The sequence below is a fragment of the Lepisma saccharinum genome, chromosome 19, assembly GCF_977018435.1.
Source record: "Lepisma saccharinum chromosome 19, izLepSacc3.1, whole genome shotgun sequence".
Taxonomy (NCBI): domain Eukaryota; kingdom Metazoa; phylum Arthropoda; class Insecta; order Zygentoma; family Lepismatidae; genus Lepisma; species Lepisma saccharinum.
Window position 1 is genome coordinate 43180017 of NC_139247.1, and position 72089 is coordinate 43252105.

At 38.4% G+C, this 72089-nt stretch overlaps 1 protein-coding gene across 1 annotated transcript; it reads left to right on the forward strand.

The window, feature by feature from the left end:
* Positions 1 to 13086: 13086 nt before the first annotated feature.
* On the forward strand, positions 13087 to 17538 carry LOC146003125 (E3 ubiquitin-protein ligase sina-like). The gene is made up of 2 exons (XM_083141302.1): positions 13087 to 13211; positions 16674 to 17538. The coding sequence occupies exon 2, from the start codon at positions 16683 to 16685 to the stop codon at positions 17445 to 17447; it is 765 nt and encodes a 254-aa protein (XP_082997428.1). The 5' UTR covers positions 13087 to 13211; positions 16674 to 16682; the 3' UTR covers positions 17448 to 17538.
* The last annotated feature ends 54551 nt before the right edge of the window (positions 17539 to 72089 follow it).

A 72089-nucleotide genomic window follows, 5' to 3' on the forward strand; every position in this document is an offset into this window, starting at 1 on the left:
TCATATTGTTTATGGTTAGGCAATACTTTCATGTCGTATCTAGGGGGATCTTTTTTATACACCGACTGAAAATGCTGTGCAAAAGCTTCGACTACTGAACGTTGGTCTGACAACACTTTATCCTTGAACAGTACAGGATCTTTGTTGCTTTTCTTACGTTTATTTGCAACAAACGACCAAAACTGGGTGCTATCTTTTGCAATATTTATTTCCGAATTGGCAACATAACTATTGTATGCATCAATAATTCTTTCCTCACTATTGTTCGAAATTCGCTAAATTTATTGTAGTGGTATCGAAAGTCTCCCGCCCGTTTTTTCCACTTCTTGTGGTGGTAATGTTTCCTACTTATACTTTTAATAATGCTGCTCGTAAACCAACACGGGTACTGTCTTTTGCGGCTTTTCTTTAAGGGGACACATTCATCGAATATTTTATATATAATTTCATAAAACACGTCTGTAGCCTGATCAACGTCATTATTTGTTTTCAATACATCCCAGTTCGTGTTAAGCAGTTTGTGATAGATAGATGGAAAGTCGGCCTTACTGAAATTGTACTGTAGATTTCGACAAGTTTTATAGCGGGTTTCTTTGACATGATTAACATCTACTAGCAGCGAGGGATGGTGTGTGTCTTCAGGAACTAGTGGCTGTGTGCTCCGTGTCACTGTTATTCCCTGTCCATTTGTCAAAATCGAATCGAGTGTCTTTCCGTTATTATTCTTTACGTCATTTAGGCTTATTAAGTCAGAGAAGTTTATGAAATTGTGCAATTCTAAATAAGGTCCAGTCGAAGTCGTTAAGTCATAATTGGAATCAGTTATGTCAGGGAGATTAAAGTCGCCGGCCAAGAGGAGTTTAACTTTACCAGGTTGACAGTGCATTTCTATGATCCTAAAGAATTCGCAGTAAGTATTGCAGTTGCTACCTGGTGCTATGTACACTACACAAATATACAACATCCCAATGCCTTGAATTAACACTTTAACGAGGATGCAGTCTATGTTTGGATCCAAACGCGGAGAGTCGACTAACACACTCTTAAATTTACATTTTATCGCTACAGCTACCCCTCCCCCTTTTTCTTTTCCTGTTGTTTTTGCGTTTCGATCTGACCTATAAACCACATAACGATCATCAAAAAGTTCACTGTCCATGTGCGATTCGGTTAACCAGCTTTCTGTTATCAATATTGCACTATAGTTGTTCGAAAGTAAGCTCTTGTAAAATTCATTTGTTTTAGTTCTAAGTCCGCGAACGTTCTGGTAGCAGTTCTTCTTCTTCTTCTTCTTCTTTTTTTGTCCCTGTCAGCATTATCTTGTCGACTTTGGACATCGTTATTGTTTTTTTTTTATTTCTTTTAATGTTTTCTTCTAAAGTTGGCAGTTAGTCTCACAAATTAATCGGAATCACAAATATATAACAATTATTATAAATAATTCACTTTTTTTTGTCCATTTTGCTGTTTCTTAAAAATCACTTTATATTTCAAGTCTACATTTTCGAGAATATGCATACAGCATCCATATTACTGAAGGGGATAAATCTGTTAAAATGGATGATAGTGATATTGGAAATGGAATTTTTAAACGTTGAAAACCTTTGTAGAGTATGATTTGTTGATCTGAATAGATTGGACATTCTAGAATTAAATGTTGAGCATCAGGATTATTATTGCCACATTTACAATTTTCTTGAGTTTTAATTTTTATTTTTGCTAAATGTGCTGGTGTACGTACGTGTCCTGTTCTTAATCTATTAATAAAAACTATGACTTGCCGTGGGAGTGTGTATGAATTGAACCAAGGGACTTTAGATTTAAATTCTGCAATCCATCTATATGTGTTGCCCACAAACTTAAATTGATCTTTGCACCATTCATTCCATTGTTCCATAAGTTTGATTTTTACTCGTGGTAATAAATCAGTATACATTAACCTATTGAAACTTATGAGTTGTAAATCTCTGGCCTGTTTAGCGTATATGTCCACTCTATCATTTCCTACATTAATATCATGTGCTTTGACATAACTGAATTGTATGTCAATGTTTCTTTTGCAAGCAAGTTGAATTTGTTGAATAATTAAAATAATAAGATATGATTGGTGACATAATTTGGGATAGGATGTAGATAATGCTTGAAGAACACTCAGCGAATCTGTAAGGAGAAGAATTTTTTTAAAGTCTTCCGCTATTCCATATTGTAAGGCTTTGTATAGGGCGTAACTTTCCGCCCTATACAAAGCCTTACAATATGGAATAGCGGAAGACTTTAAAAAAAAAATCTGGTAGCAGATTTGAAATTGTTGTACTGGGTATGTATAGTCTTTGGTTTATAAGGCCTTAGAAAAGTGTTCGCAGAAGTCAATAGAGAATATGCTCGGTGTCCCATCCTATCCTTGGCTGTAAGTCCAATAAAATGTTGTTGAGTTCTGCTAATAGATGTCTGTGTTGATAACATGAACTTGGACAAGAAGTGTTTCCTGATATTTTATTAGCAACAAAATGTGACTTTCATTTGAGCAAACATGGATTTGCTATTTACAAGGCTAATTTGCTTGTCTTCTGCTTTTGATAATAGTGTACAAAGAACTTCGAAACTAGAAAGGTAAGCGTGATGGATAAGAAAATGTTCTTATGAATGGTATTATGAATGGTTATATTGGTTATGCTCTATTAAGCTGAACGATAGACATGAAAGCAATATATCAAATATTAAGGTTGCATTACAATAATTGCAAAATAAATGGTAACCTGTAAGGAATCCCTGTAATAACAACTATACGTAGGGAATGTAGCTTATCCTGATTTAAGTTACAAAAAACTAATTATATGAAGATAACTAAAAACAATGATCTTTATTATTGAAACAAAAAATAATGTATTTCTTTTTATAAGCTGAACACAATGGAAACAATAAAAATAAGGTACAGCACTTTATTTCATATTACTATTTGTGTATACAGGGAAACGTTACATAGATGCAATTTTATGTTAACACTGATTTTTATAATTCATATAGATTCTGTTATTTCTGCTTTTCTTAGTTGTTTTAAATTAAAATGTACATATATTTACACGAAAAACTGAATTAACAGTGTGAAAAATAGTCTCTAGAAACTTTACTTTAAAATCTAGTTTACTTCATGCCACTTTAGTGCAAGGTAAATGATGTAGTATGGTACCTGTTATTACACAAAACACTCGAGAAATTTTAAAAAGGGAACTGAATACAGGAAAAATCTATGCGGCTTAGACTTTATTTTATTCTTTCACCACCTGGAAAAAGACTACTAAAATGTTTTGCCGTTGTAATATAATTATTGTTTGCCGTTGTAATATAATTATTGTTATCAATACATTTTACAATACTAAGTTGTCTCTATTGGGAGGGGCAGATGTCCACGTGCCCCTCCCACTATATCACCCAATGGTCTGCCTGTTAATTTACAAAAACGAGCAACCGTGCTTTATTTAAATTTGAATATTTATTCACGTATAAAATAGTAGTTGCCTACACCTATATATTTAAAACTGAGCCAGTAGCATTACATTAATTAGGTTACCTAGGAAATGGATGTTAATACTTTAAAAACGGTCATGGTTACTTATTTTAGGGTAGTTGGATGGCCGCGGAAATTAACGGTCTTGTAGCGTCATTTCTTCAGTCAACTTTTTACGGTGTATTATAGAAGATTTTCTTCCTTCCTCCAAAAGTACATTTATTTACAAATTTGGCGTTTGCATTTCAGGGCATTGGCAATGGCGAGGAACCTAATCGTCTTGTACCAGGAAAAATTGTTCCATTGCACATGCTGCAAGAAGATGTCCAGGATACCTGTATTCGTATGTAGGAGGGTGCATTTCTTCTGCGCACGTTGCAATTTCCAACTCATACATTGCCCAGAATGTGGTAGCGAGATCATCAAAAGAAGATGCCTTGGTGCTAGATGGCTGACGGAAACTTTGTCTCCATGTCCATGCAGATACTCTTCGTATGGTTGCACAAAGGTGCTGAGTCTATGTTCCCGCATCGTTCACGAATACGATTGTCGGTACCAACAGTTCCGATGCCCCGTCAACAACTGTACGACATCTCTACCCTTCTCAGGATCCACCATTTTGCACCACTTGTTCATCTGCCATACCCACGTGTCGCCAATAACTATGAACACCACACATATTCCTGTGAGGCTAGATCGAAGAACTGTCTTGACGCGCATCATATTTGCCTCTCAGAGAATATTTTATGCGTTTGTTATCATCCTCCATAAGAATGTGTATTTTCTTGTAATGCTTTGTGGTAACAGGGGAGACGCTAGGAACTTTGTCACAAAGGTAACAATCTACGGATTACCCAATGTAGCATCCATGAAAGTTGTTGGCAGAGTCATGTCAATATTAGACAAGCAGCTATTGCTAGATAGTAACATTTATAGCTGTAATTATTCACTAACTAGCGTACGATATAGCAGTTACCAAGAGGAACTTCACATTCGTGCTGAAATCAGAATTGAACTAATGCCCCAGAAACCTTGAAAGAAATAATTTGTATTAATTGCATCCCCGAATAGTATTTTTGTCAAATAATAACTATGTTCACAAACACATATATGTAAATAATATACAAAGTTCTTTATAGTTATGTATGTATACCATTCTATTCAGTAACAATAAGTAAGTAACAGTAGGAAGTGGTAGAGCTATTACTTTTCTTTGGAGAACGGAAAACTGAACTTACAAAGAATACTTTAAAGTTGTTGTAATGAACATTATTTTAAAACCATACCACCGTGTGTGTATGTGTTGATATGTATCACGTGTTATTGTTCATGAACATATTCTTGATCAAATTTAGGACATATAACCTATACGTGTGTATGTTATCTATGAGTGTGAGTATGTGTGTGTGATCTTATAATGATTATTGTCATATCATTCACTGATATTTTAACAGCATTGTGTAAATAAATAACATTCTTCAGTAATATGGTACTTTTTATTAGTTATTCAACGTTATTTGGACAAAATAGATGAAAAGAACAAACACACACACTGCAGATAGTCTAAAAATCAACGCGCACGATCACAGAGGGAAATTATTTTATATATCACTGAAATTTATCTTAAGTAATTATTTATTTTACGAGTATTTACCACGAAATTCTTATTGTTTAATCTTTCATCTTGGTAAAATGTACAATAAAATCATTTGGATATACCTCAGTTCTTAATGCTAAATTATGAGGATATTTCTGCAAAAGTTTCTTATGGTTAGTTGCCTTAAAGCTAGGTTATCCGCGGGGGTTGTGGGTGCCAGATTATTTCGTGTACAGGCAAATATCCAATATTATTTATTTATTTATTTATTTATTTACATTTTACTTGGGATTACCGCTAAGCAGTTTTTCCCATATCTATATATGTACTGTACATAAACTTACATTTTTAGTACATTATTATTAAAGACACTATCAATAATTTTTTTCTACTAAATAGTTAAGCCACATTTTCTAAAAAAAGATAACAATATATATCCAACTGTAAAACTAGGTTCACAAATCAAAGATTTCAAACACTGGGGAAAAGGAATTTCACAGTTTATAATGGTTTTATAGTATGTCTCTCTTTCTTGTGTGTATCGATTACACTCAAATATGATATGGTGTATATCTTCCTTGTTGCCCAGTTTGGGATTTGTACAATACGGATCTTTTGTAAATGACTTTTAGTAGTTGTATGTCCTGACCTAATACGATTTAGTAATACTATCACATTTCTTGTAACTTGAACTTTTATAAACCAAGGCCTGATTATATTGAAATTGGCTATCCTCTGATAAAAGCTGCCTGCATTTTTAAATTCACCTTTGCACCATTCCTTCCACTTTACCTTCAACTTTTTCTTCATCCTCGGTAGAAGGTCTGTGTACCAGGTTTTCAGCTCCAGTACAGGTTGAATTACCCTAGCTTGTTTTGCATACAAATCTGCCATATCATTTCCTAAATTTTGACAATGTGCTTTAACCCAGGTTAAATGAATTATCTTTCCCCTGCTCCTTAAATTTTGTAAAGTTTTTACACAGTTTATAATGTATGGGGAGCATTTAAATAATAAATCGTAATTGGACTGAATTGAATATAATACACTTTTGGAATCCGTTAATATTAATATATTTTTTCTTACAATTTATATGTATAAATTAGTGCTTGGTAAATTGCATAAGCTTCAACTGTAAAAATGGAAAAATCTTCCGGTAAATGTATCATAATTGATTCCTTCTTCTGTACATCATAAACAGCACATCCTACATTTTGACTACTTTTTGAACCGTCTGTGTATATATAAAGTAATAATATTTCCATCTTTCCATGTAATTATATTTTGTATATTGTTCAGGAAAATAAATATCTCTATATTTACAAACAGGAAAATCTAGAGTATATATGGGCTTACTCCTTACTTTCACTAATTTTTGATGATCCTCATAGTACTCTTCGCAGTTGTTAATTTTGCCTGTATCATATAATTCAACCAAGTCGAATAAAATGTCGTTAAGCGGATGATTAATATCTGACATTGTTCTTAACAGATATTTAATAGACATATCTCTTTCCCTATGACTTAAGTTCCATTCGCATGCTTCCATGTATACTGCAACATTGGGAGTACACTTCATCAATCCTAGACACTTTCGAAGAACTTTCCTCTGCATTACTTCCAAAGGTCGAAATGCACGTTCCGAAACTGTATTAAATACTATAATCCCGTCTTCTATTGTTGGTTTGTAATAGTTTTTGTAAAAATTCATGACTTCCCTAACGCCTAAATATTTTACTGTATTTTCTATGGAAATATGTAACTTTTTTGTGTATTGATTCACATTTTTTTAGCTCCTTTTTACTAAATATAATCAGCTTTGATTTTTCTGACGATATATTCGTAGACCCATTCTCAATAAATTTCTTTATCTCTATTATTTTCGCTTCCATGTTGGTGACTCCTTTATCTACTTGCTTGACACTCTCATATATACATAAATCATCTGCATATTGTATAAATCCAAATGGCTCAGGACATATTCTTTGAACATCCATTAAATATATATTAAAAAGTAAAGGACTTACAGGGCTTCCCTGTGGAAGTCCCCTTGTTATCCATCTAGGACCCTCAACTTTATTGTGAAAGTAAAAATATAAACAACGATTTTTTAATAGATTCCAAATTATTTTTAAATGCATATAAGGTATTTTCAGATTTTCTAGAATGTTTAATAATTTATTTATATTTACATTATCATATGCCCCTTTAATATCTAAGAAAGCAGCAATAAGACTACTATTCCTATTCATTGTATCATAAATTTTTGGTGATAACATTGCCAATGCATCTGTACACCCCATGCCCTTCCTAAATCCAACTTGAAGCCTTGAAAATAAACCCTGTCCCTCTATATACCAACTAATTATCTTTAGAATTAATTTTTTCAAAAAATTTCCCCAGTACTGAAGACAAAGCTATCGGTCTATAAGATTCTCCTTTATGTGGGCTTTTACCAGGTTTCAATATTGGTAAAATCATTTGAGTGTACCACAATTGCGGTACATTTCCTGAATTCATTATATAGTTGTAGATGTTACAAAGATATATATTATACCACATTCCGGCAAATTTTGAATCATCGAGTATGATATTTCATTATGTCTCTTATTTCATCGATCATGATATTGGTGTATAATCCTTGTGAATGTCTATCTTTAGGACTTAAAGAGAAAAATTCATCAGGGGCATCTGCAGGTTCCTGTTTATTATTACATGTTACCTTCATAATAAATTCATCTTTCCAGGTTTCTTTGAGTGGTATTAATCGAGTGGTTTGCGGATTGATTTAAATTTAGCTCACTCACACGGTACTGATACTCTCTTTGTTATTTATGTCTTCACAATACTTTGCCCACGATTGTCTTTTTGCACTGATATAACTTTTCGTGGCCTGCGCTATAGCCTTATTATAATTAATCCAAGTTTCCTGATTTAGTATTGTTTTATAAACTTTTGTAGCTTCAATTCTCTGTATTTTAAAATTTTGGCAAACTTTATTCCACCAGTGTACTATTGGATACTTTTTTACAACTTCCTCTTTTGCCCTTGTACATGATCTGTCCATAACAATACTAACAGAATCTACAAAATAATCATATGTACTTTTAGCAACATTATTTAAATCTGAATTTTTAAATAAGATTGTAAGTAATTTAGAATATTTATTCCAATCAGCTTCTTTAACTTTCCATTTTCTGAGCGGAATAGTGAAAGATCTCACTGAATTAGTATTGGTATGAAAGAAACATGCATAATGGTCACTGGTTCTTTGATCACTGTCTGTTTCACACAGAAATTGACCACATATAACATCTGACATTAACGTTAAATCTATAGCTGTTCGCCGAGTACCTAATCTTCCTATATACGTAGCAGACCCGTCATTAATTACAGTAAAGTTGTACAAATCCATACATTCTACTAACACTTTCCCCAACTTATCTTCATCCTGATCTCCCCATATTGTGTGATGGCAATTGAAATCCCCTGCTATAATAAAAGGCTTTTCTATGCATTGAAACATTTGCGATAATGTATTTGTCGTTAATTTCTGTGACTCTGCACCTGTAGGTATATATATAGATATAATACTAACTTTTTGATTCATAAAAGCAATTTAAATTCCTACCACTTCAATTTTGCATGTGACGTATATAGACAATGTAAAATCAAAAGATATAGGTTCAAATGGGATGCTTTCATGAATCATAATTGCAACTCCTTTACTATCATATTTAATCTTTTCATAAATTATGTGATAATTATTTACTTTAAAATAATTTATGTTTGATGGGTTCACAGAGATTTCCGATAAACATAAAAGTTCAGGTCTATATTCATCTATTAATTTCACCAGATTTTGCTTTCTTGCTTTCAGTGATCTTACATTCCAGTGTACCCCCACGAATGTTTTCCATATTTTTTTCTTCTACGCCTAAGGTGTCTCTCCAAAAATTTCCAAATCCTCAAAAATTTTCTGCACCTGGCCATTTATTTGTGAGCATTCTGTTAGTATTTCTTTTATGCTGAATAAGTCAGAATTTTTAGTTAATGTCGTCATAAGTTTCGCCATTAATTGTAACAAATTATACGAGGGTCACTATTTATATTTTGAGCCTAACAATGAAAAAACAGGAATTTGGCATTGAAAACTGCTTTATTGTTTTTCGAAGTATTCTCCTTTATGGTCAATACACTTTTGCATTCGTTCGAACCATTTGTCAAAGCAGTTTTTCCAATCCTCTTGAGACACCTCCATAATATGGTTTTTGAACGCATCAACGGCGTCTTCCGCCGACGAAAATCGTTGTCCACGCAATTTATTCTTGACATTCGGGAACAAAAAGAAGTCATTGGGTGCCAAATCAGGACTGTACGGCGGATGACCCATCAATTTGATTTTTTGACTGTTCATAAAGTCGGTTGTTAGACGAGATGTGTGACAGCGTGCATTCTCTTGATGAAGAATGATCCGACGGCGTTTGTTTGTTTTCCGTATTTGACCGAAGACCTCTGGCAAACAAATTGTTGTGTACCATTCAGAGTTGACCGTTCTACGTTCCTCTCAAGGCACAGTTGCCACATGACCAGTTTTCCCGAAAAAACAGGCGACCATTTGTTTCGATGTGCTTCGAGCGCGAACAACTTTTGTTGGATTGGGTTCATCTTAAAACACCCATACAGTCGACTGCTATTTACGTTCCGGCTCATATGCACATATCCATGATTCGTCACCTGTTACAATCTTATATACGTCTTTTGAAGCACCACGATTGTATTTATTGAGCATTTGTTTGCACCAATTGACGCGAGCGTCTTTTTGAGTTTTTGTCAAATTGTGTGGGATCCAACGAGAACATACCTTTCTCACAGCTAAATGATCATGTAATATTTTATATATGCTGGTGGAACTAACGCCTATGGTTGCCTCAATCTCACAGTATGTCACATGACGATCTTGCAGTATTAGGTTTTGTACAGCATCAATGTTTTCTTCAACAACAACTGATTTTGGACGACCTTCGCGAATCTCGTCGGTGAGCGAATAGCGGCCACGATTAAATTCGTTATACCAGCGTTTCACAGTGGCAAAGGATGGGGCTTCATCGCCAAATGTGGAAGTAAGTTGATCGATGCACTCTTGTCTTGATAATCCACGTCGAAAATCGTAAAAAATCATCGCACGAAAATGTTCACGAGTTAATTCCATTTTATTGTTGTCGCGCAATCTCCAAGGCAACATAAACAACACAAATGAAGCTATTGACAAAACATTTGAAGTACATTATGGTCAATAATGCCAGACGATTCCGTGCAAACGTCAAATCGCGCCTAACTTCAATCAGTGTTGCCAAGGCTCAAAATATAAATAGTGACCCTCGTACATAAGATCCTTCTGAGATGTTATGTGAGGAAAGTACACGATTTGTTTCTGTTCTTCATTGACGTTCACCTCCTGCATGCTACTGTTTGTACAATCCACATCTTCCTCATTATTCCTTGTCTGAATTACAGTTCCTGTAGACTTTCCATTTAATTGTTTTTGATTACTTTGTAATTTCTTTAGAGAACCTTTACTTGATTCTCCTTGAGAATTTCCACCATTATAATGCTTTGTTTGCGAATAGGAATTTAGTCAGATTTTTTTTTAAATTTATTTTCAAATTTGGAATAGTCTCTATGACCTTCTGGAGGAACTCTTTTCCATGAAACATTTTCCAAGTATGTATCTGATTTTCTTTCACCCCAATCACTTAAGGCTTCAAATCTGTTTTGTATTGTTATGCTATTTCCTATAACACCAGTCTTTCTTGTGTTAATTTCACTTACTTGACTTTTGTTTATATGGTTTTTAATTTGATCAGCATACGAGTTGTCTTGTACAACATAATTGCTTGGAACATTACCTGTTATTACTTTCTCTCTTGCTTCTTGCCGGGATAAATTATCATATGCCATAACTCTCATGATTTCTCTTTCCATTTCCAATTTTACACATGACTTATCTGTAGCAACATGTTCTCCTCCGCAATTTAAACACTTCGGATTTTCATTACAATTTTCATGTTCCTCTCTTCCACATCTAGCACACTTAGCTTTATCCTTGCATATGGCTGCTGAATGTGCAAATCTGTAACATTTCTTACATTGCATCACATTTCTAACTTTAGGAGTAGCATCGAAAATGTGACTAACCACTATAATCTGTTTAGGAATATCTTGAGATCTGAACGTGTTTATTATTAGCTTAGTAGGAACAAAATAATATGATCCATCATCTTTTCGAATTCTCTTTTTCATTCTCTCCACTGATATTACTGTCGGGTCTTCAATACTTTCCTTAATTTCCTCCTCTTCAAATTCATTATATAAATATATTAATAACTTACGTTTTGCGAGTATCTAGGCAACTCCTGCGACGTTTCGGGACGCAACTGCTCCCTTCCTCAGGCTGCTCACGTTTAGGCTATGTATAAATCATAACCACGTCGACCTCTCCATAGATACAGGATATAGGATTGGTAAAAGGTGTGTGGTTAAAAAACAATAAAAATCTAAAACCCATTACAGGTGCACGTCATACTACCATGATGTTTACCCGATTAGAAACTGCTCCTTGGAATGTTAAAACTGTAATACTGTGAATAGCCACGGCCCGCGTGTGCTGCAATTGCAATACTCCAAAGTTTTCTCCTAAGTTTTCAAATTCAATCCTTCCCTCATCAATATGGATTCTGGGATGAACACATCAATATTATTTTCTTTATGAAAATGCATATTTTTCATGAAATTGTTAGCTTCATTCCTGGTGTAAAAATAAATCTTTGCTCTATATAAGCCACTTGGTTGGATATATCTGACCCTTATATCTTTCTTTCGCAATTCATTCCCTATTTTCATAGTTAAATTTCTTTTCTGCACCTTTTGTACTAGTCATTATTTCTAAATATGTCCCATTATGTGTATTTTACACTTATCTACATTATTTTCTCTTCAACCTTCTCCAAACTTGTTTACTTTATCTTTATTATCTAACCTGTCCATCCTTACCGCTTTTGCTGGAACTTGATCATCTTCAGAAGATCTGACTCGTTTAACTTGTTTCCTAGATGTTTCTTCTACAATGTTTTCATCTATTACAATTTCATTGTCTTCTACCAAATTCGTTATAATTTCTACTTGATTATTAAGTTCCATATAACCTATGGCATCCGCCACGGCCTTACGCAAATCACATTGATGTGTATATTTCCTTTTTCCGTAGTTTTAAACTTCAACTTAAATAAGTAGGCTATATGGGTTTAACTCAATTCAAGTCACAAAATTCTCTCTTTGAAAACAGTACTCACTGAATTAACAACTATTAATATTACCACAATATTACACAAACAACTCAGTTTCCATCAACCACAGGCTATTTAAATATCCAATATTATATATTCTGACTGTAAGTCGTTTTCTTCCTCTTTAGGCATATCATAAAGAAAGTATACAAGCATTGCAAGCATTGTTTCGATTACTGAAAGTTTCGAAACTTCAGTTAGAGATTCCGAAAATTCGGAAATTTATAATTGTCCTGTAATAATAATATTATAAATTCTTTAACGCTATAGGTTTAATGTTTCCATTCCGCAAATTCCTAAGGATTTCGGTCATGTGTATTGCAACCGAGCGTTGCAAAGATTGAACTTACGTGTTCTAAAAATGTTTTCAATGTTAAACTTAGGACCATGAAAATTTATTCTCACTTACAACTTTATGCACCATACAAGCAAATTTAGCAATATTCCCAATGCACATCCGTTACATTATTGGAAAAACTTATAAGTTGTTTCGAAATTCTTGCATTTAACTATTAAAATATGATACTATAGCGAGCGACATCTAGACGTCTTGATACATTACGATGCCTTAAACAAGGTCTTTAAAATATACATATTTGCCTAGGAACTGAAGTTGAGATAAACAAGCTACTCCAACACGCATGCGCAGTAAATGTATGGAAATGGGAGTTTGTTGTTTTAAAGCATAATTTGTGAAGTTATGGAAATCGTATAACGTTTTGTTACAAAGGCATTTAAGAAGTTTTTTGACTAATGCAGAGAGGTAAGTTTTACTGAAGATTTCGTTATTAATGTTTAGTGTGTTCATGCAAAGTTATTCATACTTTGCTTCAAAAACGTAAATATTGTTTATTCAGTAAATGCTTAATTCGTATCATTATCCTGTGTATATCATTAGTACATGTTACTTCCAAATGATTTTATATTACTTCCAAACATCAGAAACAACATACCATTGAGCTAGAAACGTTGATATCAGTAAACTATATTCTGTATTATAATGAATCTATTTGACATCTGATTCAAAACATTTAAAACTTATAAATGCGACACGAGTTAAAGACAATACAAATTTGATCTACGTATTTGTTGATAATATATGCCTTATGTGGGTATGTGTGAAAAAAGCATAAACATTACTAAGCTATTTACCCTTGTACTATATTAATATTATCCAAACAAATTGTCATTCGCTTATTTGATATATCTAGTTCGCTTGTTTGTTTATGTAATAGCATTTGCTTATCCCTTATGATTTGTAATTCTCAAGTTGAAGTTAATCATCCTTATGGTTAAGTTATATACTCAAGCAAATTATTTCAGCATGGTTAGGTTTCCGTGTAGCAAGTAGCTTATCACACTTGAACTCTATGTAATAAAAATAGCATGCTCCCATCAAGTAAAAACAATTGTCAATAATACGCTAATAATAGGTAAATTATGAAGTTCTGTCAAGAATACAATAATAATAGAAGTCCAAAATTATTTCATGTGTCATTATTTCCCTTATAATACTACTAAAGTATTATTTAAAACGTGAATTTTAACACTTAAAACTAATCAAACTCCTGGTCAGTGTGATTCTATGTAAATCGTAAATGTATGTTGCTGATTGATTATCTTTAATACAGTAGGCATATGTAAATTAATTGCAGTGTGAGAATTCTACGTTTGTCTTATATTTGAATTACGTTCTGAATTGTACTACACTTCATAATTTTACTTTGTTTTTAAGTAATAGATTGAACTTTAGTTTCACACCAGCTGAATTATCCGCATACTCTTGGTCATGGGGTTCGTACGTGAGATTGGCTTTACCGGTGTGAAACCTCAATGCACACTGGTCAGAAGGTGAATTTTTAAAAAGAAAATCATTCCATAAATATGCTAAATGTCTGTTAAATTATGAGTTGGTGTAAAATAATATCAGAATAGGAATACAGTACAGTTACCTATGTCTTTAGGCATAATAGGAAATTCACGTCTTAGCACTTAAAAGCAAAATTTGGTAATCCATTGTTTTGGTAACAAAACATAAAGCACATTTTATATTTCATATTTGCATTACAATTAATGTATAAACCTAATGCATTTTATTTAGCAATGTGAGTAGTTTGTTTAATGAAATTGCCAAAGTTGTCATTACATATCAGTGCTCGAAGTGAGGGGTGATGGTACACCCAGTTTCTCATTGTCACCATGTGAAACCGTAGGATCATCATAGGCGTAGCTAGAACTTTATATTTGGGTGTGCACAAAGAAAAAAAAATGAGGTCTTGTACCTTTTTAATAGCATATTTTGCAACACAATAACTTAGCTCTTTAACTGCACTGATGTTTGTAAAGGAATATAAATTCACTAAATGACAGTGTTGAAAATTTCTGAATATATGTAGTAGAAAAAAATCAAATTGCATAGAAATTACACACACACACACAAAATGTTCATAAATGTTACAAACAAATACATCAAAATACACGTCATCTATAACAAGAGACGTCTGTCAAAAGGTACAATGTTCTTAAACTCATCAATAACTTCATTTCCATCAATAGACGAAGCTTTTTCCTGTTCCACAAATAGCAAGAGCAGGGCTTCCAATCTATCCTACTTCTGAGTTGCTCTTAATTTAGTTTTAACTTGAGTAAGCTTGGAGAAAGCTCTCTCTCTCACACACGTGCAGCTTGTGACATGTATAGAAGAAAAGCGCTGCAGTACAGAGTAGAATGCAGTAAATATCTTCTTTCTCCAATGACATCAAAAAATCGAAAATCTATAGACACCCGTTTCATCAGCGATAATGCACACGTTTGTACCAAGTAATGACATTTTCAGCTTGTTACAAGCTACCGCTTATTTTCTCTCCTATTGTAATATCTGTCTTTAATTCTCTTTGATAAAACAGCCCATTAGGGTGTGCCTAGGCACACCCAGCACACCCCGTAGCTACGCATATGAGGATCATCCCCCAGCTAACACCAAGGTTCATCCAAAGATCCCTGAATTAACATTCTGCACTTCAAGCTCTGGTACAAATTTAATTCAGTATTTATATACGTATATCTAATACTTTTTTGTTACATGTAAATCCGTTCTCTGGCAAGACTTAAAAGCTAGCTGTTGACGAACATTTTCAGACTTCGTACAGTTGTTCGCAAAAATGTAGACAAATTCGTTATCAGTTAATTCCAACGTTACGTGTGTGACATTCAAACACAAAATATAAAGATCTAGACATGCGTTTGATTTAAAATATTCACAATGAACTGATGTCATAGAATTATGAAGTACTTTGCGGTGTCTGCTAACAAATAAAAAAAAACAATACTTGAGTATGATGACATAGCCTGAATGCACAAAAAGTATTAATGTAAGTGTGTTACGTGTGTGACGCTTTAAATGTAGTAAATTTTGCAAAATATAGGGATTCACAAACATTTAATGCAATTAAAAACATTAATTTTCAGATTGATTCATTTTGTTACTTACATGGAGTAAGACCATTTTCGTGGAGTGCCTCAATCATTATTTGTTATTCCTGCTTTATTGTTAATTGTTCAAAGAATCAATCCTGATATTTCTGTGAATTAACGTTTTGTTGTTGTTGTTATTATTATTATTAATAATAATAAATGTTGAAGTTCTGTGGTACAATTCGACGGAAGGGAAATTTTGAAGTGTTGTACCTTGTATACTAAAGTACTACATGAGACCACTTTCACTCGCTCGTGATGGTTTGAGTTTCCCATCCTCTAGCGCACACAATGGAATATTATTTTAATGTGACAATAATCGTAGAAACATATAGGTAAAGTATCGGTCCTGGTAGTTTCAGCCCACAATCATCTATTTCATCTTCATGTATCAGTGTATTGATAAGATAGACTAAACTACATTTTAGCAGGGAGATGATGACTTCACCAAGTTTCAATTTCTCTGCATCTTTCACTTCACGATCCATATTTGAGGGTCCACTACTACAGAGAAATGACGGGCTCACTGCTACTGGGCTTCGAGTGTATGCCGCTCGTTTTGCCCAGTCGGGCGTTATTCGCTCGTGACGTCATAGCGAGCGAAAAGCTCTCAATTCCTCACACAGCGTCTTCCGTACGAACTATTAGGCTCTCGAGCGAAAACCTCTCGTTGCAGCACTCTGTTGTATACTGCTGTCAAACAATTTTACAAGGGTGGTTGGTTGACTTACCAAATGTTTTTGCTTTGCAGGGTTGTAACATGACTGCATTTGTCCGTTCGTACTGGCAAAGGCTGTTGGGATGTACCTCCTGTGCCGACACCGTGAGAGTCCCTAATTACGCCTGCGTTAGGGGACACATATTCTGCCCACGATGCAAATCCAAGCTGCAGAACTGCACAAGGTGTACCGGCATCATCGGGACAAGGGTTCGCGCAGGGGTGAACCGACTGTCGAAATCCATGCTGCACCGTTGCAGATACTTCCTACTGGGTTGCAGAGAGCTACTCAGCGTGCACAGTCTCCCAGCGCACGAGCGAGACTGCAGATACCAGCTCTTCAACTGTCCAATCTCCAACTGCCAAGCTCGCCTCACCTTCACTTCCGTGAACATTCTGACGCACCTCTACAACGTGCACCCGCAGATAGCGCCGGTGGCGATGGTGCGACTCCCTCTCAGGTTACCTTCAGGGGCAAGGTTCGGAAGGGTGATCTTTGCCTACCAGAGGGTGTTCTATCACTTCTTCAGCGCCCATGGCAAGACGGTATACTCCCTCGTCATGCTCTGTGGAAGCAGAGAGGAGTCCAGGATTTTCGTGTCCAAGCTGGCAATCTATGGCATACCGTACCTTAAGTGCATGAGGACAGTTGGACGAGTGATGTCCATTCTCGACCTATCCACACTGTTGGATAATGGCATATACAGTTGCATGTATCGTGTGCACGAAACGTGCAGTTGTCCCGCTCTAACCGAACACTGTGATGACATTCTCGCTGAAGTACGAGTGGAACTCATGCCTCGGTGAGAAGTCCTTGTGTTTCGTTAATAATATAATATAATTAATAATATGTTAATATGTTAATTTGAAGTGTATAATAATATCAGTAAATCTAATTAGGCAGTTGTAAATATGGATGAGTTTGCATCCTTCTAAGTTTTTATTTCATTATCATTGTATTGTATATTTAACCATAGTTCTTTAACCACAGTGATTTAATTTCAAATGTATAATATGTAAATAAGTAGTTAAGTGTCAATATGCATGAGTTTGTATGTTTCTAAGTTCTTATTTCATCATCATTGTATTCTACATTTAACCATGGTTCTTTAATAATTAATGAAAAAATGAAGTTTGATTTTCATAATAGAATGTTGACATGTGAAAAAGGTTTGTTTTTATTTCTCCTACCATAGTTTCAGTTTCTGATCAGAAGTTGTAGACTCCTGTTCAGATGAAGAGGCAAACTCTAGATCTGTCGAATGTGCCACTTTACATGAACAAAAGTGTACATACATCATGTGTTATTACATTATTTCCTCTACACGCACTTGTCATGGACATGGCGTCTCCACAAGTTTTTTGAGGGGGTCGTCAATACGTGATATGAACATTAGAATAATTATTATTATTATAAACTAATTTTATTGCCAATTTTATTATTATTACTATTGTACTTGTTACCCAGATTAAATTTTTAATCGTTATGATCTTTTACATAAAATAAAAATCAAGGACTTTACGTTGAGTGCCCTCTCACATAACAATCACATTTTTGAAATGTTGAAAGCTCTAATGTTTATTATTTAGATTACATGGTAAAATGTGGAAACGAGAAATTTATTTTCCTTTAGTTATTCTCTTAAATATTCGTGAACTTATTCCCCTTTAGTCTCTCTGATAGTTCAGTGGAAAAGCTGCCGCCTTGCAATCAAAGCGCCTCAGGATCTTTGTATAGAATATACTTTTCCCCCTGTTATAAACAGAAATAACAAACTTTCTGGTAACAATTACCGTATGCATAATCTAAGGTAGCTTTGCGTTCAAGTCGTTCAAACCAACAATTACAAGATCATTGCAACGAGGAAGGAACATCGAATCGATAAATCTTGTGTTCGAGTTATTGATGCAGGATCGCTACTGTAGGGCCACAATATCTGTACCCTCGAAACATGAGAGTAACTTGGGGCCCAATTGGAAGAAGGAGGCCAGAATCGAATAGTTTTCTATCCAAGAATTATTTTGTAAATAACGGCCACATTTGGAAAACCACAAAATCGTTTTGCTTAAGTAGTGTGTACATTACAATACAGCTCATTTAAACACTTAAAAACAATTATTTATTGCAAAATTAACAAGCACAATATAACATGAAGTAGCGGATTGGTTAGCACAGCACGCTACAACGCCAAGGGTCCCGGGTACGAATCCAGGTCTGGACATAGGTGTTTTTTGTGAGTGACCATTCATCAATTTCTCGCATCATCACTCATTCTAATCTTCGCGATTAGCCAAAAGTGGCAAAAAAGGGAAGTAGAATAAACCTCATGAAAACAAAACAATTAAAAAATAGAGTAATCTTTTTGTTCGTGCAAGAAACACAATTTATAAGCTTCAAGAGATCCTTCGGTCTGAAACTTGCCCAAAATACAAGTTATTGTATGGTTATGTATGTATGGCGAACATTTCATTTAAATTAGGAAAACGTTCTGTAATGGTGATCCACGAAAATAATATCTGGGTTCAAACTCATAATTAGGCCTCGGAAGTTGAAGACCTATAAATTGCCAAAAAAAGACCTATAAAAATACATAAAAATATAAAAAAATGGACATAAAAACGGAAAAAAGGACGTATAAATGTAATCCAAATTAATTCATAACTTCAGTTTTAATTACATATTTAGTGCATAAAAAATACAAAATTCTGGTGGTATGGAACACACAATGCGAAAAAACAATATGAATGAAATGCATCTTCTTTCAGACATTATATATTTTTTAGATTAACATATAATTTGAAAAATCATATTTGAAGAATCATATTTGGCCTAACCACACTAGGGTAACAGAAATAGGACTTCGGAAGCCTTACCTCAGTTGGTAAATATATATATTTCTTTACAACAGAAAGGATGTTTAAGAGGTGATGAACTGTTGATGTTTCGAATTGAGAATGGGCAGTAAAAACGTAGTCGAATGAAGGTGAAGTTGCCAAAAAAAGCCGTTAAGACCTAAAAAAATAGGCTAAAAAAAGGACCAATGAGCCAAACAACGTCGAAAAAGGTAAAAAAAAGACAAATAAAATCCATCTTTTTCTGGCCTACAATGACCCAAAATGAACATATATTATGTTGGGCCTCGTCTTCAGACACTAGGGAAAAAAAGAATTTTTCCTCAACTTCCGAGACCTACTCATAATCAATGTTGTTACTACCTGCCCCTGGTGAGGGGCAACTAGACCTCTCGCCCGAGTCCCGTGCAAGATAAAATTAGTTGTTTGTGTACGGTTTATTACAAGTTTAAATATCGCTGTTGCTTCCAATTGAGAAACTACTCTGATTTTTCCTGACTTCATGAATTGGTTTGACATAATTCCTTTAAAATATCCACAACTACTGAAATCACGTTATAAACTCTTGTACAAATATTTCAACCACAAATAATATGCACCATTTGTTAAATTATATAGGTTGGCCCAAAAAAAGGTAACCGAACACATAATACAACGGTTCTACATTTCGGTTACCTTTTCTGGGCCACTCTGTATTAAATCATGATGTGAAACTATAATTTTGTGTGAAACAATGTAATTTTACTACAGCATCAAATTCAGTGACGATAATTATGTTATTGGATGTGATAGAAAATTTGCCTCTTCAATACGCAAAATAATACGTAGCTTGATATTAAACACAGCAGTTTTGTAATTAAATATAATGAACGTTGCACTAGTGGAACATCGTAAATGAAAAGAAACAGTAATTTAGAAACTTTTTATTACGCTTTCATAATTCTTGGATTTAACCTTCAACATCTTGATTATATTGCTCTTAGATGATAATTAGACCTCGAATTTTTAGGCTCTAAAAAGTGTGCTTTTAGGATCCTAAAATAGGCTCTAAAATCCTAAGATAGGTTCTAAAAATCCTAAAATAGGCTCTAAAAATCCTAAAATAGGCTCTAAAAATCCTAAAATATGCTCTAAAAATCCAAAAATAGATTCTAAAAATCCTAAAATAGGTTCTAAAAACCTTAAATTAGGTTCTATAAACCTTAAATTAGGCTCGAAAAATCCTGAAATAGGTTGCAAAAAGACTTAATTTCGTACATAATTCCTGAAAAATACTTATTAGATAGAATCGTTAAAAACAAAATTTCGCAAGAACCGTAATGACCAAATATTAATTTTCTAAACAAATTTTCATTTCTTTATATCATTTTCAAAATTATCTACAAATTATTATAATACTGCACTTGTGCGGTTAGAAAAATTTACTTGTTGTAATGAAAAATGAATTACGTATGCATAATTTGCTGTAAATATCAGGGTGGCTACTCACTTGGAATTCCTTGAATTACGGGAATTACACGGGAATTATTGGCACCGGAAATTATTCGTGAATTATTGGCTCTAGAAATTATTCATGAATTTTGGCAATACATGAAATAAGGTACATTTTTTTCTCCGTAGGCGTGAAAAATTGCAACTTTTATTAATCCATATCCCATTAAATTTATACATGTTTATAAACGCCTTGAGGCAAGTTTCTCTCAGTTTAGATTTCATTTGATTCATTTTTTTGAGGATGAAGAAGAAAGTTACACAGAAAATAAAACAAAATTTTCTCAATCCGTTTACTTTGTTAGTGTCTTTTACAGAACAATCTATCTGACAGACGGAAGATTATTACAAAATAATATATCTTGAAGTTGATTAGGTAAATTTTTTGTTACATTGGAATCATACAAACCCTTTATATTGTCAATATTTTTGTGTATGGAAGGGAGGGTGAGAGTCGATAATACGTAAGGTTGGAATAGAGAAAACATCTGCTTGTATGCTTGAATTCTTGGAAAGTTCACCTTGAAAACCAGGAATTATACTTGAATTTTTCAATGGCCCTAGTGACCACCATGAATCTTTTTGCGTTATCCACGCTCATCTCATGTGCTGAAAATACTCTTTCAACAGAAACATAGTCAGTAGTGCTAATTTCAATGCTGAAATGTTACTTCGCAAGGCGTGAATGTCAAAAAGGACCGAACTGACGCGAAAGTGAGCAACGCCACACAGATCAGAAGTTTGCACTTGGCACTGTGCAGGCAGTAGAGAAGATTGGGTGCTAAAACTGAGAATGGGGAGGAGGGGGTGGGGGCAAGGACAGTTTACTTTATCTTAGTAGGCAAGGCTTAGCATTAAGAGCATGGACGTCCGCAGGATTTTTTCCAGGGAGGGGCAAGGAAGGTATTTTTTCCAGGGGGGAACAAACAAGGCACATTTTCTCCAAAAAGTGTTGTTCTCTAAAAAAAAAAACATTGCTTAAATTTGAATTTATGATGTTCATGCAATAATTAACACATACTATTGTGGCTAAAATGAAATTATATGTGTGAAATACATCATTTTTGGTTGACTTTCATGGCCCCCCCTTACCCCTCCTTCCGGACGCCCATGATTAAGAGTCTACAGTGCAGGGGTAAAAAGTAGGGGGGAACTGTCTCCTTTCGCCGCCACTGTCTGCAGGTAACAGTGACGTCAGACATTTTTGTTTTGTTGAAAGCTTTGATAAACATCATACACTTGGAGGGAGGGAAATGGACAGAAAACATGTTTAAAACACGCCAGTCATTGAATTATTTCGCCACCAAACCTAGTGAATACCTCTGTGAGATATAAAACCTAAAAAAATATAAAAACCTAGAAAAAGGTTTAATTTAGGCACACAAACCTAAAATAGGTCCTAACGAGCAAAATAGGTTATTTTAGGCACTATAAAACTTAGTCAGTAGTTTCGTTTTTTTATGAAACGCCGATATAACTTGTTATTTCTTATTTACCTGCAAAGGAAAAAATAGGTTATAAACCTAAAATCCGAGGTCTAATGATAATACAATATATATAGATAATACAATATATATATACAGGGTAATTCAAAATGAATGGTGCAACTTTACACAGTTATTATGACGTTACTATTTATGATAAGAAATCAGACAATACATCAATACAAAGAAGATCTCTGGAAGTTTTACTCACATGACTCACATTATAAAGATTCAGCATAGGAACCACGTGTAACGCGGAGAAGCTACAGACGATAATCAAGTACTTGCTATGCACTAGACAGCAAGTCGTTAGAACGGTTTCGAAGCCACTAACAATTCGCAGTTGTAACTTTGGCAAATCTTGCGGAAGGGTGAAACATTCATTACTATCGAAACTCATGTGGAAATAAATGTCTTTGCACCATTCTGATTGAATCAGTTCTCGATAGCTCCAACCCACAATACGCCTTCTACTGGTCATTAGCCATTTTGCGACACTGGCGATCCTGGTGGAGAATCGGCTAAGCAGAGTAAGCCCGCTAAGTGGGAATAAAACTTCCAGAGATTTTCTTTATATTGATTCCTTGTCATAATAATAGCTGTGTAAAGTTGCTCCTATCATTTTGAATTACCCTGTAAATTAATTGCAGTAATGATTATATCGTGTACCTCTACTTCAGGATAACAAACAAAAATCTGAATTTTTCAGATCTGAAATTATTATGTTAAAGACTTGGCGTATATTGTATGCCCCAGGCCCTGCACTATACTATGGCTTGCCCTTCTTGTACACATTCCATTCCTTGGTCAGTTCTGGCTCTACAAATTTATACATGTCAGACACCTCGATTCTACTTAACACTGGAAATTTTGTTGGGCTCGTGCCCCATTGTCTCCCGTTTCCCAAAAATTACGCACATGTCTTAGAAAATATCCAAGTGATTTAAACACGCGACACTAGCGCCACTGCTCCAGGGCCGGAAGTATATACAAATATGACGGTGGATCACTAGATCAGCAACGATTCATTAGTTGCACTTTCTCACCACAGATGGCTCTGTTGCGGCCTCGCTCTCTGGCACGTTTTTTACACGACACCCTGTCTCTGACAGAGTACGTAACTTCATTTTATGGTCACCCTGACCTCGAATCCATGAAACTTACATGAAGCTCATTTTCCTCCCATTTCCAGCGAAGTGTGCGTGCTTTCGCTACACACTTGCCCACGCACCTCACGTCTGTTAACTTTCGTATATTTACTCTTCGCTTAGGCATAAATGAGCGAAAGATGCGTGTGGCTATAAATAGGTTTTTTACTGTTTTATGTCCATTCCACGAATCGTGTAGACAGTACACTGTAACGGGCAGGTTCTGCAATATTCGTGGCGCTAAATGAGAAGAGAGCCTACGTTATAAAGCGGGGTATGTCAATTTAACTGTCGTTTTTTTCATCAACTTCATCATTCACCCTTATTGCCACGGTTAATCTAGAGGCAGAAAAGGGACTTTGTGTCATGTTCTTCAACACTGGTCTTCATAGCATGTTGAAACATGACCTCGTTACTAGTAATTTTCTTTTGGGTGCATCTAAGACAAGGATTATCGCCATGTATACAGGGTGGCTACAATTAAAGTTCCTCTACTCAGAGCCCTCTGGAGTCCGTTCGAATCAACGAATTGCGCTGAAACTTAGTATAGAGGCTATGGAGAACGTGGGGAACAGAATGCTGACGAAAAACAAATAGTTCAAATTTTCAGCACCAGGTGGAATCGTGGCGCTGTAACCTGGTGCACAGTGAACAATGTACAGGGAAACGCTTCGTCCTACCATTGGCCACACTGCCTTACGCTTCCAAAGGTCTTTTACGTTGACAGGACGCATATTGGATACTGCTGTTCCGACATAAATTCAAATTACTGGTTGTTATTTCAGCGCCACACTTCCACCTGGTGGTGAAAATTCGAACTATTATTTTTTTCTTCAGCATTACCTTCTCCATGGTCTTCATTACCTCTATACCACGTTTCAGCGCAGTCCGATGCTTCGAACAGGGTCTAGAGGGTGTTAATTGTGGCTACCCGGTATTATTGTATTCCTTGTCATTTATCGTCGCTTTTCTTCCGCTTTGACTGGTCACGACGCTGTGGATAAGTAACGATGAGATAAAACCAATTAAACAATACTAACAAATAACATCCTCTGTCCAGGCCAATATTCGTAGTCAGGATCTTCGGTGGCGAGAGTGAAGTTTTTGAATTTTTTATTTTTTTTTATTTTCTTTTTAAATTTGAGACTGGGCGTACAGGTTGAAGTGAAATCCGAACCACAATGTCTCTCAACCGGACATCGATGCTGAGACCCCTTGATTATGAGCGGACGAAGGTAAAACTACGCACGTCATCATGGAGGCTACTTGCTTCGTAGTAGACTACACACATCTCCAACATCCAATGGTTTAGTCGTGCCAGGACGCGCCATGCCTCAGAATATGACAGTAAATATTCAGTTCTTAAATTTGCTTTAACATTAATTTGTTATGTATCTACACAGCAAAATTACTCCTTTGTTGTATAACAACAACAACATTGTGAGACGCAAAACTATACTCTGTCCCAGGAGCCTGTGGAGTAAGCGAACGATTCATCGATTGATTGATTTAGTCTATTTTACTTCGCTATTCTGCTACTTTTAGTTAATCGCGAATATGATGATGAATTATGATATGTTGAGATGGATGAAAGGACAATCACAACAATAGGGATGACAAAACACGAGCACCACTAAAGATTATACTGGATGTGGGTCTAGACGCCAGAGCCTCACTAGTCTGCAAAATGTAGTCCAGGGTGTACTACGTGGAAGAAATTGACGTTTGGGTGCCTTTGAAGAGGGTCACCCCTCACACCTTGCAAACACAAGTAGTGACTCGAGAGGGCTCGACCAATGAACGCGTGAGAGGGACGACCGCAGATACCAGCTGCGCACACTGCTTTGCTCCGCCCACTCGCTTTCTCCCCTTCCCTTCCGTTATGCGCAGCGTTCTTCCACAGAGTAATGGGACAGAGTGTACTGTACTGCCTTCTGCTTGTCTGCACAGGTTATATAATAATTAAGAAATGATCTAACAGGAAGAACGTGGTTGAAGCACAGGTTTTCCATGTGTTGTTCTGGGGAGGCACACAGTAGTTTGGAATACACTCTAAACTGTAGGTCCAGTAACGATTAGCTTATTTGTGCATAAAGTGAACTTAAAAAAAACAAATGCGGTTTGTGAAGCGCCCGGTACTATTTACATTACGATACAGCACCACCACCTAAAATTTCCTCAGCACCCCAAAATTAAAAATAAAACAGTCATTCTGGTTATAAATTTACCCTTAAGCCCTCTGCAGGATGGAAAATTCTGCATAAGCCCCTGCACACATCGCATTCCATTGTCGATATTGGCACAACCACGTTCAACTAAACCCAGACGACACAATTGATTTTCACCCTCACACCCCAGGTTTTACACCTCTTACAACAACTCCCAATAAGTTTACGAGCGGAAAGGTTGAGGGGGTGGGGGGATGAAGCTGAGGTCACGTGACGAAGGGGCCAGTCTTGAACGTTGGAACAAATAGGAAAGGGGCGGGGCGGTCTGGAACTTCCAATGTGTAAAATCAATAACCTTGTGTATGCCAAGGCCAAGAGCCAGCCTTGCCCCCCCCCCTCCACCTTCATATAAGCTGCGGGCCGTTGTGGAAAATCACTTCCACGGTTTCTTCCGCGTCACTTCCATCTTGAAGGACGTTGGAGCTTTGTTAACGGCACCGGGACGCATTAGAATTCCTGATACATCAGATAACCGCCGCTGCGCTTGAACGTGCGGAACCAGTAGCGGAGATTGGGTGCCAAAACTAGGGGGGGAGGTGCCAAAACTGGGGGGGGGGCAAAGGCAGTATATTTCCCTTTGTAGATAAGGTTTAGCATAGTGCTGGGGCAAAAATGGCGAAAACGGGGGGCAACGGCCCCCTAATCGCCGTCACTGTGCAGATCGATTACCAATAAAATTGCTGTAATTAACCATAATCGTTATATTTCAAACAATTACAATACAGGCGCATGTACTTATTAATTTCCGTTACTATGGTTACAACAAATTGTTTTCTTTTTTATCCTCTTTACATACAAAGTATTTTATACAGCGTGATAAAAGCAATATAATAATATATATAAAAAAACATGCATAAGTTAAAGCAACACTAATAACACTAACATTAAAGATAACAGTTTGAGAATTGGGACAGTTTCAATTGTTAAAGTGACTAGATTTTTAAAACAAAAAAACGGGACGGCAAAATGTACACATTTTAATATGAAACTGCTTCGTCTAAGGCGCTGTGCTTTGAGCTCCGACTGCGGGACGGAATGGGTTCGAGTCCGCCTGGGTTCAGTCTCTGGATTCTCGGCCTGTGTATAGGACCGGTGAGAACCCACCATCGTGAGGAAATTGGGGAGCTACGGGCGAGTAGCGTAACACGGTCTCGGAAATCTACAACGGCTGGGGGTTCGACGTGCTAACCACACGTCACCCCATTACCGGTCGAAGATCTCCACACCTCTAGGTAGGACTGTGGGAGGGAGACTGGCAGCCGGGAGATAGGCCCTTTCGAGGGCTGTCGAGCTTTGGGTTATTATTTTTATTCCTCATAAATACTTATATTTGAAAAATAAATAAATAAATACTGCAAAATAACTTACATAAGTAAGCACTGCACTCCAACCAAGCAGTTCTTTAGTATTAGAAGCCATTCATTGATATTTTGCCGATCTTCTTCAGTACATCCTTCTTTTCAAATAACATTTTGTAAAAGTTTACACACCTGTGATTAAAGTTAACCTTCTTATTCGACATAGCTCTCAAAGTTTGTACTACAGGCCTCCGTGTTGGAGTAGTTAGCACACAGCGCTACAACGACAGGGGTCCCGGGTTCGAACTCCGGCATGTGCATGGATGTTTGTGAGTGTCCATTCATCAATTTCATCATATCATCACTCATCTCCATCTTCGCAAATTAGCCACCAGTGGCACAACAAGCGAAGTAAAATAAAGCAAATCAATCAATTTAAGTTTGTACTGAAAGAGCGTTTTTGTCACTTGTCCACAAACCACTCATGTACGAAAACACACGTTCAGTGGGGGCATTAGTTCCAGGTAAACAGAGACGAAACTCCAATATTTTAAGAAAATTCGAATATGGCACATTGTTGACATTGAAATGTGAAGTAATTTCTACCCAACAATGCAGCAATTCTGTCCCGGTTAATATGGGACGTCTGGCCACCTTAGAGTTGGTACAGTCACGGACACTTCTGGGATGCAATGATCCCATTTACGATCACGTACTTTTAATGGAATCGTTACAACTCAGAAGTGTCCGTGACTGTACGTACAATCTTGGAAGCAGCTGGCTTGTAACAATTCCAATGAAATAATCTTTCGAAGTCTGACCAAGCGCCTTGTGTATAGACAACCCAAATAACACAGAAAATATGCAGCTTGTATACCATTCATGGATATACATCTCAGTAGACTGATGGCTCAAAAACACAAACAGAAGATTGTATTGTGTTGTCGACATTCAGAGTAGTGCTCAGTTCCACGGTATACTTGCTTATTAAACTTGCTTATTTAACCACTCCGTGCATTAGTACAATCTCTATATTGTACAATTACATTACTCTATTGCAGGAAAATAATTCATAGAACAATATACAACACGCATTCATGCCAGTCTCACACATACACACATAAATACAGACAAAAACTAAGTTTTCTTTCCTTTGGCCGACACAGCAGAGCCATTTTTGGAAATTCCTTGTCTTTCGATACACTGCAATGATATTCCAAATTCTGCAAAAAAAAAACACACGTGTTTTGAATTTCTTCTCGAGTTTTCACATGAATTTTCAGTGTGTTTTCCTTTCGCTGTTGTCTAAATGGAAAATGGGCTTAAGTGTCCACTAAACTATTGGGAATAACTAAAATATTCATGTGAATGCTCTAGAACAGTGGAACGCGTACTCCCAGGGGTACATGAACGACTTGAAGGGGTACGCGATCAGCTTGGAAGAGAAATGTCGAGAATACCATATGATAATTTTTTTGCTGCAGGTGTGTAGAGCAGACTTCATTGTTTCATACTTCATAGCTTCAACGCTCAACAGAAAAATAAGGCTTTTTTTGTCACTGATACTCTTCGTTTTACATGTTTTGAAATAAAATACTCGTTCGAAATCTCTACCCATTTCATTCTCCAACTAAAAAACCACACAAACGTTTGTTAAGTGTAAAAACGTCACGAGTACGACTGGGAACAGTACCGTAAATTTGGAGTCGAATCTCCGCTTGAAAATTTCAAGTGCACAAGCAGACATCAAAATCTGTGCCAGGCTATGCAGGCACATCCTTCTTACTAGAATCTCTGAGGATTTACAACAAAACTACAAAATGTTGCTTTACAGTGTGTTTACAAACTTATTTTTGTTCTTATTTCTTTTCAATAACTCTGGAAGAAATATATGAAAATTAAAGTTGTTTGAATTTTTGTAACTAGTCAAAAAGATTGTAAACGTAGGAACGCCCAATAAAATAATAAACGTAGGATTCTAATGTTTATTTGTTTGCTATCTTCCCACATACAGCTCGAATGTCATTTTGCTCTATTGCAAATACAAGCCTTCAACATATCAAAAACGCCCCACCAATCAGACAGCCAAAAAAATCTCCATTAGACGTTTACTTACGACGGTAACATTATAGTATAGGGGAGACGGATTTCTTCAAATTTACAGGAGAAAGTACTTACGGAAATCATTTTCTGTAGCGTTGTGGAAGTTCGTGAATGTAGTTTTGATCCATTTTAATGCGAATACATGTTGTTTTCTGCGAAAATCTGTGTCCGACACGCTGTTTCTGCTTCGAGAGCACAATGTTTTGTGTGTTAAGATGACGTAACCCCATAGTCAGTGTTTCAAACTTGCCGTGTTTTCACTAGACGTGTCGAGTATTTTTAATTTTTTTTTACTATGCTTGCCTAACATAACAACCTAACCTAACCTTACGGAAAATGGTTTTTGGGGCTAACGTCAATGGTTTCTGGGGCTAACGTGAATGGTTTGTGGGGCAAACGTCAATGGTTTGCGAGGTATTAGCATAATTTCAAATCCGGGCACGAAAGTAGATATTTTCCGGTAAACGAGGTTGCAACACTGCATAAATCGACAAAACACTCGCACAACGCGCCCTGAACCAGTACGCTATCGCCCGCCATAATGTGTTACAGAATCGAAATAACAAGTAACAGTAAGTACTCGTAAATGTAAAAAATATAAATTATCTTATTTAGAAATGCATTATTTCATATCAAGAAATCTTCCGCATTCCAAAATAGTTCGTTAGCAATGTAAAAAAGTGCGAAATATATGATTTATAGGTGTCTCCCCCATACTATAATAGTACCAATACGACTAAAGACGTTTGAGAATCGCTGCTCTAGAAGATATAATTTTTCAAGATGTGTAATATGAAGGCGTTTTTTCCAAAGCAGAGGAATATTCGAAAACAACTTCACTGGCGTCCCAATGTGTAAAAAATAAGATTTTTCACAGAAGGAATTAATTGTAGCCGGCCTCAGGGGCGGAGTGGTTAGCACAGTGCCTGGGCATGGGTGTTCTTTGTAAGTGTCCCTTCATCAATTTTAATGTATCATTACTCATCCAGATCATCGCGATTAATCAAAACCTGGCAGAAACAATGTACTAGATAACAAATAGGGTAAAGGAGGGGAAGTTCGCCACAAAAATGCTTTTCATTTTTTTTTCTAAACGAATTGGGGGAGAAGGACAAAATATATACAATACAAAAAGTAGTCATTGTGGATTATGAGGAATATAACATAGATACTGTGTTACTTATACTTATGACGTAATATTAAAAATACTAAAATGAGAAAAAGTGGCGAAATTCCGGCCACATGCTGGGAAATTCGCCATATAACTTATTTATCATTTTATCGTCAGTTTTAAGTGTATGAAATACCAAGTTGTTGCCAATAAGTCAGACAACAAAGTGTAAAAGACCTACAAATGACAATACAAAACTGCTTAAAAAGATACAATACATACATGTTGAAGAAACATAGGAATTAATGTTCATATGCATTGTGAACAAAGTGTGTGTGAAAGATCGCCTGTAAGGAGAGAAATTCAACACATTTTCTGTTACTCTGGCGAATTTATCAGCAAGTGCACAGTCGAAAGAAAACAACTTATGTTTACATGTACATGCACTCTTTCCAAAGCAAATCTTTTCACGACATTCTTACAGTTTGAGGTTACGATATCAATAATTAAAAGGAAGAAAAATAATTCTTATCTGCCACAAAATGACAATTTCCAAGTCACAAAAAGCGAAGTAAAATAAAGCAAATCAAACATTGAGCTAGAACTAATGTTTTAAGTCCAGTTTATGCACAGGAAAGGATCTACAGTTTAAAGTGGGATCCGAAACACATCGCATTTTTCAACCACTTTTGCCGAGCATCGTACAATCGCAATGGGACAGTTGTGTCACGGGGAACTGTTTTCCTTCACCCGTCGCGAAGCTGTTGCTCCTTCATTACTTAAACAGAACAAACACCATGGATCAGCTGGAGTAGGAAGTGGAGCGATGGAACCACTCGCTTCCATAATCTACCTAATATGGGGGGCGCGGGGGATTCTGGGAACGCATTAACGTAATTGCTCCTTAATGAGATTATCTTCCGGGCTCGGGGGAATGGAGCTTTTAAGGGAGTCCAAGGTTGGTGTGAAGGAATGGCAGTGGGGCGCGTATGGATTGTTGTGTTTATCTAGTAATAGTGAAGAGTCCTAGTTTTAAAAGTCACCTAGTTTTAAGATGCTACTAGGCAAAACTGAAACATTTTTGAGCTGGGATTATAACACCTGGATGCATTGATGTAACGTAAGTCATGTAAGAGTTGCTCTCTTGTTAATACTTTTAGGATCACGTTACCGAAATTGTCTCAGTAATTGTATAATTTGATAGATTAACATGTTACGTGTTATTTCATGCACAAACAAACACACGATCAGGGCGGATTAAACGGGATCATTTACCAGGGTTGTTAAAGGCCCAGGAATTTGAAATATGTTTAATTCCGGTCCAGGATAGAAAATCAGCAAGCGTAAATGGGTTCTGGACCGTAAAGAACCTTTTTATCTGTAAAGTATTTCAATAAGGTCCAGACACCTTTATTTTCGGATGAATTTAAATACGGTCCAGGAACAGATTTTTCCCATTAAATTTAAATCCGGTCCAAGTTCCGTATTGAAATGAAACAATACGTGGACCGAATTTAAATTGTGCCAAAAAAAATTCCGGTCCTGTTGTGGAACCCAATAGAACCCATTAGAAATTTTGGGTTCCTGAAACTTGAGCAACCCTGTCATTTACCCCATTTCTTCCTTTCTGAGCAAAGTGATTGAAATGAATTGCACAAAGACTGCTCCAGTGTGAATGCTTATCTTTCTTTCTGTGCATTTTAAAAAGCACCAGCGAAACACGCCCACACTGTCTCGGGAATATCTGGAGCAAGTAGCGACTCGAGAAGGCTCGACCAATGAACCAAGGAATTCCGGGTTCGATGCACAGTAGAGGTGCACAACACGGTGGTTCGGATCCCACTTTAAACTGTAGGTCCAGTCCCGATTAGCCTTTCTGTGGATAAAGTGGACTTAAACAACAATTCAATTCAATTTGGTCAATGAACGCGTGGCAGGAGAAATGAGTACATGAAGAGGAAATTGCGGCTGCAGCTACTAGCTGCTAAGCTCCGCCCACTCGCTTTCTCCTCTTCTCTACCGTATGTGCGGTCTTGCTCCAGAGATTACCGAGACAGACTGTACCTCATACTGTGGTGTGAGCAGTCTTACGGTCACTCTCTTTTGGTTCCAAGTCCACTTTATGCACAGATGTGCAAATCGGGACTGGATTTATAGTTTAACATGGGATCCGAACCACTATGCGCCACCACCGGGGTATGAAACCCACGACCTCTTGTTCCCAAGGCAACGACGTTACCAGTACACCATCGGGAAAGCCACCACGCGTGTGTGGCGATACGTGCTTCACTCAGTTTACACATTGACCTAGAGTAACTCCTCTTTGGTTGAACAGGATTCGGAATGATCAAGTCCCACAACATCACAGCTGTTTCTTAACTCGCAGGAATATAACATGACAGGCTACGTCTTGTCCCTCTACCCCGTGGGCAAACATCCAACGACGTGTAACAGGCGTAACGTTTCTGTCGCATGACAAATGACTGTGTCTATTATTATCACCTCCCACGCACAGCCTTCTTCTTCTTCCTTGTCAATCCTCTCCCGACGGTGCGAAAGAGTCAGGAAGCAAGAAACTTGATGAAGATGGAGATTTCTTCCAAAGGACAGAATCGTTCTACGCAGCTGCTGCTCAAGGTTTCTTAAGACATCAGCATCTTTCGTCTGTAGCAGACATCTTCCAAGCCATGCCGAGATCAGAATCACTTGGCTGCTGCATTTGGAGTGTGCCTCATTGAACAAGAACTGATGCTTGAAGACCGATCAGGTATACTAACGTCTGCTGCAAATGCGGCTTCACAAATTGCAATTTCTCATCATCAGTCCCAGTTTCCTTAACTTTGCTTGTCGTAGGTCTAAGGAAGCTTTCATACCGAAGCGACAAGCGACACGAGCCCCATTCAGTCTGAAAGAAAAGGCTCACCGTGCGCAAACTACAGACCAAGGCGACACGACGCACGGTGTTGAGAAAACGGCCAAGTCCGAGCAACACGCAAGCAACAAGCGACATTTATTTATTTATTTACTCAGAGTTTCAGATACAGTCTTATTTGGCCATTTTACACTGAAACAACATAAAGTAGAAACAAAAAATAACGAAAGATAAAAACAATAACAAGATGGGATAGATTTACATGTTCTTGGTCAGTAATATACAAAAATTACGTTCTGGAAGGAATATATCTACATTCAGGGGAAGTTTGTTGTAGATTTCTGGGAACCTGTAAAACAAGGAGCGTTGTAGAAAGGATAGCCTAGTGGTTGGGTTCTGGAAGAGTTGCAGGTTGCGCGTTTGCTTTTGGGGTACCCTAAGGGTGTTTTTACTGATTAGGAGATCCGTTCTGATTTTGCCACTTATTATCTTGTATAAAAATTTCATGTCAGCTAGATCACGACGAAAGGATGGAGTGTGAATATTCAGAGTAGCCATGGTGTCTGATTTGGATACATGTCGAAAGGAAGGTATTCTATGGCGAACAATTGCAAGAAAGAAACTGAGAACAGAATCTATTCTGGTGAGATTGGTTTTTGAGGCCATTGCCCAAATTGGGGAACAGTATTCAAGGATGGGCGAGATGAAAGATTTAGAGAATAAAGCAAGAGATGAAGGGTTTTGAATTTCGTTAAATCTGTATAGAAGACCGAGAAGGCGCATGACTTTTTTAGTGGTAACTAAAGTGGTAGTGTGCAGTTTATTGTGTCTCTTCGTTTCCAAAGGTTGTATTGATTACCGACGGTAACGTCGTTGCCTTGTAATCAAGGGTTTCCGGGTTAGAAACCCGGTGGCGGCACATTGCACATTGGTTCGGATCCCACTTTAAACTGTAGGTCCAGTCCAGATTAGCCTATCTGTGTATAAAGTGGGCTTCAGACAACAATTCAACTACTGAGGGTTCGTTTCCAAGGACAGGTGCAGCTCATCGATAGCTGAAAACAGTTAGAAATCGGTTAGTTCACTTGATCTCTCCAACCTAACCATTACCAGTGTGTATACCGCGTTTGTTAGAACCTGTCCCCTTTCCTACGCTAGCGATCGCTCGACAGTTTCGGTGCCAATGAGAAACGAGGAAAAAATCGTCTGCTGGGCAGCGAGGAGCGAATGGAAGCCAGAAGAGAGGCGCTTACGTAGACGCTGTTGCGACGTTGCGTATATTAATTGGCTGCCAGGCTTTGACTTTCTCCAGAACCGAGAAAAGCCAGCGAACAGCTAGCGCGGGAACCGGGGCAGGTTGTAACAAACGCGGTATACTTAGAGATCGGTTACTTCATCGCACTCTCCAGCCTAACTATTGCCTATTTTCGGGGAAGCAGGAAAAGGTTTTATAAGTCCTTGCCTTGACTCATTTCACCAAACAGATCGGTAGGTGCCGGGGCTTGCCCCAGTTGATACCTTCCTGGACATGAGGCCTGCTCGAACAAAAGGCTTCATAAGGTGCAGCTTGTCGCTTGGGAACGAGCCAATCAACAGCAATGTTTCACACAGTAGCAAGCAGCATGACGAGCCACAGAAGTCTGGGGTCTATTTGTGAAATTCTCAAGCGCCGCGTGTCGGTGTGAAAGACACAAAATCCTCTTAAATACATTTGGAGGAAGGGGCAACATTTCGCATCACGAAGCTTCTAGTTTACAGGGTGTCCCATAATGGTGGGACACATTTTAATCGCTATTTCCTAGGATCGGAACTAGCACATTCATTAAGGATTATGTGTAATAAACAACCAAGGTACAGGAGTTATTATCCCTGCTCTATTTTTAAATATCACATCTCCACCTCGGTGAGAATGTTGTCGGACTCTATGTCATCCTCACTATGGCGTGGAATAACACATCAGGTAAAATGATTTCTATCTCCTCCCAGATGTTTTCTTTGAATTTCAGAACTCTGTGGAATTTCCGAACATTTCCGCTGAACGTACTCTCCTGGAAATGCCTTCAGAATCGCATTCGTGCTGTGGCGATGGAGTGAAGAATACTTCCACAATGTATAGAATACCTGTTGGCGTATCATCACCACGGCGATATCATGAAGGATCAATGACTTGAAAAGGAGGCCAACATTAACTCCCAAAGTCAGACAATGGAATACAATACATTTCAAAGATGGGTGAGTGTTTAAGGTGTTGTAAATTTAAAATGAAATGTGGCCCATCATTTTGGGACACCCTGTTTAACGATTTAAACTTGACAACTTGCACTACTTGTAGAGGCCAGAAATTTGCAATTACTCTGATACAATTCGATCAAAGGATTTAGGGAGTACAGGGCCCTTTCCAAAAATGTATGGGGTACAACGTACCACTGTTGCCCCATCATCGGCGCCACTGGAGATTATGAAGTTAATTTTGCTTTCGCGCGTGGAAGAGGGGTTGACATTTGGGTGTCACCCGTTACACCCCACCACTGGTGCTTTTACCCCCAGCTAGTATAAACTTTTGTAGAAAATGCGTTGTGCTGTCCATATACATTTATCTTGTCCCTTCATCCACCTTAACTTATCATCATTCATAATGATTCAGTGGCGGGTGATTGGGTTCCAAAACTGAGGGGGAAAAGTGACAAAACTTTGCGGGGGGGGGGGCAAAAACAGCTTCATTTCCATTCTAGATAAGATTTAGTATAGTGTGGGAGGAAAAGTGGCAAAGAGGGGGCAACTACACTCGCCTAATCGCCGCCACTGATTCAATTACATAATTCAATCAACGAAGTCTAGTAGTAGCTCCAATTCTACGCATATTGTCCTGTAATATTCTATTTTCTATGTGCACTCTTGTTCAGGTAAAGTGGCACATCCTTCAACTGTTCAACCCTATAAAAAGTGCCACTTTATGTGAACAGGTGTGTACGTACATAACCCTCTACTCCACAAGCTGTAACGAAGTACCTGGATACGTAAGAACGTAACGTAGGTTAATTAACATGAAAATGTAGTGTGAAAGGACTTTTAGTAGACACTAGTTTATGGTGAGTTTATCATACGTATGCTGAATGATATGCCCAATTAAAATTCGTCAATAATTACATTATATTAGAGTTCTACAAACTTTACATGATTGATATATTGAATATATATTTCGTCTAAGTAAACTGGCGAGTTATCAACGCTTTAATATTGTCCTTAGGCGTGCGCACGGGGACAGTTGCCCCTCCCCCCAAATACTCTCGCTTAGAAATTTAATGTAGATGAATCTTATCACTGTTATTAGACGATATTGTGTTCTTTAAATCAGAAATCCAAACAAATCGGGAGGGGTGGATGAAGGTCTATTATTTCCTATGAAATTGAACTAACTAACTTCGTTCTCTAAAATTTTTCTTGTTATTAACACTCCCACACACTTTATTCGTTAGTTGAGTTACCTCTATGCGTTTGCAGAATACATTGGAAACAGGCCCGTACCCAAAGTGGGGCCAGGGGGGGCATGCCCCCCCTCGAGCCATGAAATATTTTAATTTGAATGTAAAAAAACCTACAAAAATTACGTTGATGGTTTTTCAAATTTTGCATGAATTTCGATTTTGTCCTTGCACAAATAAATAGGTTGTTTCTGGAGAGAGGCAGGCTGTAGGAGTCTGCAGTCTGCAATATTGGGCTATTTTAGTTCTATAACCATTGATGCAAGGCTATCAGACGTTCCGATTTAGTCGGGACAGTCCATTCCTTTTAATCCATGTCCCGTCTTGATGTAAGGGAAGAGAGACTACAGACATTGTACTGGTTATGCACTTTCTATAGGATACTGTGTACATTTTTAAAATTCTCTGAACTTTTTAAGAGTCAAAAAGTTGTTTGACGACATTCGTCAAATAGGAACCCCATGAATATTGAATGGTTTCTTCTATTACAGTGTCACTAATGTTTCACATAATTAGAATAGAGGGGAATTTTCTATACTATTTACGTTATGGAAGAAAGGTTCCTGAATGACTGCAATACAAAACCAACCATATAAGGGCCATTTACCTCTCCATCCGCACAGCAAGGTCAGTCATCCCTTTTTGCCACCACTGATCAGAAGCATAAAAAGCTTTGTTTTCTTTCTCCAACATCAGGGTTTTATTGCAACTGATGTCCATTCTGCCACTCAATGGCTTGGGGTTAATTAATATTATGTAAAGAGGAAAATCCACTTCACAGCAGAATTGTTGCTCGATTTTTTGGGTAAAAAATGCCTGAAGTGCTTTTAACAACATATATTGTTATTTGTCCAGAACACTCAAGAAATTAAGTACATTATTATTTACGAAATTCTGTCGATCAGAATTTGTTTTACTGCAACGTTTATCTTGAACATAAATACACAGTGGTGGGATCGTACAACAGACAACTTTCACAGTGTACAGAGGACATCAAGGCCAAAAAATTCTATGCTTCGAGCCGTTGAAAATTGCATTTTCTATCCTACATTTATGCATCCCCATTTAATAGCTACTTGGTTGCCACTGGCATTTATTTTTACTGTCGAATAAGATTCAAAAAGCGAAAACACGCCATGGAAACAATATTATGGCAGCAGACACACTGCCAGGGTGAAGTCACTTAGCCGTTCCTTCAGATAATTTATTTACAGGGTTCGCACTGACTCCAAAGTCCTGGACAACTGAATTAGTGAGGAAAACAAGGCTAGGGCTGAGGTCATTAGAAACAAATGATTTTTTAAAAAAGCTTTCAAAACCTTGAAAAGTCAGGGGAATTAAATAATTTTTGCTTGGCAGAATTTGTAATCGGAAGCACGTTTCGTTTTATCTTCCCAAACAATCTTCCTTTTTGGTTAATATTGCTTATAAAATGGTTCTTTCATTTTATTTTCCATTTATTTTCAAAGATGTTTAACAAACGTGATTCATTTGATGAACTTATAAAGTTGAAGTGCAACTCTTACTTTTTGGCATGTTAAATCATTACACTGTTATGTAAAATACCTGTAAAAGTCAGGGACTTTGCAAAATGGGTGTGAACCCTCATCTATCAGCCCCACACACATATGTTGCTATTTGAATTGTTTGCATTATGCACACATGTAGTCTACCGTATCATATATATATATATATATATATACAGGGTGTTGCAAAATACCTGTTACAACGCTTGGGAGGTGATTCGACAAGTAAAAACAAGGAAAAAATGCCATGTGAAAAAATGTCGAAATCGGCACCGTTTTCGAGTGACAGGCGTGCGAAAATCGCCTCACACCATGTTTATGGCACAATAACTCAAGAAGGAAGAAATATATCAATGTCGGAATAAAATAATACAAACAAAATCGTACGTGGCGAATACAATGGTGCATCAATTGAGGCCCAGTGTAAATTGCGCAAGGGGACTCTCAAAGAAAGTGGAGAATCCCCTGATGGAAAATACAAGAAATTTACTACTATCTTCTACATAATGTTGAGATCGGAATGTAGCCAGTAAAATATGGCGACGTATGTCCACATGTCTCACTACTTCTGGGACACCATCCCAAATGGAAAAAAATACGGGAAAATCATAAAAAAACTTTTTCAATCCCTTAATGTTGACACACTACTTTGCAGTACGAAAAACGAAAGTTAAACAATGGCCGCATGTCGTCAGGCTGTACATACGTATACTACAAGAGAGCTCCCCAAAGAAAGTGGATAATCCTCGAAGGAATGAAGACGGAGAATGGCGAGAAAACGCACACAATGGCATGTAACATTTCCAGGCACAGCACATCTGGAAGGGATTCCACTGAGAAGCGCACAGCCTCTGCACATGCAGATCGACGGTATGAAGTACAGCGATATCCAGCATCTTCACTCGCACCTTTCCTAAAGGACACTATGCGGTGCTGATAGGGGCTCACAAACACCGGTATACTCAGAGACTTTGTTGAAAATGTCCGCCATTGACTTGAAGACAAAGATGACATCTGCGAAGCACTGATTGTCTGGTACGCGCAAATTCCTCTTTCATGTCAACAATTGTCCCAGCATCGGCACTAACACGAGCAACGAGATCCTCAGCACTTTCCACGGGGGTTTCATACACGAGCCTTTTCATTTCTCCCCACACAAAGAAATCCAGTGGTGTGAGGTCGGGGGAACGAGGTGGCTACTGTAAAGGTCCACCCCTGCCAATCCAACGATCGCCGAAAATACCGTTGAGTAAGGCCCTGGCTCCCCGGTCGAAACGTGCGGGGGCGCCGTCGTGTTGAAACCAGATACGTTGTCTACCTGCCAGTGGCACGTTTTCCAAAAGTTCAGGCAATACGTCATGTAGAAACAACCGATAATTCCCACCACACAAAGTAGAGGGCAAAATGTACGGGCCTATCAAGTGGTCACCTACTACGCCACACCACACATTCACTGCGAACCTATGTTGATGATGGCGCACAATGATTGCATGCGGATTGTCCATATCCCAGACGTGGCTGTTGTGGCTATTGAACATGCCGTCCCTGGTGAATATTGCCTCATCGGTCCACAAAACTCTTGTTGGGAAATCTGGAATGACAAGAGTTTGTTGCACGTACCATTGGCAGAAATCCAAGCGTAGAGAAAAGTACGTGGGCAGTATGTAGTGCACCTTATGCAATTTTTTATGGGTGCAACCCCTCCTCTTGAAGAACGCGGAACACATTGCTATGGTGGGTTTGTTGAGTACGAGCAATGACACGTGTGCTGGTGTCAGGACGGACTCGTATCGCGTCCAACACGTCCTCTTCAAATTGCACAGTGCGGGGTCTTCCACAATCCCACCTACGGGCTAGTAGAGATCCAGTTTCACGCAGTCGAGCATCAAGTCTTTGAAAGAGTGCATGTTCTGGTAACCGCCTATTGGGAAAACGTTCGTGATACGAACGCCGTGCTTCACGGCTGTTTCGGTTTGCCTACCCATAAACGAGATGCATATCAGCAAGTTAGTGGGTAGAATACTCCACCATTGTCCTGTTCGAGAACTGCCCAGCAACAGGGGCACTGTCCCTCCGAGTGACGGATCACAACTACCGTGATTAGCACCCACGTAATGTCACACAGGTGTCCACGCAGTTGTTGCAAACCGAGAAAGAACACGGAAATACGTACTCTACGTACAATATTCCTTGGCGCAATTCATCCATACACACACGCCAGACTAAACTCCACGCTGCGAGACGCAGAACAGACAGGAAAAACAACGGTCGACTACACTCTCTACGTAGTATCCACCAACACTAATACGTAACAGGTGACCTACACTCACAGCGCCTCTAGTGGGGCTTTCTGTATCAATTAGTTGAAATCAATCTGAGCGTAATTTGATGGCATAGCGTCATTTTCGAGTGAATTTCCTATTTCCCGAGTGTGGGACGGTGTCCCAGCAGTAGTGAGACATGTGGACATACGTCGTCATTTTTTACTGCCTACATTCCGATCTCAACATTATGTAGCAGATAGTAGTAAATTTCCTGTATTTTCCATCAGGGGATTCTCCACTTTCTTTGAGAGTCCCCTTGCGCAATTTACACTGGGCCTCAATTGATGCACCATTGTATTCGTCAGGCACGACTTTCTTTGTATTCTTTTAATCCGACATTGATATCTTTCTTCCTTCTTGAGTTATTGTGCTTTACACATAGTGTGAGGCGATTTTCGCACGCCTGTCACTCGAAAACGGTGCCGATTTCGACATTTTTTCACATGGCATTTTTTCTTGTTTTTACATGTCGAATCACCTCCCAAGCGTTGTAACAGGTATTTTGCAACACCCTGTATATATATATATATATATATATATATATATATATATATATATATATATATATATATATATATATATATATATATATATATATATATAGTGTATAATATGAGAGAAAATTTATGAAAACTCGCCTCTGGTCTGTCCCGCCTGAAAAAAGTCCTGGGTACGGGCCTGATTGGAAATCAGTAGCAGCGTTTAGGAGACAAAAGTGGGGAGGGGGCAAGGACAGTTTACTTTTTTTTTTTTGTAGACAAGGTATAGCACCCATCTCTCATCGCCGTCACTGTTGGAAATGAATAAATTATGTGTAGTTGTTTTGAATCTGCTGTCCAAAACCATGTTATGTCTCAACCACAGAGAGGAAAGATAAAGGGGGGAGGGTTAGAGAACATTGTGCCACAGAAGTTTGAATTCTTATAATACAGTGATTTTCGGCGGGTCCGAACACATTCTATATACGTCCTTGTTCCTTTCCTACAATAAAACAGTGAGATGAAATGAGGTTTTTCGTTCTCCGATTGAAATTTCCTCAAGGCTTCCCCCTCCTCCCTCTAATCAGATGATCTGCGCACGCCTATGATGTTGTCATTGTGAGGGAGTAATGTCAGATTGGTAGTTTCCTTAGACGTTGGGGTCTTAAACTGTCCATTTTGACAGTTTGTCAGTGCGGCACAAAATGAATCGCTTTTCAAACTCTTCCAGTACGTTCAGTAAATATATTGATCTAAATTAGATAAAACTTTGAAAACAAATCTCCTTTACAAAGCTTTGGTTCTTTTAAAACTAGAAGTATGAAAGCTGTGTGAATTTTAGATTGAACGTTTGCGACTACTGCCCTCTACCGGGAAATCGTGGAACTTAGATGCGTCGGGGATTACACTGGCTTTTCAGTAAAGAAATCCACAACACGGCATACACTACATGCCTTGTTCCTTCGCCATGCCATAACACAACGGTAGGCCAGGCCAATCGATACTCAGGTGCTACATATTGACTTCGGAACAACGCCAATCGCTCTTGCTTTCTCACAAGGAAGAAAGGGCTGATGTGAGGCAGTGTTGCCACAATCTGAGGGTACATTTTCCCTCTTCAGGGGGAAAAATTCCCTTTTTTCCCTCCACCTAAAGATATGCCATTCATAATAATAATTCAAGTAATAATAATAATAAAATAAGTATTAGTAGCAGCAGCAATAGTGGTCCATGTTCACAGGGACGCTAACTTTTAAAAAACATTGGGTGGGCTCAAAAATATCGTAAATGCTGATTTCCATGTATCTTGACAGTAATGCACAGCAATGCTTACTTATAATTTTTACAAAATCTCTTATTTGCCAGTTTCAATAAGCAATCCACCACGAATTAATAACAAATATAATAATAATAATAGTTTAAGTGCTGAACACAGTATAAATCTTAATACAGCACTAAGTCAAGCAAAAATGTACAAAATTACCTGGAAGAAAATATGTAAGATGGGGAATAATACAGTGAGAGCAACATATTTACATTTTTAGTTACAATTTTCAATAATATATTTTACTATACCTATAATAGTAATAATTGTTTATTCTTATTTCATGCTGAGTACATCAATAGCCAGATACACCACCACGTCCAATTTCTATAATTAATTCACATCGTCCATCAAATTATCTATAAAAGTGTTATTAGTTATATAAAAAAATATAATTTTACCAGATTAATAATAATAATAATAATAATAATAATAATAGAACAAATTATTGGGTGGGCTCTGGCCCCACGGACCCATATAAGTTGGCGCCAATACATGTTCGTATATATGTAAAGTGTTAAATAAATTCATCACATACATGCTTATAGCCATCCTACTTGCTACCGGGCCAGATGTCCCACGTTCGATGCCCGGTCAAGCATTAATGTACAGTTGTGCTCAATAACACATTCATATCTTCGTCGTCGCTATTAACCGAAGCTGTAGAACAGCGGCGAAAAACAAAATATAAATATATATTAGGCATACACTCAAAGAAATGCAAAATAGCTGCAAAAAAAATAGATATTAAATTGCACCCAAATTAAACAAATATCCCCTCAAATTTCCCTCCAATTTCGATATTTTCATCGAATTTCATTCTAGCTTAAAAATTAGGTCCAAATTTCCCTTAATGTGGCAACACTGACGGGAAGGGAGGGAAAAAAGAAGAAAAAAGAGGAGCTAACGGTCACGTGATAAGCCTCCATCAATCAGCGTGGCCTCGAAAAGATGGTTGCTAATTTAAGGAAGAGCTGACACCCGCTGGAACCTGGCAATCTATGGAACAGGCAGTGCGGGGGGGAAAGGTGCGGTAAGATTAGCAAATAAAGGATATCGATGGATGGCGGGCGACGAAAGATGGCGCTCAGAGCAGTGAACTTGCTTAAAATACACGGTGGAACAACCAAGTAAAAGTTATCTCTATTATTATCCAAGAATGTATGACGTAAATTGCTTAAAAATAAAGGGGGAAGGAAAATAAAACAATAAGCGTTGTCAGGTTTTTGGGTCTGCCCTCAATTTTCGCTTCTTCGCTGTTGGCAGAAGAGGGAATTAGAACGCTCTGGCTATACTTAATGGTACAGTGCGGTGCATAAGTATTACCAGTCAATTTGTTTTACCATGTACTTTAATTTACCCAGTAACAGTTTCAAGAATTAAAACACAATGCCAAACTCTGAATCAGTATACATAAAAGGCCCCGGGTTCGAATCCTGGCAGTGCGAAAACCAGATCAGCATTGAACACAATCATTTTTATAAGTTGGATTCAGTCAATGGCAGGAGTGAATGTATTGTAAAGGTTAACACATTTTTCAAGAAATTACATTTATGGAAATTGACATTATTCAGTTGATTATAACACTAAACAACGTAAGCTAATTTAAATATATACATAGAGAACAGACAGAATGTCAAATATAATAAATACATAGAATAAAATGCCACTATTTGTGACATAACATTCTAGATTTTATCATAATGTAAAATAGAATATTTACGTAGGCTAAAATTGTAATGTAATGCCAAATTTCTAGATTTAACCATTTAAAAACTGTATGTATAACTGGAGAGACATCTACGCAGTAGGAAATTAAAGTATCTGCTCGATTAGTCGTGCCAGGCGAAAAATAGAAGATTGATTGATTGGTTTGGTGTTTTAAGTTCACTTTATACACAGTAAGGCTAATCGGGACTGAGCCTTCAGTTTAAAGGAGGATCCGAACTACCATGTACCTTCACCGGGTATCGAGCCCGGGACCCCTTGATTACAAGGCAACGACGGTACCACTGCGCCATCGGGAAGAAAACTTGCACGAATGTTGTCACTAAAGATGCAGTGAATATACTGAAGGATATTACCAAACAGTGCCTCATATATATTGAAAACACCTCAAACGGCATCCCTTAGTTTCTAAATATCTTGTAAATTAGATGTGATATTAGTTGGTAATGTTCAAATTTGATTTCCACTGTTAATGGTCGATAGTATTTAAAACACTTTACTTCGAAATAACGCAATCAAACTATACAACAACTAATGAATTAATATGAACAATTGCCGACCTCAGAGGCTAAGTGGTTAGCGTAGCGAGGTACAGAGGCGCAACCACGAATTTTTATCGGGAGGGGCAGGTACCAGGATAAACATACAAATAATAATAATAATAATAATAGTAATAATGTTATATTATTATTACTATTATTATTATTAGTAGTAGTAGTAGTATCAAGGACGCTATTATTCTCGTAAATTACGCAAAAAGGGGTAGAAATCGGTGCTAAAGCATCTGTGTTCAAACGATTTGACACATTTTTTTTAAAACGTTCAATTTCACAATAATAATGAAAAACAAGCACATCACAAACTGTATTTTTGAAAGAGAGAAAATGCTTCATAAATACATTCAGAATAGGAGGCCTAATATTTTTTTTACATATAACATGTATAATTTTCATGTACAATATATATTTAACACATATCTAACATGGAGCGACGTGTGTCTTAAATGTGCACGCTCCTTGCCCTCAGAACAATTGTTCATGCATTTAAGACAATATCCATAAAGAGAAGTGAAAACAACCATAGGGTGCGAGCGAAGCGAGCAAGAAAATGTTTTGCAAACTGAAAACAATTTTGATTTTGATAGGGCGTATATTATCCCAGTGGGCGCCATGGCAATATCTCTTTTACAACTTCTTTCATTAAGATCGTTCGTTGGCAAGAGCCGATACCCGCCGCCTCCTAGGTATGGCCTTACAAGAAAATTTTTCAAAATGTATTTTTATTTGCATAAAATTTGAAATCGAGGGGTGGGGGCCAATTTCCCTTCTGTGCCCTTGGCTGTAAATGTTTGCCCCCCTCTTGCCTCCTAGAATTGATTTCCGTCTAAGGTTGGTGGGGGAAATACCTCCCGCGTGGTTGCGCCATTGGCGAGGTACAACGCCAGGGTTTAAGGATTCGAATCCAGGCCTTCGTCAATTTCATCATCATCATCATCACTCATCCTGATCTTCGCGATTAACCAAAAGTGGCAGAAAAGCGAAGTAAAATAATCAATATGCCTAATTGAGGACTAAAAGAGGTAAACGTTGTAAGAGCCAGAAGCAAAAGTGTTGGGAAATCACATCGTTCAGCATATCAGCCCGTAAGAACGTTCACACTAGTGACCTCTTTACACGTCCTTTGAACTACTTAGAGGGCTACCAGCCACTTTTCACGTTTACCACATTATAAAGCATGGCACATTTCACAATTTAACGTGGAAAACGGTGTTTGAATAATTTTAGTCTTCAATTCATGCTTGAATTAGTTTTCTCCCCTCTTCACCAGAAAGAACTTATAGCGAAAGTGAACACCCCTATCCTAGTCAGTAAACACTGCAGTGAACCTTTCAGTCGTAGAGGGTGGGGACAAGGGTGTGCTGCACACCCTTATTTCGACGCATATTTTTTTCACTAAACGCGCGATAGTGCAACATGGGTAACAGTTCGTTATATCGGAGACACTTAACTTCAAATTTATAGAAGAAAATACTTACGGAAATGAGTTTCTGTAGCATTGTCGAAGTTCTTCGAGGTATTTTCTTTCATCTTTCAATCTATTTCAGCCGGAAATCAATTCCAGTTGCTTTAATTTAAGCGAAAACGTAACCACGCTGTTTTTTAAACTATGTTTGCCTAACCTAACCTTCTGTGAATGGTCCGTGGGGCAATCCGGGAATGGTTTTTGGGGCTATTCGTGAATGGTTACACGATTCCAATTGGTTTTTGGGGCTATGCGTAAATGGTTTTTGGGGCTATCCGTGAATGGTTTGTGGGGCTCGCACCATGACGTGCGTTCCGTAACACTTCGAGAAATGGCTTATTTTAGTGTAAAAAATGTTTCTAATTGCGTGAAAACCTTAATGGCACCTTCAAATATGTTCCGCAATACACAATTGCTAAGTACGAACCATACGAAACACAAAATATCCGATTTAAAAGGGTCTCCGATATAACGAACTAATACGGCAACATGTATTTAAGCTAGAAACTCGTTTATAACAAATTTTGCAAATAACATCATTTTTGGTAATAAATCTTTATGATATGAAGCCTCTTGGCTATAAACTTTTGGAGCAGCCAAATAACTAGTAAAGAGACAACGCCCCGCTACTGAGCAGTTGAAATTTCTTCATTGTATTTTCCGGAGCTTCAAACGTCATTGCACGAACTTCCTAAGTCATTCAGCTTTGTCTTGGGTCCAGATTTGCTCAGATATCTCTTATATTAAACTAGTCACCTTCCGCAGTTTTTGCCAGATAACATGTACAATATACACAGCACCACCTGTCGAGAACTTTGAATTATAATTCTAATGCCTAGGTCCAAGGGTTTGGGTTGAAATTTATCAAAAAAGGAAAAGAAAAGCGTTAACGATTTCCCGTTTAGGAGTGGAGTTTAGGAAAACTCGTTCTTAGTGTGGGTTACATTCTACGTAAAGTTTCTAGCTCCAGCGGTTTGGGCTGTGTATTGATGTGCCATTGAGTTGGAGTCCCACTTTATACAGGGTGTCCCAGTTAAAAGTATCTGGGCTCAAACACATTAATGAGGCAAATGGTTTCTATATTGCATCAGTAAAATGGAATAGTCCATTTACGTGAACCGTGGTAGATACTCAAGGCCATCAGTATACCCACTCCATTTCTTTTCATGATCCTTGGCATGTAACTGTTGATCGGAGCAAAATGGACTAGTCCATTGTAACGTGAACCGTGGTAGGTACTCAAGGCCATCAGTACACCCACTTCATTTCTTTTCATGATCCTTGGCAAGTAACTGTTGATCGGAGCAAAATGGACTAGTCCATTGTAACGTGAACCGTGGTAGGTACTCAAGGCCATCAGTACACACACTTCATTTCTTTTCATGATCATTGGCATGTAACTAGGACACCCTGTATATTAAGATATAAACAAGTTGAAACGTTATGTGCACGATTTATGATCTCGTCGCCGAAGACCCTGAGTCTAAGGAACTCCGTAGAGTTTGTTTGTAAGTCCATCCAGGAAGGCTAATCGGGACTGGATCTACAGTTTAAAGTTGGATCCCAACCTCTAATTGCTTCCACTGAGTATCGAACCCAGGACAATCATTTGGTTTATTTCTCTTCGCTTTTCTGCCACTTTAGGCTAATCGCGAATATGAGGATGATATCATGAAATTGATGAAGGGACATCCACTAAGAATATTCATACCCAGACCGGGATTCGATCCTTACACCACTCTATGACCGTATATATAGTTCACGTAAGGGCGGGGTTCAACATTTTGCAGTAGCTACATTGTGAAACATCTATGGTGTTATTATATCTTTGAATATAGATGTTCAATTGTTCTGTTGATTTGGATTGTCAAGCATGTAGTTAGCCATGTTGTATATTCTTAGTTATGGATTAAATGATCATTTTGTATAAAATCGAACCCACATGATTTATTGTATCATATTACCGTGGTTGGTAATGCAGCACATTTGATATGATTAGGGTAGCTATATTTCATAAGTGATAATCCAGAACACTGCTGGCCGGAAGCTTGTTGGAAAGCGAGGGGGGGGGGGGGGGTTGTGCTGGACCCAACAAAGTTGTGTATATGTATATCATATTCTTTACATTCGTAATAAAACACAGAAATCCACTTCGAAGTATATGATTAATCTTGCAATTCCTTTTCGATGCCATAATAAACTAAGCTGCTATCTCACACTGTCGAAATTTTATTTGAGTACTGCGGTCCTACCAGGCTATCAAAATACAATAGCCCTATATCAACCAGGCCATCTAACATTTTGACACACTGTTCCATTGGATGAGGGAAAGCCATTTACAATTTTTGGAAAAAGTTGTTGCAATTTTGCAATGTGTTGACTGTGTTCAGAGAAACGTGAGTTCAATTCTACTACAAAATAGTCCAAAAATGGACAACGAAGGTTTACCTTGTAATATTCTTTTGTACTCTCAGATGGTGCATTGTTCCCTCAGATCTGACGGCTTGGTGTTCTAGGTCTCTTCATTTCTTCATCATAGTCTCTAAGAAGTTTCTCTGTTTTGGAATAAATCCCATTAAAGTGGACTCCATTACAATACTGACAAGTCACGCTACTTAGTATTGACACTTTTCTGTTCATCTTGTGTCAAACAACTTGAGAATGTTACGGTGTTTCCCTGGTTTACTTGCACTGCGATTGTGAAAACCAAATTCCGTTAAGGAGACTCGAAGGGAGAAAATATAACTGATTTGGTAGTCCCAATGCAATTTCTTATCGCAGAAATTCCGAAACTATCAGGAAATTGCGGACATTTGGTCTGCAGTGCCATCTGGTGTGTCGAATTACGAAATATCTTTCCCATCCGTATCCTGTCCTATACGTCTCGAATTTAGGAGAATGAAGTAAGTTCGAATTATGAACAAGCTGATAGAAAAGGTAATCTGGTAATTTTACTGAACTTTAAAGGAGGGGTTGGACTAGTTGAACCCCCCTTAAATACGCTCATATGCCACTCTAAATATGAATGTACAGTCACCGGAAATGAAAGTGTAGCAACCATATCCTGAAATACTCATTTTCCTGTAAGATGTTATGTGTGTTATCTAACTCTACGGCGACAAGTGAATTTTAATAGCAAATTTTCAATGGCAACATCTGCTGCCGCAGGATCTAGGTGTTCAATTTTTATTGACGGCGACCGTACACAGCACAGATGGAAAATTCTGGAACTTTCCTTAGCAAAAAGATTCGATCCCCGTCCCTGCGCTTGGCATGTGCTATTCCAAGCTTTCCCCATCTTCATTAAGCCGCTTAATCCTGTGTCGCGAAAGTCATGAATATTCAATAACAGGCCTTAGACTGGCGACATCTCCCCAGCGCCAAGGCGAAGCCATCACCGGAAAGGAAATTTGGGTGACCAGTGTTGCCAACCGTCGCAGCGGGGAGGCACAGAAAATGCTCGCGAAAGTAATTTTCCTCTAATGAGATCGGATGGAGCAATTATCGTCCCGGTGCATACTTCGTTGCTAATTAGCCTTGCCGAGTGGTGGCCGAAATTCAACATGGCCTTTTGTTGAACGCTGCTTCTCTTGTCTCGAGAGGAATCGTTCGGTGTAGATCTCGAAGCGTTCTCGTATCGATCTCATGAAAACGAGACTCCTCTTGGATCTCAATCCACTTTGTGCACAGATGGGCTACTCGATACTTCAATTAGAGTTACGACCAGGGAGAGGGAGAGCTGATGGAGCTACAGCTCCTCCCGAAATTGTGTAAAAATCAAAATTTACAAATAAATCTGCAAAAACCAGTCGTGATACAAATATCCTTAAAATGAGCCTTGCGTGCCATTTTTGTCTTTGAACAACTTTTAAAACGACAGTTAAAATAATGGTAATGACAAAATATTTTATTGTGTAGGCTATGCAATCCCTGCATAGTAGAATGCAGCAGCTATGAGATATTGCGTACACTAATAAGGGTGGGCCTCCCCCATGGCGCAGTGGTAGCGTCATTGCCTTGTAATCGAGGGGTCCCGGGTTCGATACCCGGTGGAGGCACAAGTGGTTCGGATCCCACTTTAAACTGTAGGTCCAGTCCCGATTAGCCTTACTGTGCATAAAGAGGACTTAAAACACCAACTCAAACCAAACTAATAAGGGTGTGGGCATGTGCCTATGTTTGCAATATATAAACTGTGATGTTTTTGTGATATTTTTTATTCTTTTAGTTCAGTCTTTAAAATTGTATTACTAAACAACTACAAAGCCGAAATAAATAAATAAAACTATTTCATTAGTTATTTTTAAAAGTACAGTACGCATTTTTCAAACTCTGTGCATTTTCTCAATTGTTTCTTTCTAGAAACTATTAGCAATTAAATAAATAATTAAACATAAGCATTCTCCCTAGAGCAACACTGCAACCGAAGTTCCTGGGTTCACTCAAGTCAGTGAGCCTTTATCAATTATAATCACTCATCCTCATCGTCGCGATTAAGCGAAAACGGAAGAAAAACGACGGTAAACAACAGAAACACGTACAATACAGGAGAAAGTGACTGTCTTAGGGAGATTTCAGACCGAAGCGACCAACGGCACGCGACCCGTGTCACTTGAGATTTCACTAATCAAACGCAGTCTAGTGCGGACAGTCTTGGGGCTACGGTATGAAACGTTGTTGCTGATTGGCTCGTTACCAAGCGACATGTGGGCCTTCCCGATGGCGCAGTGGTAGCATCGTCGCCTCGTAATCAAGGGTTCCCGGGTTCGATACCCGATGGAGGCACTTAGTGGTTCGGATCCCACTTTAAACTGTAGGTGTCCAGTCCCAATTAGCCTTACTGTGCATAAAGTGGACTTTAAACACCCACTCAATCAATCAATGAAAAACATGTGTCGCGTGTCGCTTCGGTCTGAAATCTCGCTATAAGAAAGCATTCACAGCGCATGCGCGAACAACAGACCGAGGCGACAGGATAAGCGTCTGAAAAAATTGCCTAGTCAGAACGACAGTTGTAGGTTGTCGTGTCGCTTCTGTTCGAAAGGTTGGCCTGATTACTGTTCGAGTCCAGGCGACGTGTTGTCGCTTCGGCCTGAAAGCTCCCTAAAAAAATTCTCCACCAGATCGAAGCAACAAGACACACGCTATCGAGGAAACAGCTCAGTCCGAGAGACTCGTGCTGCTTGCGTCACTTCGGTACAAAATATTGAATTTGCTTGACAAGAGTCGCTTCGGTCTGAAAGCTTCCTAAAGCCAAATTATCATTAATTCTCATTGTTGCGATTATTTTTAAATTACAAAACATGAATGCACTAAAACTTATGTAAAGTATTATGACTATGAACGAAAAATAACGCACGCTTTCTTCCATTATCACTCAATGCGAGAAACTCGCTCTGTTCTGGACACGTCACCAGCGACGGAGGATGTTGAAATAGGTCAGCCGGACAGCGAGCGCGGTCTCTGTAACCTGGCCGATACGTCACAGTAATTGCTCAATTGTGAAGCTCGGAACGAAGCTCCCACCGCTTTAACTTGTGAGGAGGACCTGATTTCCATATCAAAAGAATGGTGATTCGCCGCATTTCTGTAGCAGTCACCACTGATTTCCTGTCTTCCAATCCGACAGATGGCTCTGGCCTCTCCCGACTCGATGTTCATTTGTCTCACAAAAGTTTCACTCGTCACACCGAAGCAATGGGAGGGTACCCACGGATATTTGTGCATATATATTGCCATTGAAGTATTTTGGGGGATCCTAGGGGTCCGGACCCCCCGAATGACTAAAGCAAAATTATATAATTAAATAATGAAAATATACTTATTTAACATGTTGCATAATCGATGGTTATTCAATTATTTAATTTTATTCAATTCCGATGAAGTTACTGGAAGGCAAGGATTAAATTGGGAACATAGGGCTTTGAATGAGAGCACCAATGAAGATTTATGCAGACTACTACTTATAATAATATGCACAAAATCAGGAAATTTACTTTACGTCATTTGGATCTAACATCCTTTTTTGTTATTCAATAAATACCCAATCCTCCATCTTTGTAACATTAATTTCCTTGCCAGGACAGTAACTTTGATACAAAGTTTGTCGATCTGAACTACACATAAGCTAGATAATGAATACGTACAGTGGCGGCGATTGGGTTCCAAAAAGAGGGGGGCAAAGACAGTATATTTCCCTTAGTAGATAAGGTTTAGCATGGTGCGGAGCCAAAAGTGGCTAAAAGTGATGGGGGTGCCACTGCCCCCCTCGCCCACCTAATCGCCACCACTGAATACGTATATTCCTATTCTTATACAGTCTTCTTGCTTATTAATGAAATAAGAACAATACAATATTAATTAATTTACATAGCTATTATAAATATACATAAATTATATTAACGTATTAAATCAAACATTTTTATTGTTATTATTTTAGTTCGGACAGGAACTAAAGTATATTTTCAGATATGTGTCTTGTGTACTAATATTAACTACTAATCACTTTATCGACACCTAGAGGTGCTTGTAAAAATCTAGATCTGAACAAAATTTCTGGAGACGAGATCGCAGGCTTCAGTGGTTAATGTAAGCTGTAAGTCCTAGGTTCGAACCCTCTGAATAGCTTCTATGGCTATAGGTGTATCGCTGTGTTCATGGGCGTAACTTGGACCCTAACTTTGGAGGGGCTAAATCGAACTTGGGACTTAAATTGGGGGAAGGCGGTCAAACTTGGTACTTAATTTTGGGGGGGAAGCAGAATCAAACTTGAGACTTACCTTTCGGGGCCAGAATCAAACTTGTGACTTGCCTTTCGGGGCCATAATCAAACTTGTGACTTACCTTTCGGGGCCAGAAACAAACTTATGACTTACCTTTCTGAACCAGAATCAAACTTATGACTTACCTTTCGGGGCCAGAATCAAACTTATGACTTATTTTCGGGGCCAGAATCAAACTTATGACTTACCTTTCGGGGCCAGAATCAAACTTATGACTTACCTTTCGGGGCCAGAATCAAACTTATGACTTACCCTTCGGGGCCAGAATCAAACTTATGACTTACCTTTCGGGGCCAGAATCAAACTTATGACTTACCTTTCGGGTCCAGGATCAAACTTATGACTTACCTTTCGGGGCCAGAATCAAACTTATGACTTACCTATCGGAGCCAGAATCAAACTTGTGATTTAACTTTCGGAGGCAGAATCAAACTTGAGACTTACCTTTCGGGGCCAGAATCAAACTTGTGACTTGCCTTTCGGGGCCATAATCAAACTTGTGACTTACCTTTCGGGGCCAGAAACAAACTTATGACTTACCTTTCTGAACCAGAATCAAACTTATGACTTACCTTTCGGGGCCAGAATCAAACTTATGACTTACCTTTCGGGGCCAGAATCAAACTTATGACTTACCTTTCGGGGCCAGAATCAAACTTATGACTTACCTTTCGGGGCCAGAATCAAACTTATGACTTACCTTTCGGGGCCAGAATCAAACTTATGACTTACCTTTCGGGTCCAGGATCAAACTTATGACTTACCTTTCGGAGCCAGAATCAAACTTGTGATTTAACTTTCGGAGGCAGAATCAAACTTATGACTTACCTTTCGGGGCCAGAATCAAACTTATGACTTACCTTTCCGGACCAGAATCAAACTTATGACTTACCTTTCGGAGCCAGAATCAAACTTGTGATTTAACTTTCGGAGGCAGAATCAAACTTATGACTTACCTTTCGGGGCCAGAATCAAACTTATGACTTAACTTTCGGAGGCAGAATCAAACTTGGGTCCTAACTTTCGGGAGTAGAATGAAACTTGAGACTTTAGGAGCCAGGATCAACAAGTTTTCCATCCTGTAAAGAGTCCAGAACTATTTTACTAAGTAACTTACTTTGCGCAATCATAAAATATACTCTTCAATACGTTGCTACTTAGGTCTCAGGAGGTTAAGAAAAGTAACCTTAATTTTTAAATTTAGTAACCTTAATATTTTAAGGGGCAGTGCCCCCCTTGCACCCGCTCAGTTACGCCTATGGTTGGGTTTGTCGCATTATCTATTTTATCAATTCATCCTCATCGTCGCTATTAACCCAAGAAGTAATACAGCGACATAAAATAACAGAAAAATAAAGAAATAAAAAGACGAGATCGACCGATTTGATTTATTTTAATTTTCCTTTCTGGCACTTTTGGCTAAGGTTAAGGTGGACTTACTCTTTTCATTACAAATGTACAGGGTGAGCATAAAGTCTTTCCCTGACTATAAACTTTTATTGCTAGAGAACTCTGCTAGATACAGATATGCGGTTTGTTGGAAATGGTAGCTTAACTCGTAATGTTTTGTTATCAGTACATTTCAGTACACTTCGACATGTGCTCCCTTTGTTGCCCTTAGAACGTCCAGGCGATACTCAATTTCTCTCCACGTCTTTGCCAACATCTCTTCCGTCACCGTCTCTATAGCATCCCGTATTCGTGTCTGAAGAGTTTGCATATCAGGAACGAGTGAACGAGTTGGTTACATGGTGCAACACCAACTCGTCTAATTCGTTGATTTGGTGTCATGTAGTGGTGTCTGCACCGTTTGCACTACGTTAAGGAGCGGTGTTAGTGTGTTGTATGGTCACGTGGTGTGTGCTAACTAATCAAATAAACGTTTAAAGGAGCAGACAGGCATTTGTTGAATCTTCTGAACTTGATTGATTGATTGAATTGCTTTATTTCACTTCGCTACTTGTACCACTTTTGGCTAATTTGCGAAGATGAGGATGTGTGATGATATGATGAATGGACACTCACAAACATCCATGCCCAGGCGTGGGACCCCTGTCGTTTCTAGCGCGATGTGCTAACGGGGGGCCGGCTCTTCAGAACTTGAACACCGCTATTCGACTAGTTGGTTGAATGTCATCAATTTCTTGCACTTGCCTGACACCGGGATGCACCTGCACTACACCTAGTTTCAAAAAGTGCAAATTAGAACGAGGCAAATCTGTTATACTGCTATTTTTGTTGTTTCACGCCACTTTACTTCCTAGGTTAATCGCGACCATGAGATTGAATCAGTGGCGTCGCCAGGTGGGCTCAGGGGTGAATAAAATATCTCTTGGTGGTCTCTGACTCGGTGGTCATGACGTTTCATGAGGATGCACCCCCTCTTTCCCCCAAAAAACGTTGTGCTGTACTGGTGTATTCTTGTTCATGGCTCAAATTCTTATTACAAATATCTTGTCTGCAATTTTTATTACTGTTAAAAATTCCGCATGTAAATTTCCTGTATTTTGTAAAAAAAATAATATTACAAAAATAAAGCGAAATAAGCTGTCATCGGTTTACAGGACAAACGGAGCTTGTAAACGTAATAATGGAAAAATTATATTTAACTGATAACATAAAAAAAAAATTACCAGAACTCTTTTAGCCACAGTTATCGAAATACTAAAAATAATTCTGGAATAACCATTTTGAACAAATTTATTCAATAAATTTTTCCTATTTTTGTAGCTTTACGCATTGTTTTTAGATGTGTTAATTTGATCATTTTGGCGCACGTAATCATTTCTCGCATGTTAATTAAAGGAAACCAAACTAATGGAAAAATCTAGAAACGTTCTTCACGTTCGAAGTGAAACTGAGATACGTTAGTCAATTGTTAAGGCCGCTTCTTGTGCATTATACTATAATTATTTACTAGCTTGTTACTTTGCGTTATCTTGGATGGGCATACGAGTGGGCTGAGATTATTTTAAGGTGGGCTGGAGCCCACCCTCGCCCATCTAGTGGCGACGCCCCTGGATTGAATCCTGATCATTTGAATGGAGGCTGGCCCACAATCGCCCCTATTTGACCTCCCCGATGGCGCAGTGGTAGCGTCGCCGCCTTGTGATCAAGGGATCCACATAGTTGTTCGGATCCCACTTTAAACTGTAGGTCCAGTCCCGATTAGCCTTACTATGCATAAAATGGACGTAAAAAACCAAATAATTTTGATTTGCTTTATTTTACTTCGCCTTTTCTGCTACTTTTGGCTAATTTGCGAAGATGGGGATGAGTGAGGATATGATGCAATTGCTGAATGGACACTCCATGCCCAAACCGGGATTCAAACCCGGGACCCCTGGCATTGTAGCGCGATGTGCTAACCACTCCGCCACGGAGGCCGGCTTGAAACACCAAATCAATCAATCAACATTCACCCCTATGTATGAAGCTAGAGCATGAGAATTACTCCTATAAAGAATTAGCAATAATTTCGCAGGTCCTTGCAACCCTGATTGTATTCTTCTAAAGGCAGCCAGGGAAAGGGGGGGGGGGAGAGCACGTAACATCAACTCAACATTGCCACTGCGAGGCACTGCGTTCTCAACAATGAGCTAGGAATAGAATGCGGTGGGAGGAGCATCTCTGACACCAACTTCCGGTGACCCTGTTGGAGAAACGTCACTTCCTTTTGGCGAAAGACCTCAACTTGAAGGATGCCGCATACAGACAAGCGTGTGCACTCCGATAACTTCACCTTGAGATCGGTGGGCGTGTATACAACGCGCCTGAGTTTGTACACAGTTTTCACACCTTCGCGCTTCACCAAAGCTGAACTTGCACAGTTTCTTCCTCGGTTTCCCGTTTGACGGGGTTTTCTTCATCCAGTTGAATCGACCTCAACACCCGATGGGACACTCTAGCCCCGTCTACTTGGCTGCACTTTTTGACTCGATTTGACTCTCTTTTCACCGAAGCATCTAGTTGGTTGCACGGTGCAACACCGAGTTGTCTAGTTCCTTGATGTGGAGTCAAGTAGTGTATTTGGTGTCTGCACCGTCTGCACTACCTTTCGGACCGGTGTATGGTCACGTGGTGCGTGCTAACTAATCAAATGACAGTTTAAGCTGCAGACAGGCATTTGTTGAATCTCCTGAACTTGAACACCGCTTTCTGTCTAGTTGGTTGAACGTAATTTCCTTGCACCACTCTGACACTGGATACACCTGCACTGCACCGAGTGTCACAAAGTGCAGCTATAGCGCCTTGAATAACGTAGTGTGGAAAACGACCCAAGAAACTGGTTCCCCAGACGGATGAGAAACATAGATGGCAGTGCGATCAATGTCGGTGCTAATTTTCTTATGAAAGTAATGCGGCTTAGTTAGTTTTTGGAATATATTGTGTAGATTTGTTTGTCTTGAAAGGCGGTACGTGAATTGATGGAAACAGTTATATTTGTGGAGTGATTTGCAGTCACGAAATGGCATTAATTTGGAAAGAAAAGTAAAATAAAATGAATAAATAAATAGCATGTGTGCGTAACACAAGAAGAAACATCGCAATGTGATTCCGAACGTCAGGTCTTGGACTGTGTATTAGAGTTTATTTTTCTATGTTATTAGAATATAAATAGTATCCTGAGAGATATTTCATACCGAGGCGACAAACCACAAATGTCGCTTGAAAGCGAGCAGTCGGAAATCAATGCAGCCTTTCGAACCGTAGAGACACAAGCTCTGACTGCACCGTTTCCTCAAGGAGATTTTAGTACAAAGCGACACGCGACAAACGATACGAGGATTTCACACAAAAGCGACACGGTCATTCGGTCCAGGGCAATTTTCATACTGAAGCGACACATGTTGCTTGGAAAGGAGCCAATCAAGAGCAACATTTCACATCGTAGCGGCATGACGGGAAGCACAGGCCAGCGTTCGGTTGGTGAAATCCTAAAGCTATAAGTGTCGCGTGCCGCTTGTCGCTTTGGTGCGCAATCTCACTAAAGCAAGACACTCATTGCATCGCGTAAGCGCGAACAAGAAACCACGGCAACATGTTGCAAGCTATTGAGGAAATGGCCCAGTTTGAGCGACGCAGAAGCAACAAATCGACACGTGTGGCTTATCGTGTCGCCTAGATCTGTTATTGTAATGTGCGGTTTATCATGTTGCCTATCTGTTGTTCGCAAGCAACACTTGCTAATAGACTGAAGGCACCATGTCGCTTGTCACTTAGTTGAGAACTCCCCCTGTAGCGCGTCGCTTCGGTCTGAGCACCCTTCCTTTAAGGAGCTTTCCGACCGAAGTAACAAGTAACATACGCCATATGAACGTGTCGTTTGCTGTTTGGACCCTCATGTGCAATGAATGCTATTTTACAGTCTGGAAGTGTGTGTCACTAGCGTGACAGTGTGAACATCCCGTGTCGCTTGTCCCATTGGTTTGAAAGTTTCCTTACACTCATGTCGATGGCACTAAGAAAGTTTTGTGGGGTTCCCCTTGTCGTTTCATGCAATCATCATTATCACCATCGCCGCGATTAGTTTAAAGCGGAAGAAAAGAGACAGTAAATATCAAAAATACAAATGCTTCAGTGTGTATATCTTTAAAAGAAATGATGATGATGATAATAATAATGAACCTAATTTATACACAAAAATTAAGTTGCCAAGAGCATTCCACGCGTATTTTTTCTCCCGTATTATTAACGAAAGTATGACGATAACAGGACGTGGTCCACTGTCTATAATGTTCGTTAATATCTTCGCGAGCACTGTACCAAATATCATAGCAATTATCACATTCATAGAAATGCTTCATGTAAAAGAATCAGACGTTGCAGCGAAAACTCCATTTACTTCCATTATAAGCAGTCGAATAACAAGCACCGGGGTCAACACCAGCGCCTCTAGCGGATCATTTTCGAGTGGAATCAGCCAGAGAGCGCAGAACCGTGCGCGTTTTCCACACTACGTTATTCAAGGCGCTGTAGTGCAGCCAACTAGACGGGGCTATTGCAGTAGTTCTGGCCATGGACATCCGGAAAGGGAGGTGGGGTAAGGGGGAGCACGGTGCCCCCTTGCAAATGTGTCAACCTAAAATTATATATTGCACACCTATAATTTCATTTCGGTCATTAATTTATGTTAATTATTTTCAGGTCAGCGTCCTGGATTCGAATCCCAACTTGGGCATGAGTGTTTGTGAGTGTTCCTTCATCAATTTCATCATATCATGAGTCATCCTCATCTTTGCAATTAGTCAAAAGTGGCAGAAAAGCAAAGTAAAATAAACCAAATCAATCAATTATTATCAGATCGTTGCAGGAACCTGTGATGTATCCACACACACCCCAACACCACTCAATTTGTTTTTCAACAGCCCTATATTTTTCTTTACAAAACCTAATTTATGGTCATTTTGGCGCTTATGTCGAATTATTATTAAAAATTATAAGACGAATATAAGAAAAGCGTAGGCCTATCACAGAGACAGGATGTTCTCGTCGGTTTGCCAACGACATCCGTGGCTAAGTGAGAGTTGGCCTCGTGGCGGAGTGGGTAGTCTGCCTGCAGCTCGTGCAGGTATCAGTTCGTACCGAGCTCCGCTCTTCGCGTGAGAAGGCTTAGTGATCGAACTGTCCGAGTTAGCTAGGGCCGTATACGGTTTGCTAGTGTTGTGTTAGTTCTTTTTTCCTTTGGAGTGCAAGCGAGGTTTTGACTACAATTACCGTGAGCCAGTGAAGATACGATGAAATAGTTCACGATGAATACACAAAGAGAAAACACCTTGAAATTTGTTTTCCGTGAGGTCAAAACGCGACCTACGTCATTGGATTTTCATCGATGGTTTCATGATGTCTACCAAGTGCCTACGAACCAAGTGCTCAGTTTTGAAATAGATTACTTTCGTAAGTGTTTGTACGTGAAATTTGCGACAAAAGTGGTAGGAGAAAGGTTACTAAATGATTTTGGTGTTGAGGTAATCTACAGTGACGTAGATGGTGATCATAAAGTTGAAGTAGAATGGGCCCACCAGCGGCATGTAATCGTCAGAATCCATGTAGTCCCAATTGAATTAAGTGCAGAAGTGATAAGTCGTGTCATGAGGTCTTATGGGGAAGTGTTAAAAATTGAAGACGAGACATACTCTGCAGATCACATTTACCCTACTCGAACTGGACGTGTCTTGATTAAAATGATACTAAGTAAACCCATACCCTCATATGTAACAATGAATGGAGACTCTTATTGGGTAACATACCCTGGCCAGGTGCGTACGTGCCTCGCGTGTTCGGGGGAGGATCATGTAGTTGCTCAGTGCCCTAAGCGTCGATCCTCAGGGAACCAGCCCCGCAGGGGTCCGGTTAATATACCCGCTGACAATGTACCGATGGTATATGAACCAACTGTGCTACCCGTACGGACTAAACCAAGAGATTCAGCTCCGTTAGTTGCAGAAGTTCCAGCGTCAGGAGATAGCAATGGAGGGAACACGGATAGCCCCAGAATCACCGACGAGGAGACAGGTACCAGACAGGAAGTTAGTGAGAAGAATGCACCAACAGGAAGGGAAGAGATGGAGCAGCCAACATTGACCACTTCAGAGGAGATGCATCACATACCCCCGCCCCCACCCACAAGTGCTTTGTTCGCGGAGGCAGAATTCCCCGTAGTTACCTCTCCTAGGAAATCACGGTCAAGATCTGTATCAAGGTTACGGTCAGTGGCGGAAGAGTCCATGGTGCTACGTAGAAAGAAGAAGAAAAATAATGAATGCGTAAGTTCCACAATAGTTCATAACGAATTTAGAGTAGAACCTGGTACCCCAAAACAAGATGTTTCAAAGGGTAGTTTAACAAGTCATTCAGGAAATGTAATTAAAGAGAAACCTTCGACGAGTAACAAACTTACCCCAGATTTATTTAGTGGAAAGCATAGTTAATGCATTCTAGGCAGAAATTAGAGTTTAGTAATGTTGAAGAATGTAAGTAAGTTTAGTTTTCTTTTGTGGACAGTTCTAATCATGCAAACATTTACCTTGGCATCTATAAATTTGAATCAAATGCAAAGTAAGACCAAAATAATTGCTCTCAATGACTTTCTCATTAAATCGTCTATTGATGTGGCCCTCTTACAAGAGGTAGCCATAGACGATTTTTCTGTACTGAACATGTTTAAAGTTTACAACAATTTTACTCCCTTTGCACAAGGGACTGCCATAGCATGTAGGCGACACTTGGATTTACGTAATGTAGTGCCCCATCCCACGGGCAGACAAATAAGTGCCAAATTAGGCTCAGTGTTTCTCTGTAATGTGTATGCTCCGTCAGGAAGCCAAAACAGACGGGAAAGAGAAGATTTTTTTTCAACAGTTGTAGGGCCCGAGTTGACATCCCACACACTAGACACTATACTAGTGGGAGATTTTAACTGCGTAATTCGTTCACAAGATCAAAATCCAGGATACAACTTCTCACGTGCGCTCTATGAATTAACGCAGGGGTTACAACTGCGTGACGCTTGGATACACACCAATGGCGAAAGTCAAGGTTACACACATATCACCTCCAATAGTGCGTCAAGGATCGATAGGTTTTATGTCGCACCAAGATTTCAGGAATATATCATTAGTGTTCAAAATTTTCCAGTATGCTTTAGTGATCATAGTGTCCCAATTCTCAAAATAAATTTAGATTTGATCAAACCCCGACAAGGTAGCGGATACTGACTTTTAAATAGCACTTTATTACGCAATGGTAGTTATGTCCAGCTAATCAGGGAAACGTGGAACGAATTCAAGGCCTCTCGGCCAGTGCACAAGACCCTAATCGAGTGGTGGGAAACTCGAGTTAAGCCTAAATTTCGTCAGGTCAGTAAATTCTTCAGTGCAGAGGTTAGTAGAGATCAAAGAAACAAATATAATTTTTTGTATGCAGTCTTGAATGATCTCCATCGTTTAGCATTGCAAGGTAATTTCGATCGTCCTTATGCAAATGAAATAAAAGCGCAATTACTTGCTATACATAGGAAACGAAAATCTGCAGCAATAATAAAGAGCAAGATTCTTCCTATAGACCCAGAGGAGCAAGCCACACTAAGTCACATTCTTCAAGAACATAAACACGCCAGGAGTCACGTTATTCATAAATTAACTTTAGATTCCGGTGAAGTTGTCACCAGCCCTCATAGTATACACGACAGGTTTTTGCAATACTATAAAAATCTTCTTGGTCAAGCCTTTAATCCAACAGAAACGCAATGCAATTTTTTGAACTACCTCCCTGCGTCACTGACAGAAAATGAAAGAACTGAGCTCACACAACCGTTTAGTAAAAAGGAGGTTCATGATGCAGTATTCAAAGCTCCGAGGAATAAAACTACAGCCGAAGATGGATTACCATCAGAATTCTATCAATGTTTCTGGGATCTAATAGGAGACGAATTAACGGAATGGGTCAACGAAGTGTTGACGAAAGGGACCATAGGGAAGACCAGTAGCACGGGAGTTATAGTGTTAGTTCCCAAAAAGGCAAATCCAAAGTTCGTCACAGATTTTAGGCCAATTTCCATATTGAGCAGTGACATCAAACTTATAAGTAGGTGCATAAATCAGCGTTTAAAAAATATATGGTTAAACTTATTGGCAATTTACAGTTCGCTTGTAATACGTCCCAAAGTATACATCACTTGCTACAAACGATAAGAGACGTAATTATTACCAAACAAAATAAGAATGCATCAGAGGCAATTCTATCTTTAGATTTTTCTCAAGCATATGACAGAGTGAGCCACGAATATCTGTACAAAGTCTTAGAAGCATATGGCTTCGGAGACACTTTTCTTAATTGGATAAAAACATTATATAATCATATGCTGCTAAAACTCAAAATAAATGGTTTCTTGACAACAAGTTTTAAAATGCGACGAAGTGTACTACAAGGTAGTCCCTTGAGTAGCACATTGTACGTCCTCACAATAGCCCCCTTTTTGTTTAGTATCCAGCATCATTTACAGGGCATTTCTATGGCTTCCACCACAATACAAGTTGGCAGTTTCATGGACGACGTCACAATTTTTCTCAAGGATGAAAGAGATCTGTACAGTGTTAAAAGCCAAATACATACTTTTGAGCTCACATCAGGAGCAAAACTAAACAATCGAAAGTCATTCCTAATGCCCCTTGGCAAGGAGAATCCTTTCACAAACAATACGGAGATCCCTGTAGACAAGAAAATAAAAGTTTTAGGTATAAACTTCTATGCAAATATCGATGAAACGATCGAAGCCAATAGTAATCTCACGTGCGAGAGGGCAATCTACGTCCTCAGAGTGAACAAGATGCGCTCTCTGAGTTTAAAAACACGAGTAAGATTTATCAACGTTTTTGCTCTCTCTAAACTTTGGTATGTAGCAAAAATCCTGCCCTTCAAAACACAGCACTTAGCCAAGGTCAACAAAGCTGTTGGCTGCTTTTTGTGGCACGATACAATTTTCGGGGTGGCAATGAATGAGGTCACGTTATCAGAGAAGACAGGTGGTTTGGCACTAATACACGTGAACACACAGGCAAGAGCATTGTTTGTACAGACTGGCCTTAAAACAGCTTTCTCACTGCACGAGTCAACGACCCAAGCATGTATACAGACGATAATACAGGACATTCCATTAGAAGCTCCCATCGATATCCAAAGTATCCCCAAAAGATTTTCGTTTTATAAGGACATCGCTTTACAGGTATGCTACCAGTTATTACGACATGAGACAATTACACCATCTGTTAAAAAGTTATATAGTGAAATCAATAGTTTCAAGCACACAGTACCACGAATAGTCAGGGATTTCAATACACATAATTGGCCACAAATATGGGAAAATGTCTCCGCCAAACACCTTTCAAAAGCTGCCCAATCAATATGGTACAAAGTGGTTCATCGTGTTCTAGTGACAAGAGATAGGACATACCAATATGGAATCAGTGACTCTCCTAACTGTATATCATGCAACGTGCCAGACTCTTTAGCCCACAGGATAACGAAGTGTCGAAACTCCTCCACGGCGTGGAACAAATTGCGAACAATGCTCAGTCGTATATGCCGCACCTCATTAACAAAGTTTACGGATACTGATATAGTTTTTCCTGCTTTCAATTTTTATCCACCAACAAAACAACGAGCAGTACAATGGTTGATAACAGAATACTTATTATATATATTTCACAATGACGAGAGCAGTTTTAAGAAACAATACAGTATCTTCTTGCAAGAACAATATGAAAAAATTCCTCTCCAAGCAAGGAAGAAATGGTATGCAAATTTCTTATTAGTGCTTTATACTTAATTTAGGTCAAACAAAAATGTAAAGGTTAACCAGATAGAAATACGAATTGTAATAGCAGTACTACACTTATGTCAAAAACAATGTAATTCCATAACTTGTAGATCAGAATGAGACAATAAAAAAAAAAAAAAGAGTGGTAAGCGTAGCGCGCTACCAAGCCAGAGGTCTCGGGTTCGAATCCCGGTTAGGACATGGATGTTTGTGTTTGTCCGTAATGAGAAAAACGGAGAATATAGTAAAAATTGATATGAGTGAAAGTTGATTGGTTGATTGAGTTTGTGTTTTAAGTCCACTTAATGCACAGTAAGGCTAATTGGGACTGGACCTACAGTTAAAGTGGGATCCAAGTGAAAGTTGAGAAAATGTGTGAATGACAGGGGATACTACCGTGTAAAAAAATGGTTAGTACAGTCCGATACGACGCCAGAGGTCACGGGTTCGAATCTCAGCCTCAGCATGGATGTCTTTTGTGAGCGTTCCTTCAATTTCATCAAACCATTACTCATCGTCACGATTAGCAAAAAGTGGAAGAAAAGCGACGCTAACTAACAAAAATTAAATCAATTCGTCGGTTTTCAATGCGAACCTTACAAACACTAAATATACTCTTAGAGCCCCCTAAACATGAACGTCCCCCCTCAAATGAGAAATTCTAGATAAACTCCTGGCAGGAACATTATAACTTCAAAGTGTTTCCGTGTTTTTTTTTATTATTATTTTATTTTTATTATTATTTTATTTTTATTATTATTTTATTTTTTCTATTATGGGGGAAATATGCCCCGTTTGACCACTCCTGGAGAAAAATACCTTGCTTGTCGTTCCCTGGAAAAAATCCTCCGGTCTCCATGGTTCCGACTAGCTTATCTGCACATTAAATGCACTAGCATGCATATGTTTTTGTTTTTTGTAACTGCATCTAAAGAGGCAGGAAAGCGACGTAAAATATTGAAAATCCAAAGAACGACTACATAAAATTAATGAAATTTTAGGGACACGTGGAACTGTCAGAGGGGCCAGTGCCGCTGGGTCCCTCCTTAACGACGTCGCAGATAATTACATTAAATCAGTAAAGGGACACCCAAGAAGGAAGATACATGGCCAGCCAGGGAATCGAACCAGAAACCTTCGACACCCACCCTGGAAGCCAGGCCACGAAAGCGACAGCCCTCTAATAAAGATAAGGAGATTAGAACCCCATAAGTCTCCCACTTCCACTTCCGCCACCAACGGAGAATGCTCTGAGAGGGCTTCATTAATAATTAACAAGACTCATTATTCGGACACCGTACGCGACAGAGGTGCCATCTCATGAAGCATTCAGCGGACGAGAGAGTTATGAAGTTCCTAAGCAACCTGGGAGGGATGGTGGAGTCGTCAAGTCTTGTCTTGGAACGTGGAGTACCATTCTCAAGTCGAACCTCACTCCCAGGTAGCCAGAGTAATGAAGCCTCTGACAAGATGGATGTTTTAGTGACTTGCACCTTCATTAAGAGACAAGAGATCAAACTAATGATTTCACTGTAGAAAAGGTGATATTTGCTTTTGAAAATAATCGTACCTTCTCCCTTCTTGGCACTTCTTTCCTCATTTCCAACTTGCCATCTTATTACACCTTGTTTTTTTTCGGCTGAGGAACTGGTTCATCATAATCGTTTTTACTTCGGTGACAATAGTTTTAACACAATAAAACGGGACAATTTCATATTTTCGTGTGGGCAAAACGGGACGGCAACGGTATAAAAACTAAGGTGTCCGGACGTCCCTTCAGGATAGTCCCTCTTCTTGAGCCTCTGTCCCGTTTAAACGTAAAACGATACGCCAAAATGTCTCTTTTTATGGTAATGACTTATCGGCATAGAATTACTGCAACAATACACCTTCTCTACTATTACTATGAACTATGGTATTGTTGGGTAGAAATTATTTCATATTTACATGTCAACAATGTGCCATAGTCCAGTCCTTACAAAAAAATGAAAAAAACCATTGAGTTTTCTTGGGTTAAACCTCATAGTAATATTACAGGCAATTGTCATGTATATGAATATGCAAAGAAAGCAGTGTGTCTTCCAAATATTACCAACTTATCATTATACTATACGGATCTTCTCCCTAGAGTAAAGAAGAAAATTCTGAATGAATGGCTTGATTGGTGTCGAAATGAACTTACAACAGTTGGAGAATCATACAGACCATTTGCTGAATTCAAAACACACAAACCATGGTTTCATCATGTAAGTGCTACAAGAAATTTGATTGTATTAATTAATAGACTGAGAACGGGCCATTTGTGTACTAGGCAATATTTATCCAAAATTGGAATAACGAACAATAAGAAATGTGAATGTGGCTGGGAAAGTTCAGATGCGCAACATATAATACTGGAATGCTCAAAATATAATAGAGAGAGAAATATCTTGTATAAAACTACATAATCTAAAGGTTCAGTTACCAACAAATTTGTTAAGTTTAGTTGTTAATCCAGATGTGCGGATTGGTTATAGTTTGTTATCATTTTTAAGGAAGCGTAACATACAATTGTAAAAGGCAAATGTTCTTTTTTTTTTAAAAAAAAAAATAATAATCTAATATCTGTAAAATAGGGAGCAAAGACTGATAATTTTAATGTAAACAATTATGTACATTTTATATGTGTATTGTTATGGACAAAAAACGGCTTAAAAGCTGTTAGGTTCCAAATAAAGGAATGAATGAATAAAATATTGAAGTTTCTACTCTGTTTACCTGGAACTAAAGCCCCATTGAACGAGAGTTTCCGTTCATGAATGGTTCGTGGACAAGTGACAAACGCTCTCTCAGTACAAACTTTGAAAGCTGTGTTGATTAATAAAGTGAACTTTAATCACACGTGTACAAACTTTTACAAAATGTTATTTGAAAGGAAGGATGTATTGAAGGAGATCCTATCATCGGCAAATGGTCAGTGAATGTTTTCTAATTCTCATGACACGTGTCGCTTGAGGATTTCACCAATCAAACGCAGGCTTGAGCAGCCGGTCATGCCGCTACTGTGTGAAACGTTGCTGCTGATTGGCTCGTTCCCAAGCGGCATGTGTCGCTTCGGTCTGAAATCTACCTAAGTGCTGAGTCCCTGTGGTATCAAAAGCCCTAGGAACAATCTCGGTCCAGATCTGTCAGTACAATAATGTTGTATTTTGTACAATTGGAAATAATAGAAACAGAGGTAAAGTGTTCCTGAAATATTTTTATTTCATGAGAAAAGAGTATTGATCCCACACGAAGACCCCGTCAGGTACTGGTCAAATATTTTTCAGAATCCTTGTTCAGAAGCCCAATAAGAAGTAACGAAGCTGAACCAGACGTAGACCGTGGAGGACATAAGAGGTGCTTGTCAGCCTGATAGGGAGCTTTCAGAACAAAATGACAAGCGGCAGGCGACACGGAGACTTCATATCAAAGCGACAAGCGACAAAGGCCCCTTTAGTGTAAAGAAAAACATTCACCGTGCATGCGTGAACATAAGGTCCACCCAAAATACTGACGTTTCCGCGCGCAATTAGATACGAATTGCAACAAAGCGTGCGTGTTCTAAATATAGCATGCAAGGAAGCCTAGTTTCCTTGCCTAACGCAATTCAACGAAAATCCTATCACCGTAGCATCAAGTGAAAATTCGTAATAGTAAAGAACCAGACTTGTAACTGGTTGCTTCCAAACACTGTAAACAAATTGGTGGCAGCAGTTGCATTAACAAAGAGTGCTGTAGAAATAAACCAGAATTATCCAACACGTCAATCGTTGAAGTGTGAGAAGTACTTTGTATACTCTTCCTTACAATTACGAACATGTTTTTCTAATGAACAAATGCAATATAGGAAATATTCTTGTGTTTTATGCAAAAAACAGCACCTTTGCGTCACTACTGCCAGCTGTTTTCTTTCTTGTAAGACAGTAAGATAATCTATTGTACGTAAATAGGCTCATAGTGCAGTCACATTAGATGATTTTTTTAGAAATGAAGGAACTAATTAATATCAAGCTGAAATTTGGCACGTAACATCTTTATAGCACTAATAATAACATATCAAAGTTCCCGGCGATCACCTTTTCCAAAGTTCGATTCAAGGTGATTTGTACAGAGAGTTAGTTGATCCAGTAGAAAATAGATGGCACTGCGACAGACTAAGATAGTATCTATACACACTTTAAGGGCTTACAAAGATTACATATAGCATATCTCTTAGCTATTATAAATGTCCTTCATCCTAGTAGATTTCTACCAACAAGAATAGCTGCTGCAATATATCGCAGCAATTGGCGAGATATCATGCGTAACTCGAAGAATGTAAATGCTCAATGTTTGTTTTATTCCTGTCATTTTAACTAGCAAATGTGAGTGAGTAACTAGAGTAAGCATCAAAGGAAGGTGTGGGTGTGAATAATATTGAATGCATATCTCTCTCTCTCTCTCTCTCTCTCTAACTCTCTCTCTCTGTCAGCATTTCGGTAATATTTGCACTGTTGAACTATTTGCACAAAAGAGCATGGGTAGATTCTGAACATGCTACCATGTGATATATGTATCTTGTCAACGATGTAGCATCCATAATATTTATCATGTCGGCGAAATATATCGTATCCAAAATTAATACACGACTTACACCCCCCCCCCCAAATGCCACTGTTTGACTTAAATAGAAAAAAAAGCATTACAGTAAGCTGTATATGAAATTAAAATTCGTCGTTCTGGGCAATTATTAATGATCAACATGAACCGTAAACAGTGTTAAGCTCAAATAGAAGCACTAAGAAGTAAAAAATAAAACTTCGTTAATAATGCTGGACGAATGCGCAAATATGGAAACACTTGTTACAGCTAAATTAGTCTGTCAGCACTTATGGTGCATGGAAAACATTATTTGTGAAGAATGAATTGTGTAGCTCACTATATTGATTTGTTGATATTCTATAATCATCCTGATGCAGTTTATGGTGCATATCTAGCTCTCATGTATAGGAAAGTATAGTTATTGCACTGCATTATATTCAAGCACCTCTCATTGAATTTGAGGAAGTTGTTTGTTTCGATTACACATTTTTTCTTTGTTTTGCATAAGAAAGCTCTTGAAAAATTCTCCAGGAAATAGAATCTTACAGTAATTCTTTTGTCGTGAAATAATCACATACTTCCACTCTAGGTAGTAAGTCAAGTTACACTTTCAATATACCGTGACGACATTTTTATGATATCAAGTCTGATATTTCTCGTACTGCTGATATTTCATTTCACGATTGTTGTTGTATTATCGTGTGCCAACTGAAAAACTGATATTAAACTCTTAATAGTTCTAGCTTCTAGTTCATGATAAGCCTGATCCTTGCGATGAAAGTGTAGAATAATAATAGTTTCGGGCCGATACCATAGTTGTATGCGGGGGAATAGATTCGTAATAGAAAAGATGACTGAAGCGAGAACTGCAAAATCTTTTAGCTATTCCGTAATGAACCACAAAATGCACCCTATCGTCAATGGAATTGTAGTGTGTACAATCAAGAAAACTACATCCCACTTTTTTCCTTCTAGGTTCAAGAGCATTTTCTTACCTTCTGTCGGGGTAAATTTTAGTTTATCCTGCATTTTCATAACGAATTTAACTGTAAGAACTATGTGCCTCCACCGGGTATCGAACCCGGGACGACTTGATTACAAGGCAACGACGCTACCACTGCACTATCGGGGAGGCTCTACACTACAATTAGAAAAGTAGCTAGACCCGATCATTTCTATTACAATGTATATATTTGCTTTTGTCTTTCTTCTGCGGTTTACTCAATTTAGTGTTGTATATTGAACCAGATATTACGACGGCAACACATTCAGAAAGATTTCGAATTGTTGTGCATCGAACGAGTGCTCCCAGGGCGATGGCAACAATGATGGATTCAAAAGGAACAATTAAATGCTAAAACTCTCGAGGCCTCGGTGGCGTAGGTGGCTCTGGTCGATCCCGTGCATGCTCTTGGGTGCAGCTTTCTTGTCCGACTTGCCTACGTCCGGACACACGGAGGATCCCTCTGACTTGGAATTCGTCACCCGATGGTGGGCCTCACAAAGTTTTCATTCATTATGCGAGGATGGATTGATTTAGGATCTAGAGATAGAACCGAGGGGTTCCGGGTTCGAATCCCGGCCTGGGCATAAATGTTTATTATTATTATTATTATTACAGATTCTCATTTTTCGTGTTCATAAGGGTGTTGGTTATGTTTGTTATTACAATAAGATGCACCGTTAATACAGAATATTTGTAAAGGTCTTCTTTAATACAGGGTGTCTATAAATTAAGTATATATTTTGTTGAAATGGTAATTTTACTCGCGATGTTTTTCATGGTGCATGTTCGTTATACATTACTTTCAACATGTGCACCATCAAGCATTACGACACACTTCCCATTTGAATACTCACTTTCCTGGGAAATGGATTGGGCATGTGGGATCCCTGATGTGGGCCCCTGACCTCACGCCCATGGACATCTTGTATGGGGATTTATCAAAGAACGTGTGTTCACCCGACCCATTACCACATTGGTGGAGCTCCGAAACAGCATAACACAAGCTGCTGCGACCATAACACCGGCAATGCTCCAGAACGTTTCTCGCGCCACTGCCGACAGATGGTGTCGTAATGCTTGATGGTGCACATGTTGAAAGTAATGTGTGGTGTAATCACCAGTTCAACGAAATAGATACTTAATTTATGGACACACTGTACAAGAGAGACACCGGATGTTTTCGGAAAACGAAAGATGGCTATTTATTGAATTCGATACACAGGGGAGAACGGGACAATGTTGGCCTTAGAAATGGTTCATATACAATGGTTATAAAATGCTGAGGCAAGAACCGGCTGAAATTTCAGACATTCCTGAAACGTTGAAACAGAGAGAACCAGTTCCTTTTCTTACAGGATATCTATAAACAATAAACGCGGAAAATTCTAAGATTTTAACTGAAAATTTTGAAAACCAGTAAGACTAAATAGATTGCAAACAAAAGTAAGCTTGAAGTTCGTCGGTCAGGATCTAACACAACAGGTTTCCGTGCGTTGGAAAAAAAATAAGAAAGGAAATATCATCAAGCATTTTATTGCATTTCCTTACCTGTAATCATCTAGATTTTCATGCATACATATATTTATCTATCTATATATGTAATAGAATATAATAATATAAAAATCTAGGTGATTACAGGTTAGGAAATGCATCAAAATGCTTAACACTGTTAAGCCATGTTTCCATGTTAGTAAAATATTCAAATGCTGACAAGGCAAAATTTATTGTATAAAAAATATACACTAAAAAAGTAACGTTTCCACCTTCTAACAGGATTGTTAGAGGGTGGAAACATTACGTTTTTAATGTATATTTTTTATACAATAAATTTTGCGTTGGTCAGCATTTGAATGTTTTATGAAAATACTTTTTGTTTTTCCTTTATCTTATATATGTTTGTGTGTGTGTGGAAAATTGTAACAAAATGAAGTAGTAGGTGAACACAAAGATTTGTTTATGACTTTTCAAATTAATAACACGATTTTTAATACATATCTTGAAATATACTACTGTGATTCATGTGATAAATACCTAAAAAAAAAATAGTACAAGGTGAAGACTAATTTCCTGGTTCAGGTGACAGAGCAGCACAATTTGAAAATGGAGCAGACGTTTCCTGCACGTTGCATTGGTAGGGATAATGCAATTGCTGAGGTCATCTAAACTCACAGTCACTGACGTTTCTTGATTGTAAGTATTCTATTGACAAGAATTCTATCGAGATATTTTTATAATATAGAAAAGTTCATTTTGCAGGATTCGTTGGAAA

Bases quoted from the DNA above. Each gene is read 5' to 3' on its own strand.
- LOC146003125 (XM_083141302.1), top strand. From the start codon at position 16,683: ATGACTGCATTTGTCCGTTCGTACTGGCAAAGGCTGTTGGGATGTACC.